The following is a 69,692-nucleotide window of genomic DNA, read 5'->3' as shown; positions in this document are numbered from 1 at the left end:
TGTTCAATCCTGGTGCCAGTTTAATCTATTAAGTCTTAACACTACCAAATGTTTCAAGGGTTTCATTAAAAGATGGTCAAAGAAATTTGACGATCCTTATACAACTAAAATTCTTTTTATTTCGCTTGTCCGACCTATTTTAAAGTATGGTTCTTGCATTTGGTCACCTCAATATGAGTCGCACCAGACTAGACTTAAATCCGTTCAATAGCAGTTCTTGCTATTTGCTTTTCGTAGCTTAAGCTGGGATCGCAACGTCAAATTGCCTTCGTATTCTAGTAGACTTCTTTTGATTAACCTTCCTTCCTTAACTAGCCGTAGAATTATGCTTGGTGATATTTTTATGCACAAGCTCCTAATTGGTGATATTGACTTTCTTGAGGTATTAGCTCAGGTAAATCTGTCGGTACCATGTAGACATCCTATTATACCTTTAACCGTTAGTCATTGTTCTTCTAACTATGCCATGCATGAACCTTTTAGGGTCCTCTGCTCTGATTACAACCTTTTATTCCCTGTAATCGGCTCAGAGTCTTCTATTAATATACTTAAAACATCTATCCTTTCCTATTTTGTTAATATATAGCTATTGTATTATTTGTTTGTCTGTTTTTTCTATTCTGCACCCCTCGGTCGGAGGTGGGCAGTTATCTGCTTGTGATCGCGCGTAACAGGCTTTGTCCTGGTGTCGCAGGGGCCACTTGAACGTACTGCGCATAGTATCGTAACGTCCGCTTGTAAATATCCGGAACCACAAATGCACGCAGATCACTCAAAAATTGCCTTCAAACCTTCAAATTACTGAACCGACATGTAACATTTCAAAACCCTCCGCAATGGCAAAAAGTTTTAGTAGCATCAGAAATTATCATATGGGAAGAATGTGCAATGGCGCACAAAAACGCATTCTAGTCACTAGACCCAATTATAATAGATCCGCGCAATGAATCGAGATGTTTTGATGGTGAAATAAACGCTCGCCTCAAAGCATCAAATTTGTGGCGATAGTTGCATTGTTAAACGATCTATCTGCTGATGATTTTCTGAAGCAATTTTTTACTTTCGGTAATGGCCGTGTTCTTGTTGACGAAACGTGCGGTTTAATATTATTTCCTCCAAATTTTTGCAATTTTGTCTCATCAAAAGATGAGCTTATCAACAAAGTATTTTCGGATAACATTGCTGTTTACAAAAATATTAAATGGTTAAGTAAGCGAGCAATTTTGGCGGCTTAAAATAAAAAACCAAAACTTTGCAAAACTTATTCCAAGGATTTCGATGATCCCAACGGATGTGCCCTTTGAGTTAAAACGAACTCAGTTTCCGAATCGACTTGCCTTCGCCATGACGATCAACAAATCACAGTGCCAATCCTTGACTATTTTTGGCCTCAATCTAGAAAATTCAAAATTTACTATTTTTGGGCCTACCTTCAACTTTAAATTCTATTTTAAATTATATAATTCTTAGTACTTTACTAAAAGACTGACCACTTTCAATGGCACCTTTTTTGTGACAACAGCTAACAGAGCGCAGCTGCTTTTTATTTTAGTTTTTGGCCTATGGGCGCATATTTATTTATTTATTAATTTATTAAAGAAGTTAGATATAATTGAAATTAAGTCTAACTTAAGATTAAAGCGCTGGCGTCGAGGGCCTTCGGATTGATTTTATGTAGAGTTTGCTTGTAATCTTTTACATATATACAACTATTTACATAAGATTAAAGCGCTGGCGTCGAGGGCCTTCGGATTGATTTTATGTAGAGTTTGCTTGTAATCTTTTACATATATACAACTATTTACATTTTGCTTAATTTAGTATTAGTTTATAGTTCACATATAGAGTAGGTGTTTTGTTTATAATTAAATGAGTTGACAGTTTTTCGAAATTTTGTAGTATTTTATAATTTTAGAAATGTTTCCTGGGGTTGGATTTGAGATCATAAGTAGGGGACATGTGTTTGCGAAGATTTGTGTTTTTAGATGTAATGTTGCGAGGCAGTTTATTGATATGTGTTTTATGTTATGATCAGCTGTTGTTTGGCAGTTCGGGTACGGTGGGATGTTGTCGGGGTTGATGTTGTGTTGTAGTGAAAGCATTGTGTGTCCTAGTCGCAGTCTTAAAATTTTGGTTTTGTCGTTGCGTGTGTTGCTATTTTGTTTGATATTTTTTAGGTAGTCGGCTGCGTGTAATAGGTTATTGTTTAATTGTTGATACCATATATTGCAGTGCTCTATGTTGCGTTTGAGTTGTTGGTTTAATTTGTCTTTAGAATTTCATTTTCTGTGGTAATTGCAAAGCAAGCATATGCCAGCATTAAATATTGTTTTTACTTTGTTGAGTGTTGATTTGGGGCAGTGGCCGTAGATGAAAAGAGCATATTCCACTTCGGCTATTGGGGTTGATTTGGTAATATTTCTTAGTGTGTTTGTGTTGCAGTTAAATTTTGGGCTTTTTAGGCATTCGATAACATTCAGTTTGTTGTTTAGTGCTGGTTGGATATTTTTGATATGTGAGTCCCATCTGTATTTGCTGTGTATTGTTTGTCCTATTGTTTGGTGTTGCATGATATGGTGCAAGAACAGTTCTGCTTTCGGCTCCTGAGTATAGGCACCACTCGTGGATGTTGGAGAAAAGTGTGTCAAGGTTGTGGTTAGGATATTTTTTTAATATTGTGAGAGATTATCAGGAAGAAGGCATCGGCGTATGCGCTAAATTAAATATCTTTCTGTAGGTGGCTGATATTTGAAAGTTTGTTATAGGCGATGAGGAAAAGAATTACCGATATTGGGGATCCCTGGGGAATGCCGTCGCACCCTGTGGAGCTTATTGTGTTTTTAATTTTAATTTTGATTTTCCTGTTTGACATGAAGTTTTGGACAAAGTTGATTAATTGGTCTACTATAGTGTGCACGCCAACTCTGTCGAAGGTCTTTAAAAAGTCAAAAGCATTAATAGAGGTGTGCCTTTTGCTTCTTAACGACTTGGTTTTCAGGTGGTCATTGGGATTGAGGTGTTTTTAATTATAGGGTAAGGTTTTTTATTAAGGCCAGGGGTTGTTTCTTTGAGGAAGTGTAGTGCTGAGAGTAGTTCTATCTGAGAGATATCTAATTCTATTGTTTGTTCTGATGGGTGGGTTATTTAGTTGGTTAGTTTGTTCGCGTACTTGTTAGCAATGAATTCTTGGCTAAAGTTTTTATCATTAGATTGATCGGACTAGTATAGTGCAAATAGTTGTGATATAGCCTTTGTATCAGTTGTAAAAGAGTTGTTAGATGTGTCTGTGATGCAGTGTATGGTTTTAGGTGGATTGAGTCCGCAAAGTCGTCGAATATTTGCCCAAATTTTGTCGTGGGGAGTGTTAGGGTTAATTGTGGTAGTAAAGTCTGTCATGGCTTTGATTTTTAATATTTTTAATTCGCTCCTGAAAAGTGCATTAGCTCTTTTGTATTTGAGTAGATTGTCTGTGTTATTGTTGTCTTTGAAATTATTCAAGGTTTTGAATTTGTTTGCTCTTAGTTCAGTCAGGACTTTGTTCCACCAAGGAGTGTTTTTCCTGCGCTGGGGGGATGTTAGTGAGTTACAGTTGTGGGCGGCTTGCAGTATTATTTTATTGATCGCTGCGGCCTCTTTATTGATACATGTGCTGGTAGGTGTATGATCGTTTGCCTCTTCAGTTTTATTGGTAATTTGGTTTGATTTTGAAGCGGCGGGTTAGTTGGTTGTTTGTTGATGGTTTTTGAGGATACAATGAGATTAAAATTGGGAAGTGGTCACTTCCGTGGAGATCTTCGATGGTTTTCCAGGTGGTGTGTGGTGTTTAAATGTGTTGTGGGTGGAGAGGTGGGTTGGTGAGCCGTTGTTGAGTATCGTGAGATTTGAGTTCTGGATAAATTTGGCTAAAATTCTTCCTTTATGGTTGTCTTTTGGTGATCCGCAGCTGTGGTGCCAGCTGTTGAAATCACCTACGACAAGTTGATTGTTGGTGAGAGTTCCAAAGTTATTGTTTAGGGAGTTTAGTGAGAAGGTTTTATTTGGCGGTATGTATGTTGACAGAATGTTACTTTTTATTTGTGATATAATTTCTACTGCGATGGTTTCAAAGTTATTAGTTAGGTTTGTTAGACTGTGTTGCATCGGTTGTTATCTTTGTTGGTATACATTTGTTAATTTATTGGGATAGATATGGGAAATGGTATATCGTAAATGTGAGTTTCTTGGAGGCAAATAACTTGTGGTGAGTGTTTGTTGATTATAATTATAAGTTCATTGTAATAATTAGCATTCTTATTTTAATTTGTTTTCACTTTGAGTTAAGGTTAAGTAGTTAAGTTAAGTTTGATTCTTTTTTGTCGATAGATTAGTTGTCGCTGTTTGTTATACCCTTGCAAAAAGGGTATATTAATTTTGGTCAGAAGTGTGCAACGCATAGAACGAAGCATCTCCGACCATACAAAGTATATATATTCTTGATCAGCACGACGAGACGAGTTCAAATAGCCATGTCCGTCCGTCCGTCCGTCCGTCTGGATCAACGCAAACTCCTCCTAGACCGTAAGAGCTACAGAGCTGAAATTTTGCACGTAGGCTTGTATATACTGCAGGCGTTGTATATCTCGGATTCAGCCGGATCACTATATCATATAGCTCCCATACAAACGGCCAAGTCACGAACAGTGACTTTCTCAATAACTTTGTTATTTTCTGAGCTATTGTCGTGAAACTTAATATTAGAGAGTTTATTACGCCTATAAGCGACTATGCCAAATTTGATCAAGATCGGGTGACTATATCATATAGCTCCCATTGGAACGATTGGTCGAAAACAGTGACTTTTGTAAATAACTTCGTTACTTTTAACGCGATTGCTTTTAAATTAAACATTTCTTAATTTAATATATATGTTAATGACTGTGCCGAATTTGATAAAGATCGGGTGACTATATCATATAGCTCCCATAGGAACGATCGGTGGAAAACAGTGACTTTGATCAATATCTTCGTTATTTCCTATGATTGTAGGCCATTCTTTCGCAAACATAAGCCTTTTTAGATAAAACGTTCTTCCACATTGATGGCTAATAGGTAAGGATAGAGTTACCAAAAAAGTTGCAAGGGTATACAAACTTTGACGCGGTCGAAGTTAGCCCCGGCACTCTGGTTTTTGGTTTAGTTTGGGTAGCTTGGTTTTTATTTTTGGTTTCGTAGGTTTAAAGCTAGTAGAAAGTTGATTACTTTTGTCTTTGGTAAAGATTCTAATTTTTAGATCGCCAATGTGATTTGATGTATAAAAGTTGTTTTCTGTGTTTGTCAATATCCATGTTTGCCAATGCTATTGATGTGTAATCTTGATGTTGGTGTGGAAGTATTTCGTTTGGTTGTGGTCCGCTTGGTAAATTCTTTCTTCAGGGGCTGGGCGTAGAGAGTGCTTCTTGTTGTTGTAGTGTAGTGGTTTGTGAGTGTGGTCGTTGAATTTGTATAAGTGGGGTTGTTTGTGCAAGTGTACGAGCGTAGGTGTTTCTCAATTGTTGACCTTGTCTGTTGTAGAATATGCCGAGTGCAGTTTTGTGATCGAATTTTTCTATGGTTTTTATGGCGGTTAGTTCTTGTTGTTTGCAGAAGGTATGACTTTTTGCGATCGAGGGGGGGTATGTTGGCTATCGACTTCTGCGTTGTTTTGCAGTTTATACAATTTTTTGGGTTGTTGCATAGTTCCTGATCGTTTGTGTGTTTTTCTTGTATGCAGTTTTTGCACGTTGTATTGCTTTTGCAGATGGAAGTAGGGTGTCCAAAACGTAGAAACATTTTGCAGTGCAGTTGATAGGGTATATAGGGTCGGATGCAGAGTGTTTCATAGCCCATTTTTTCCGTTTCAGATAGCTTGTGTGTTTCGTTGTTGTCGCCTCCTTGGTAAGGAGTATTTTGTTGTCTTTTCAATATTTTCCTTACCTCCGTTACATTTATTGACTTGTGACTTTAATTTCTGTAGAATTTCAGTTTCAGATATGTTGCGTAATTCATTACAAAATATTACACCTTTGGTTGAGTTGAGTGTTTTGTGTTCTTTTTCCGTAATTTCCGTATTCAAAATTTTGGTAAGCTTGAGTAGTTTTAATGCTCTTGTAATTTTACATGAGTTAACTTCTCCTCCGCAAGTAAAATCTATTGTTTTTTAATAGCAAACGGTGTACCGTTGCCTTTTCTTTCAAAACAATGTATTTGGGTTCGCCTAGTTTGCTGTTGTTGTGATTGCCAATTGGTCTGCTTATGTCCGGTGGTTCGTGCATGGTTGTTGTTGTGGGCTTGGCTATGCTGTTTGTAGCGTGTGTTTGTTTTTGGTTTTTTGCTAGTTTGTTTTGCGGTTGAAATTTGTTTATTAAAATTTGCTGTTGAGCTTAATGTTTTGTTTATGTAATCTGGGTTTTGGTGATTGGGTAATAGCACGTCTTATTTTCGCGAAGGTAGAAGTGTAATGATGGTCGCGTATATATGCATATCACAGTCGTAAGCGGCGACTCCATGCAAACGCGAGACAACAATAGACGCGACGACGCCAGGCAAGAGCGGAAGAACAAAAAGACAGTGAGAGTGTCGACGAACATGCGTCCAAAGCAGACGAAGAAAACGGCGAAGAAGCGTGACCAGAGTAGCTGAACAGAAAATAAATAATTGGAATCCATTGGAGAAGATGCGTATACAAGCGTGTGTAGAATGTTTTGACAATCCAAACCGATTGTTGAAAGCATTTGCGGAGATCCGGTTGCCAACTAAGAAGTTCGTCGAGAGGGAAAACAGGGTACCCAAGGACTTAAGGTGCCACAATTGTAATTCGAGAAATCGAATTGTTAGAAAAGATGAGATAAAAATTGTTGGTAATGTAGATAAAAAAGAGAAAACGAAAGATGTAAAAAATAATATTGGAAATGTGGCTGTAGGAAATATTGTGAAAGAAAAGAATGGGAAAATTGTTAGTAGAAGATGGTAAAAGAGAAATGTTCGAAATCAATTTATTAGACAATGCATACGAGGAAGAAATATACAACATCGATGAAAGCGTTAATTTTATGCAAGTTTGTCAAATTATTGGAAGAATGGTATATTTTGCAGAAGAGACCGGAAAATCCAGATTTTAGATGTGATCCGAAGATAACTCTTACTTGCTCACCTAGAAAGTTGTGATATATAAATAGATGATTATATAAAAGAAGGAATTATACATTTACTGGATCGCTTAGCACAAAACAAAGTATTTACAAAATTGGATGTAGAAAATGGATTTTTTCATGTATGTATTTATGGACAGTGAGTTGGTTAAAATTTACATCCTTTGTAACACCATTAAGAATTTCTTAGGATGCCGATGGGATTAAAAAATGAACCGCATGTATTTCAACGGTTTATAAACATCATTTTGACATGATTACGGGAAACAAAATTATGGACAGTGAGTTGGTTAAATTTACGACTTTTGTAACACCATTAAGAATTTGGATAATGCAATGATTGCTAGCAAAAAAATGAAGCAAAATTAAGAAACTTTAAAAGAAGTATTCAAAAGATTAGTTAGAAACAAGTTAGAACTTAGAATGAACATATGCGAGTTTATGCAATCTAGTGTAAAGTATTTAAGATATTTAATCACCTGAGCTAGTGCATAGCTGGCAAACAAATGCAACATATGATTACAGAAGCTAATTGTTTTGAAAAACACGACCGTCACGTCAGAGAGCAGAAGCTTTTATCTTTTATGACATTCAGTCGTTTGTCTCCGTTCCTAGCTCATTACTCTATTAAGTCTGACCTGTTGGATTGTGTACCGCCATTTAAAGACTTAGGCGTTATTTTTGAGCCAAACCTTTCATTTAATTTTCATGTATCTTCAATTGTAAGTAGAGCATGCAGTCTTCTTGGCTTCATTAGACGTTGGGCCAAAAATTTTGATGATCCCTATTTAACAAAGGATTTATACACTTCGTTAGTTCGCCCTACTCTAGAATATTGCTCGCCAGTGTGGAACCCTCAATATGATGTTCACTAGCGTAGTATTGAATCGGTACAGAAGCAATTCCTTAAGTTCGCGTTACGCGGTCTTAATTGGGACCCGAGTCTTCGCCTACCTTCTTATTCTGGCAGACTTCTTCTTATTAATCTTCCTTCACTTTACAACCGTAGGCGCGTATTTGGCATTTTCTTTCTCCATAAACTAATCAACGGTGAAGTCATTTATACTAATCTACTAGATACTCTAAATTTTTGTGTCCCCTCACGTCGGACCAGAAACTTTTTTCTTATTCACCTTAGTAGATGTCTGACTAACTATTCTCTTCATGAACCTTTTCGTTTTCTTTGCCAATCTTTTAACAACCTTTCTCACCTTATCTCTCCTCATCTCTCTGTCTCTTCTCTTCGCGCTATACTTTTTAATAATTTACAACGAAACTGCTGATTATATTTTAGACTTTGCAGTGCTTGCAACTCATCCCTGACCACATTGGCTGTGAATCGCGGCATAGCTGGCACCTTGTGCAAATAAAACACCTCCACCGGGTCGGGGATATTTAATGAACGTAAAGCTTGAAAAAACGAAAGCGAAAGTCTATAGTTGTTTACCTAGAATGTTATCATATACGGAAAAAGAAAAAAATAAAGATATTGATAGATGATAGTGTTTGATCTGCCCAGTTGCAGATGGTACAAAACTCCAACGGTCAATAAGTCTTCTCTTCTTTGAATTTTAGAAAGAAGTCATTTTTATATTTCGTTTTCATGAGTTAGAAGCTTTTCTTGAGCCATGTAACAGAAGCTTTTAGAATATGTTAAATACAGTGGTAGAAATTCCAATAATCTTAAACAAATAATGTAAGAAATTTTAATATTTACAAATCTAAGTTAACGATGACGTCTCCTCCAACAGATAGATGTGATCAAAAAGGAAACAGTAGACAAAACAATGAGAAGGAAAAATCAACAAAGAAGTTACAAGAACAGCTGGACGAAAATGATTTTAAAATATTGATGAAGAGCGAGAACACGATAGCCGAAAAATTATCAACAACTTTAAAGAGACATCACGAATCTAAACATGCGAGACTACGAAAACAACGGAACAGCGTTCTCTTAAACAAGAACAACAACAGCACAAACGATTGGTTTGTAAGCAATACGAATGTAGACTTTCCGACTGAAGTAAAAGCGTTACAGGCAAAAGGTCCAAAGTTTGCAATCCCAGTGGAGAAGAGAAAATTCCCTCTCTTTAAATAAATAGCAGACGGAGAGGAATTAGTACAGACTCTTAAAGACAAAGAAAAACAAGAGGAAGCATGCACAAAATTCTCCTTATTAATAAAAGACCACAAAACATCCAACAAAGAAGACGCAGCTGATCGTGCAATACTTGACACAACAAACAAGGAAATTTCTTAAACAGAATGATGACATATTAATTTTAACTTCAGATAAAGGGAATAAGACAGTTGCAATGGATAAGACTGAGTATGACAAAAAAATTTATAGTTTACTTAACGATTTAAATACATATAGAACTTTAAGAAAGGACCCAACCACTTGATTACAGACCAAAAACAACGAATTGGTGGAAAAATTATACAAACAAGAACTTATTTCAAGGACCGAACGAAAGAAGCTAATAACAAACACATCAATTTCACCAAGAATATACGGATTACGTAAAATTCATAAAGAAGGTACACCATTGAGACCAACCTGCTCATTAATTGGTTCTCTATCCTACGGACTATGAAAATACATAGTCAACATATTAAAAACCAGAGGGCCGGGGCTAACTTCGACCGCGTCAAAGTTTGTATACCCTTGCAACTTTTTTGGTAATTTATTCCTTACCTATTAGCCATAAATGTGGAAAAATCGATCGTTCCTATGGGAGCACTATAATATAGTCACCCGATCTTGATCAAATTTGGCACAGTAGTTTATAGGCGTAATAAACTCATTAATATTTCACGATAATAGCACAGGAAATAATGAAGTTATTGAGAAAAGTCACTGTTCGTGACTTTGGCGTTTGTATGGTAGCTATATGATATAGTGGTCCGATCCGGCTGAGATATACAACCCCTGCATTATATAGAAGACTACATGCAAAATTTCAGCTTTGTAGCTCTTACGGTCTAGGAGGAGTTTGCGTTAATCCAGACGGACGGACGGACATGGCTATTTGAACTCGCAGTGTCACTTTTTCCAAGTATTCCAATAGAATTGGCACTTGACACTATTAGGGAAAAATGTACGTTTTTGTATAAAAGAAAACAGATATTTTAAATACAAGGACAACATACATATATGACGAAATATGTGGATGACCTTTTTGCCATAATTAAAGAAGACGAATTTTCATTTATCAGAAACATTAAGGTTACAATAGAGTTGGAAAATGACAACAAATTAACATATCTAGACTCAGCAATACACAGACGAGGAAACGAGCTAAAACTAAAATGGTACAAAAAACCAACAGCATCAGGACGAATCATCAAATTCAACTACAAACATCCGAAGGCGATGATAATGAACACAGCAAGAGGTTGTACAAAACGGTTGCTTAACATTTTGGACCCAATCTTTCAAGAAGAAACTAAGAAACAGAAAAGACGAAGTTTAAAGGATAATGGCCTTCCAAAACACACCATAGGGACTTTACTAAAATCTCACAATGAGAAAACAAATAGAGAAACCACGACAAAACGCTTTATGTCCGTCACACATGTCCCACAACTGTCGGAAAGATTGGCAAACTCGGATTGCTACGACACAGAACAAATACAGATCGCACACTAACCCAACAATACGTTTCGGAGGATATTCAACAGGACAAAAAGCAAGATTGACACAATGGACAAGAACAACGTTGTTTAAAAAATACCATGTAACGGGACCAATGAAGAAAGCTGATAAAATGTATATAGGGAGAACCAAATCGAGGATAAAAACTAGACTATCACAACATAGATCTGGCTACAAGCTTCGTTAAAACTTCAATGTACAAAAAGCGGCACTTATGGCCCACTGTGCCGCTAGTGGACATTTACCAAATTTTGACGCAGCAAACATAATAGACCAACATAATAGACTAAACATACCACATTATATTATTTATTTATTTGGTAGGTTATTATATTGAAGATATATCAATTAATTGGTTTTTAAAAAATTTAAAGGGTTAGATGAAGTACTCTTGCTTCGTTTAGACACACACGTCGTTCCTCGTTCGTCGTTCTCTGCTCTCTCCTCGTTTTCGACTCGTCGTTGCCATATCGTCTTCTCTGCTTTTCTTGCCACCTCGTCGATCAACTGCTCGAGAACAGGTCTGGTCTCACAGCACTACCATACCCACAATAATTCAAATACTGGGTCCGACTCCCTCAAATCTTTTTATTGTACATATTGCCCATTTGTTACAAGGTTTAAGAAAGTAGCGTTTTTATTTCATCTTTATCTGCTGCACTTATATAACTCTGTCCGTCGGGAGTACAGCCGTGTTTGTTTGCACCCTAGAATATAATGTAATGTTGACTACATAAAATTAAATTATAAACAGTATGTGTCGAACCTTTTCCAGAAGCAATTTTACACAACTAGTATGTCCTTCCCAAACTGCTGCTAATAACGGTGTAATCCCATGTTTATCTCGCTTCTTTAAATAAGTGAATATTGTTAGCTATACAAAATTATTATTTATGTGTACTCAAGGTCAAAATAAAAGTACATAAGCAAGACTCACATTTAAAGTACAAAATTTCAAATTTCGTTGTGAAATAAACAAGCAACTTCTTTTTATTTTCATTGTAACAATTCGAGGCCCCAACATAAGTCTCTATTTTCCATCAAAATTTTATAAAATTAACAGAAACGTTTTTAAATGCAAACAGGTCACTCAGCGTTAAAATTGCCATTAAATTTTCAAACTAATGAACCTTGCTGCTCTATAGGCCATTCTGAAGCCTGTATGGCTTTATAGCATTCAACTCTGGGGCACAGCGTCTAACTCAAACATTGATATTCTGCAACGATATCAAAACAAGCTTCTACGCAGAATTGTTGAAGTGTCTCCTTCTCTCAGTCATCCAAAGAGACCTTATCTTTTTGTTACTTAAGTACATGGGGATATCGCACTCGGTATCTCTTCAGGCTAGAAACCCATGATAATACACTGGCCCTCCAACTGATGGACAACAGCATACAGATTAGACGTCTGCAAAAATGTCACCCACTGACCTGCCATTTAGACCAGAGACGGACTGGTGATTCTACCCCCATTTTATGAGTACAAAATTTCAAAATTGTAGTCAAATAAACAAGCGAATTGTTATAATGAAAATAAAAAGAAAAAGAATAAAAAATTTCAAAATTGTAGTCAAATAAATAAGCGAATTCTTTTTATTTACATTATAACAATTCGCGGGCCCAACACTTTATTTTCAATCGAAATTCGTAAAATAAAGAGAAAAGCCTTTAAATGTCCGCAACCACAATTGCAAACAGGTTTGATTAAAATTTACAAATAAAAAAAGGCAAAGGCCCAATGTTAATACAAAACATTAGAAATGGGTGTTTCGCATAGACATTGAAGTCAGTAAGCCGTCTCGCCGACCATATATTGAGATCTGTGTAGACATCATATTTTGTCCTGCACATAAAAGCACCTATTATGGATCTGAGAGTCACAGACTGGTTCCATATCTATATTTTAGTTTTTGCACAGCTGCAATGCATAGGACGGTTTGTAATAAAACCTTGCATAGCCGTGTTTCTGCCTCCAGGCTTGAATGTGAGGCAAGTAAACAGTAGATTTTTCTGGTTTGTGCTTTGAGATGCGTTTGTTATGCTTTTTGTGCTGCTTACAGTGCTCTTAAATATTCAATGGCCAACTCCTCCCTTATGCCCCACCGAGTGAAAACCGAGTGTATATAACTTTAGTATTTCTAGTATGATTTTAATAAACATTTGAAAGGTCGGTAGATATGTATTATTAAAAAAAAATTTGATCTGACTGCACACTACCCGAGGCTACATACGCAATTTGAGTGTATAGCTTTTGGGGTATCCCAAATCCAGATGTTCATACAGACAGTCGGACAATTCTTGATAGGTGCGTGGTATAATAAGAACGAGTTGAAGTAATGAAAATCAATTTTACCGATTTTATTCAAATTTAGCAGATCATTAATAGGTATATAGAACTGGCACATGTTAATTTTCATAAAAACATACATATACATCGTTACGTTATTGGAAGCTATTTTATATAGTCATCCGATCTTGATTAAATTTGCTAGTCATTTGTAGGTATACGAAACAATTCTACATTTTTATATAAATAACGAAGTTATTCAGAAAAGTCACTGTTCGTGACTTTGCTTTTTGTTTAATAGAATGATCCGATCCGGCTGAATCCGAAATATACAAACCGTGCAGTATAAGCAAGCCTACATGCAAAATTTCCACTCTTTAACTCTTACGTCCTATGTGGAGTTTGCGTTAATTAGGGCGGAAGGACATTGTCTAGTTTAAAATATCTCGCTTTAAATGAAAGGCTTGCTTATTTTATTTATTATGTATTAATTTTGATTTGAAATACACATATTTAACTAATACATGTAAGCTTACATTAACATCGGCCCCTATATTAATCAGATATTGCAACACTTTGAGCTGACCGAAGTCGGCTGCATAATGTATAGGGCATCGTCCTTCAATTTCGTCGTTTACCTTATGGAGCTGTAGATAAAGATTATAAAACTAGTTAAGCACATTAATCAGTCGCAGTCAATCACAAAAGTATACGTCGCTGAAATAAACTTGATCACTTTTGAATACAGATCAAGCTGACTCTAGCTTATACAGCGGTGTCGCCGCGGTCGACCGTTGCAAAATACACACAGTGGCGGTCACGAATTTAAAACTTTTTTTTCTAGTTTTGTCCCGAAATGTCCAATCCAAAACCACCGCGCATTAAAATTATTGCTGAATTTGAATATTTATTTCCATATAATTTCACCATTATTTTTACCTATATTTTTGATAAAAATTATTTTTTGTTTTCGGTTCAAAACGTCCCAACCAAAATAAGACAATTTAAATAATGATTCGAGTGCCTTAGTACGTTTCGATGCTTTGACTCTCAATTCATTGCTTTTCATTAAACAGAGTTACGAGTTTTTAGTGATTTGGGAAGATTTTCATTGTGTAGTTGTCATTCATTCATTTGAATAAGTTTCGAATAGATTCATTCTACTTTGATGTTTGTATCATTCATGTAGGTCTCTATTTTATATGCCTCATGGTACATGCTATCTCGCTCACTTTTACAAACACTCGAGCACTCTAGCTCCGACACTTTCCTGTACGTGGCTAAAATGTTAAATATTTATAATCTGTCTAAGTACCAAATTTGGCTGCTATTATTTTGTTAGTTTTCAAGAAAATCAGTCTCCCTAATTTGATGTCTTCAAGTAGTATGGTCTTTGACAAAATCGGTTTTATCTACCTAAGAAAAATGGCTATACATATGTATGTAGTTTTTTAACGTTTGTAACGTTTTTTTATTGGGAAACTTATTCCATTTATATTAATTTTTATCTTGTCGAAATCTAGACACTTGCTGTGAACACTTTTTTTGCATACAGTACAATATACTATTACAAAATATTTGGGAGCGACGCACAGTGGGGCCTTCTGGCATTTAGCATTGCAAAAATCATAGCGTTTAAACCAATAACGCGATTTCAAAAAAGCATATGATAAAGAATACCTTAAGCTTCACATTAAATGTTTGTCAAAAGTGTTGGGTGTTCGTGGTGCTGTAATATTCAAGGTCAAAGTCAGAAAATATTTCCCGGTTTTTTCAATAACAAATGGAATTTTTTATTGTTTTAGACGACTATGTAACATTTTTTAATGTTTTAATTTGTTTTTTTAACATAATGACAAAAAGAAAAAAAAATTTTTAATTTTTTTTAGGTTAATTTTGAAAATTTGCTATTGATGGCTGATTTTCTTCAAAATAATTTTCAATATTTACATCAGTATCTAATAAACTCAACATTTCGGGACTATAGTTGCTATTTTCCAAATCCTTTCGTGATCGCACGTGTCTCAGTTATGCAATAAGTGGATCCGAAGAGGCTGCTAGCATGTTAAAAAGGTCTCTTTTGTCTAACACGAGAAGTTTTTAATGTCCTTGTTTTTACATTCCTGTGCTTCTTCGGATAGCTCTCCAAGTGATAAACACTGATATTCTATTAAATCCTTTCCGTGAGCCAAAATCCTATTTACCGTTGGGGTAAGTTTTTTTTGCGGATACAATTCAGTCAAAAGATGAGCAGTCTTTGAAGTATATTCGGCAAATTTTTCACCATTTACCATTTCCTTGCAATTTATAACATTCAAGATAACAGCCAACCTTTAATGATCTCTTGACTAACACCTGTTATAAAAGATGTCACTTCATCATTTTCAAAAAATCTTCTTGAAGTATTTCCATCATTCGTGTTTCGGTATTATCCTTTTTGTATTAATTAGGTAAACAACTTAATATTTACATCCAATTAGGTAAACGGAAATAAAAACGACCAACCCACAAATAGGACAAACTTTTCATCAACTTAAATAACAAGTCTTGTCAATAATAAGTTTTGTCATTTTTTCCAAAGCAGGTAATTAGCAATTTATTATTGTAGAAAGGCATATATGTAAGGTAGTATTTGCAAAACAGCATTACGCAATGTTATCATTTAAATACAAAGAATCTACAGGCCAATACGCATGCGCTCTTCTACTTCCTTATACCTGCATCGCATTTTTTAGGCGAGGTTTCCTTAGTTTTATGGGTTACGCATCGCTGTCGCAGGTCTCCACATATTGAGACTATATACATCTGATAGGTAAATATTTCACCTACCTAGTGTATGTAGTCCGGTATTGATACTCGTTGAGTCTTGCTAGTTTTATTCCATCAAAGTTAAAAAAATGCCTATATTTAGTACATTTTTTAAACGCTTCTAGTTCAATAACTATTTAAGTAATTATTAAAATTTATGAAACATGCTATTAATAAAGAACATACTTTTCAGATAAAACCAAAAAATCCAAGATCGATTGTTGAAATCGCCCAATATTCAGTTTTAAAGTTGCGATTTTTTTTTAAATTATCATTTTTTCCTTTTCACTAAAAATGTCTCAACTTTGGGCGCCTCTAGCACCCATGAATCTCAACCGATTTCAAAAATTTTTCGGATTCACAATCTCTGAAGTATTTCCTATCGATTGCATATATCATATCAAACGCGATCATGAAAAAACGTATTTTTGCAACGCTATCCGAGCAGAGGCCCAACTGTGCGACGTTTAGTTGGTTAAGGCGAAGCTCTTTAGACTAATTCGGATGGCGCCATAAGCCATTACAACTGTGGATTCTTTGGTGGTTCTTGAAATAGCTATACAGGCACCTTTTGTGCTGACTATGATTTTAAATCTTATAAATTATTAAGATTTATTGACTTGAAGCCCCGCTAAAAGCAGTTTTGATTAATTTTTTTCTTTTAAACAAAAGCCAGAATTTTAATTTCCATATATAGAAAACATGTAAGAGTGGATTTCACTTTTAATATCTCCTATTTTATGATTATTTTTATTTTCGCAAAAAAATATTACTTCTAATATTTTCTAGAGTTTTGGAGAGTTGATCAATTTTTGCAACTTTTTAACAATTGCGTTTTTCACCTCTATTAGTTTTGATACTGCTATGTACATTTACACACTTTTGCGGATTCCCAGAGTATTTTTATCGGATTTAGGTAGGGAATTAGTGAGGGCCACTATTTAAATGTATGTGAAAAGACCAGCCATGAAACTCTTCTTCAAAAGCAGTTATCATGCTATCCACTACCTCAATATAAGCTTGAGCAACTGGATAAAAAACATATTGGAGACTTTCATTTAGCCCTAAAGGCAGCACACACCATTACGGGTCCACGTTTATCCTTCCAATATTTTTGGTAAACGTCAAACTTATTACTTATTAACGACTTTGGCAAATTTAATTAAAATCGGGTGACTATATCATATAGCTCCCATAGGAACGATCGGTCGGAAAACAGTGACTTTTGTCAATAGCTTCGTTACTTTCTACGCAATTGCTTTCAAATTAAACTTTTGTCAGTTTTATGCACATATCTGATAATGACTGCGCCAAATTTTTATATATCTTATAGCTCCCATAGGAACAATCGGTGGAAAACAGTGACTCTGATTAATAACTTCGTGTTTTCCTATGTAAGCCTTTTCACAAACATAAGACTCTTCCGAGCTGTTGAGCCAAATTAACATTTCTGTTCCATCTAGAAGGACCCGCAATTTCACACCGCTTATACTTCCCACTTGTACAACTAACTTTTCTCTGCATGAACCTTTTCGTATACTATGTAGTGACTACAACAGACTTTGGCACGTTATCGGTTCCGAAACATCGCTTCCGGGTATAAAAACAGCGATCTTGTCCTTCCTCGCTCGTAATTAGTTGTAATCATCTTTATTTTAACCTATCCTGTTTTCTTTTTATATGTAACCTATTATCTCATTACATTTAATATTTTCTATTTCTTTAGTTTAATTTACGTTTATATATGTAATACGCCTATGCCCTTAGGTCGGAGTGGGTAGAGGTTGTAACATTAACTTTACTTAGGGTCATTCGTAACAGGCCCGGGCCTGGTGTCATATGGGCCACTTGTTCGTACTAAGCGTTGTACGACTACGTCTATTGAAAAAAACGCTTTGAAACGTTTTTCCCACTTTGAAGACCATAGGTAAGGAAAGAGTAACAAAAATTTGCAAGGGTATAGAAACTTTGACGCGGTCGAAGTTAGCCCCGGCCCTCTGGTTTTTTCAAAAAACAATCCGTGGATATACACATATCGCGTTTTGATCTGAGTATCTGAGATCTATATTATGTTTCCCCTTGGCGATACTTAATGCGATAAGGGGGGGGTCCTTAAAGTATCTCGCTATGGTATATTCAAGACGATTCATTTCTTTAGAAATTTTATAAATTTTAAGCCCGGCAAGGTGCATACCCCTGATCCCCTGCTCCAGATCGGATAGTTCCGTAAAACGAGGCATTATAAAGAAATATACTATATTTGACTTGGTTTCTTTTGTGAACTGCTTTCTACAGGGTGGGTCATTTAAAGTGGAAGGATTTGTTTTTGCAATACGAGTTTTTAGTGATTTGGGAAGATTTTCATTGTGTAGTTGTCATTCATTCATTTGAATAAGTTTCGAATAGATTCATTCTACTTTGATGTTTGTATCATTCATGTAGGTCTCTATTTTATATGCCTCATGGTACATGCTATCTCGCTCACTTTTACAAACACTCGAGCACTCTAGCTCCGACACTTTCCTGTACGTGGCTAAAATGTTAAATATTTATAATCTGTCTAAGTACCAAATTTGGCTGCTATTATTTTGTTAGTTTTCAAGAAAATCAGTCTCCCTAATTTGATGTCTTCAAGTAGTATGGTCTTTGACAAAATCGGTTTTATCTACCTAAGAAAAATGGCTATACATATGTATGTAGTTTTTTAACGTTTGTAACGTTTTTTTATTGGGAAACTTATTCCATTTATATTAATTTTTATCTTGTCGAAATCTAGACACTTGCTGTGAACACTTTTTTTGCATACAGTACAATATACTATTACAAAATATTTGGGAGCGACGCACAGTGGGGCCTTCTGGCATTTAGCATTGCAAAAATCATAGCGTTTAAACCAATAACGCGATTTCAAAAAAGCATATGATAAAGAATACCTTAAGCTTCACATTAAATGTTTGTCAAAAGTGTTGGGTGTTCGTGGTGCTGTAATATTCAAGGTCAAAGTCAGAAAATATTTCCCGGTTTTTTCAATAACAAATGGAATTTTTTATTGTTTTAGACGACTATGTAACATTTTTTAATGTTTTAATTTGTTTTTTTAACATAATGACAAAAAGAAAAAAAATTTTTTTAATTTTTTTTAGGTTAATTTTGAAAATTTGCTATTGATGGCTGATTTTCTTCAAAATAATTTTCAATATTTACATCAGTATCTAATAAACTCAACATTTCGGGACTATAGTTGCTATTTTCCAAATCCTTTCGTGATCGCACGTGTCTCAGTTATGCAATAAGTGGATCCGAAGAGGCTGCTAGCATGTTAAAAAGGTCTCTTTTGTCTAACACGAGAAGTTTTTAATGTCCTTGTTTTTACATTCCTGTGCTTCTTCGGATAGCTCTCCAAGTGGTAAACACTGATATTCTATTAAATCCTTTCCGTGAGCCAAAATCCTATTTACCGTTGGGGTAAGTTTTTTTTGCGGATACAATTCAGTCAAAAGATGAGCAGTCTTTGAAGTATATTCGGCAAATTTTTCACCATTTACCATTTCCTTGCAATTTATAACATTCAAGATAACAGCCAACCTTTAATGATCTCTTGACTAACACCTGTTATAAAAGATGTCACTTCATCATTTTCAAAAAATCTTCTTGAAGTATTTCCATCATTCGTGTTTCGGTATTATCCTTTTTGTATTAATTAGGTAAACAACTTAATATTTACATCCAATTAGGTAAACGGAAATAAAAACGACCAACCCACAAATAGGACAAACTTTTCATCAACTTAAATAACAAGTCTTGTCAATAATAAGTTTTGTCATTTTTTTCCAAAGCAGGTAATTAGCAATTTATTATTGTAGAAAGGCATATATGTAAGGTAGTATTTGCAAAACAGCATTACGCAATGTTATCATTTAAATACAAAGAATCTACAGGCCAATACGCATGCGCTCTTCTACTTCCTTATACCTGCATCGCATTTTTTAGGCGAGGTTTCCTTAGTTTTATGGGTTACGCATCGCTGTCGCAGGTCTCCACATATTGAGACTATATACATCTGATAGGTAAATATTTCACCTACCTAGTGTATGTAGTCCGGTATTGATACTCGTTGAGTCTTGCTAGTTTTATTCCATCAAAGTTAAAAAAATGCCTATATTTAGTACATTTTTTAAACGCTTCTAGTTCAATAACTATTTAAGTAATTATTAAAATTTATGAAACATGCTATTAATAAAGAACATACTTTTCAGATAAAACCAAAAAATCCAAGATCGATTGTTGAAATCGCCCAATATTCAGTTTTAAAGTTGCGATTTTTTTTTAAATTATCATTTTTTCCTTTTCACTAAAAATGTCTCAACTTTGGGCGCCTCTAGCACCCATGAATCTCAACCGATTTCAAAAATTTTTCGGATTCACAATCTCTGAAGTATTTCCTATCGATTGCATATATCATATCAAACGCGATCATGAAAAAACGTATTTTTGCAACGCTATCCGAGCAGAGGCCCAACTGTGCGACGTTTAGTTGGTTAAGGCGAAGCTCTTTAGACTAATTCGGATGGCGCCATAAGCCATTACAACTGTGGATTCTTTGGTGGTTCTTGAAATAGCTATACAGGCACCTTTTGTGCTGACTATGATTTTAAATCTTATAAATTATTAAGATTTATTGACTTGAAGCCCCGCTAAAAGCAGTTTTGATTAATTTTTTTCTTTTAAACAAAAGCCAGAATTTTAATTTCCATATATAGAAAACATGTAAGAGTGGATTTCACTTTTAATATCTCCTATTTTATGATTATTTTTATTTTCGCAAAAAAATATTACTTCTAATATTTTCTAGAGTTTTGGAGAGTTGATCAATTTTTGCAACTTTTTAACAATTGCGTTTTTCACCTCTATTAGTTTTGATACTGCTATGTACATTTACACACTTTTGCGGATTCCCAGAGTATTTTTATCGGATTTAGGTAGGGAATTAGTGAGGGCCACTATTTAAATGTATGTGAAAAGACCAGCCATGAAACTCTTCTTCAAAAGCAGTTATCATGCTATCCACTACCTCAATATAAGCTTGAGCAACTGGATAAAAAACATATTGGAGACTTTCATTTAGCCCTAAAGGCAGCACACACCATTACGGGTCCACGTTTATCCTTCCAATATTTTTGGTAAACGTCAAACTTATTACTTATTAACGACTTTGGCAAATTTAATTAAAATCGGGTGACTATATCATATAGCTCCCATAGGAACGATCGGTCGGAAAACAGTGACTTTTGTCAATAGCTTCGTTACTTTCTACGCAATTGCTTTCAAATTAAACTTTTGTCAGTTTTATGCACATATCTGATAATGACTGCGCCAAATTTTTATATATCTTATAGCTCCCATAGGAACAATCGGTGGAAAACAGTGACTCTGATTAATAACTTCGTGTTTTCCTATGTAAGCCTTTTCACAAACATAAGACTCTTCCGAGCTGTTGAGCCAAATTAACATTTCTGTTCCATCTAGAAGGACCCGCAATTTCACACCGCTTATACTTCCCACTTGTACAACTAACTTTTCTCTGCATGAACCTTTTCGTATACTATGTAGTGACTACAACAGACTTTGGCACGTTATCGGTTCCGAAACATCGCTTCCGGGTATAAAAACAGCGATCTTGTCCTTCCTCGCTCGTAATTAGTTGTAATCATCTTTATTTTAACCTATCCTGTTTTCTTTTTATATGTAACCTATTATCTCATTACATTTAATATTTTCTATTTCTTTAGTTTAATTTACGTTTATATATGTAATACGCCTATGCCCTTAGGTCGGAGTGGGTAGAGGTTGTAACATTAACTTTACTTAGGGTCATTCGTAACAGGCCCGGGCCTGGTGTCATATGGGCCACTTGTTCGTACTAAGCGTTGTACGACTACGTCTATTGAAAAAAACGCTTTGAAACGTTTTTCCCACTTTGAAGACCATAGGTAAGGAAAGAGTAACAAAAATTTGCAAGGGTATAGAAACTTTGACGCGGTCGAAGTTAGCCCCGGCCCTCTGGTTTTTTCAAAAAACAATCCGTGGATATACACATATCGCGTTTTGATCTGAGTATCTGAGATCTATATTATGTTTCCCCTTGGCGATACTTAATGCGATAAGGGGGGGTCCTTAAAGTATCTCGCTATGGTATATTCAAGACGATTCATTTCTTTAGAAATTTTATAAATTTTAAGCCCGGCAAGGTGCATACCCCTGATCCCCTGCTCCAGATCGGATAGTTCCGTAAAACGAGGCATTATAAAGAAATATACTATATTTGACTTGGTTTCTTTTGTGAACTGCTTTCTACAGGGTGGGTCATTTAAAGTGGAAGGATTTGTTTTTGCAATAGCAAAGTAAAAAGTGGAATTTTTAAAATTTTTTTTTTTAAATTCATTTATTAAGGTTTAAGGAGATTTGTTCTAAGTTAGAACTTCTAACTACTTTTTGAATATGTCTCGTAAATGACCGCCTCTGGCCTTGACCGCAAAATGTGCCCTTTTTTCGGCATTTCGCATCATTTTGCCCAATGTTTCGGCTAATTTGGCAGCAATTTCTTGTCGGATATTGTCTTTCAGCGCAGCCAGGGTCCTTGGTTTACCAGTGTATACCTTGGATTTAAAATATCCCCATAAAAAGATATCAGGAGGCGTCAAATCAGGTGATCTCGGTGGCCAGTCATAATCGGTGTTTTTTGATATTAATCTTCCGTGGAACATTTCGCGCAATAAATTGGTCGTGGCATGCGCTGTATGGCATGTAGCGCCGTCCTGTTGGAACCAGTTTTCAAATCAACAAGAATTATGCGTTAGAGAGTGGTACGAGCGATGCCTAACTCTTGCGAACGATGGCGACCTGATGTCGGTGGAGTTTCTGCAACACTGGCTCGAATGGCATCAATATTCTCGTCGGAACGTCTTGGTCGTTGTCTAGACAGATGACTGGATGACTTACCAACACTATCTGACGATATAAATTTGGCATATAATCGACGTACAAAGTTGTCTCCAGGCGATATTTTAACTTTATTTTTTTTTTCCACGCACGTTTAGTTAACACAATTGAGAAGTTATGTATTTTGAAAGTACAGCTGAACAATTTCAGCGCGTTGTTAAGGTGTGTATTGTTCCATTTGTTAATCTGAAATTTTTGTCAAAAGTTATGGGGTTGCCAGCCAGATGCTTCCACTTTGAATGGCCCACCCTGTATAAATTGTTACGAATTGATACTAACTATATACATATTTTATCACAGCTCTTTACTAAATGATCACGGTGCTCTCAAAACACAAAAAATATATTTTGTACATATGTATACGAGTTTGCTATAAAAAGCACGTTTTTAGCAGATAACAATTGCATATTCAAAACAAATCAATAATTGTAACGCTTTAATAAATTTCGATAACATTTTTTGCACATGTAGATAATTTGCGAGAGCGAAAGGGACGTGGCAAAAATTTGAAAGAAACTTGATCACCGTAGGTACTACACGAGAATCCCAAATTTGGTGACTCTAGCTATAGAGTCTGAGATGTAGGGGTTCATATAACCGGACATGGCTAGATCGACTCGACTGTGCTTATCAAAAATATATACACTGTCGGTCATGAAAACCGCACCACTTGAAAATATAATGTTTTTTTGTAACCGACAGATTTATTTCAGACATGTGTTATTGCTCTATTAGAAGAACCATGATTTAAATAGTTATAGTATAATATTTTCTTTTTTGTTCAAAAGAAATATATTTAGAAGAAGATTTGGAAAAAATTTGTTGTTATTTGGAAAGTTTTCAAATATTAAAAAACTATTGGCGGTTTGGGTACCAGGAAATATCAAGATGAAAGGAGATTCATACACAACATACAGCAGATTCAGCAGCTCGATAAGCACAATCCATACCTTTAACAAAAAAAAAAAAAGCAATGAGGTGTCACGGGACACCCGGGTAGAGCGAAGCTCTCTAGGAATTCGTCGAATTTAGGGGGTCACTGAAGTGTAGCTGAATTTTGTTAATACATTTCGATTTGAAGTCTCACTAAATTGATCGCAATATTGGGGGAGTGAAGGTAACACCCCATGCCAGTACTAGGCGACGCCCTTGTGTACACATACTTTTTATACCCTTGCAAAAAGGGTATATAAATGTTGGTCAAAAGTGTGCAACGCATAGAAGGAAGCATCTCCGACCATATAAAGTATATATATTCTTGATCAGCACGACGAGACGAGTTCAAATAGCCATGTCCGTCCGTCCGTCTGGATCAACGCAAACTCCTCCTAGACCGTAAGAGCTACAGAGCTGAAATTTTGCATGTAGGCTTGTATATCTCGGATTCAGCCGGATCGGATCACTATATCATATAGCTCCTATACAAATGACCAAGTCACGAACAGTGACTTTTCTTAATAACTTCGTTATTTTCTGAGCTATTGTCGTGAAATTTAATATTGGTGAGTTTATTACACATATAAACGACTATGCCAAATTTGATCAAGATCGGGTGACTATATCATATAGCTCCTACAGGAACGATCTTTCGAAAACAATGACTTTTGTCAATAACTTCGTTATTTCCTATGCTAAGATTGTACGCCGTTTTTTCGGATACAGCCTTTTTAGCTCAAACGTTTTTTCACTTTGATGGCTATAGGTAAAGAAAGAGTTACCAAAAATATTGAAAGGGTATATGTATGTTCATATGTACATATGTATGTACATATGTACATACGTAATTCCATATTCATACATATGTAGTTATGTATACGTATGCATACGTTTACAAGACTAAATCTGATATGTACATATGTATGTATGTATGTGTGTACTGACATAGATACATATATGTACATATACACATGTATATGTATATGTATAGGTTTTACAGGTAAATGAATATGTACATAGCACAAAACATATGTATGTACATATAAGATTAAATATGTATGTATGTATGAAAAATAATATACATACATACATATGTATGTATGTAATTTAAAGAAAAAAAAAAAAAAAACATGCGCTGAGGATACTTGGCAGCCGCTGCTACAGGTAGAACCCGTGAAAAAAAGTTGATTAGTAATTTATTCAACAATTTAGCAAACACGCCATTCCAAAGCTTTGCAAGAACTCTGCAAATTTTTTAGTTTCCTCGGCCAGCATTGACAAATGTACTTACATACATACGTACATACTTATATGCATGCACACTTGCCTGCCGAGAATGTATGTATACATACATACATATGTACATACATAAATGTGTGTACGCATGTGTTTTAAGGCCAAGTGTGTACAAACATTTGAATATGTATGTACGCATACGTATTCAATAGTAATGATAACATATGTACATAAATATGTGCATACATATATGTATGTATGTAAATGCATTTACATGGTTGTATATACATATATACATACATATATGTATGTACATGCATGCGTTTTCAAAGCTAAATGAGAAAAATGTACGTTTCATACATATGTACATAGGTACATATAATAAAGTTATATGTACATATACATAAAGTTTCACGTTCATATATGTACATACGTACATATATATATGTACATACATACATATATATATGTACATACATACATACATATATGTATTCTAAAAAATTTGTTAACATAATTATTATACAAAATATACATATATAAGTACAGATGATATATTTATGTACAATGTATATATGCATATGTATGGACATATTTATAATAAAAGCATATAATTAAAAAAAAAAAAATATATTCGACGACCTCTACATCATTTGAACCACGGGCCAGGTGCAGGGGAGGCCAACACACACCTTCAGAACTACATTGGCATGTAGAAGTTAATGAATAAATTATCGTTTTATTGCGCCACAAGGAAAAAAATCTGACGCGCTGCAGATCTGACGTCTGACGATTTTTAAAAATAATTTCCTACCGCGACGTGCCTAAGAGAGCTTCGCTCTAATTACAATATTAATTTATAAAAAGATCCATACCGTTACGAACAACAATTACAATATTAAAGATTCACAAAAACAATATTACCTATGGGCCCAATCTTCTCACCATTACAGATTAACAAACCACAAAAAACTCTATAGCCGACTAATACACCCGCAACAAAAGCACAACATACATAATTGAATTCTCTAGAGTCCGAATGAGACACTCAATTGTCACCAATTTAAACGTATTAAAAATGGAACATGACTATCATTACTTAATCTAATCACAGAATGCCCACAACTAAACAGGCTCCGACAGCAGCATTTATAACTGTAATTTTAATTACCGCTTAACTTTAATATACAGAAAGAAATAAATTGGAGGGTAGGAGAACGCCGGATCGGTCCAAAATTAGGGGGAGAGGGGAGTGGAGAGTGGGCTCGATTTTTTTAAATCGTTAATATATCCTGATCGGGAGCTCGTATCCTCTCATATGAGCACTCAATGAAAGGTTAATTTATTGTGCAACTATTAATGAAAGATACGTTTCAATATTATTTACCGCTTCAAAGCTATAGCGGGGTTTGGCGAAATTGGCGTTGTCAAAAAACGCAATGCGCATCGGCGTTTAACAAGTTTATAGTTTAATATTTACAATTTTTTTCTATAAAAAAAACTGTTTGTACCACCAACACTGTTGATCATTTATGCCTGTTAATTTCATCGTTTGTATTCTGATCCGTCTGATTCTGGCACATGTACTGTTTTTAAAATAAATAGTTTATACGTATCCCGGGCTTTTATTCAATTATACACACTTTGCAATGGACTTACCAGCACGATAACGCTCCCATTCATACAGCCAGGGTGGTAAAAAAGTGGATAAAGGCTCAGAAGGTGGACTTACTCGAATGGCCTCCATATTCACCTGACTTAAATATAATGGAAAACGTATGGGGGTTGTTATCGCGCAAAGTATATGAAGGAGGCAGGCAATTTGATTCCAAAAAAACTTTAGTTGCGGCAATTAAAGCGACCTGGACAACCATTTCGCTGCAAATACTTCAAAATTTGTACACCTCACTACCCAATCGTGTATTTGAAGTTATTTCTAACAGCGGAGGATTCACGCATTATTAAACTTATTTAAAATTACTTTAAAAATGTTCTAAATATAAGCTAAGAGCCAAAAAAATAAAAATAATCTTAAGTTTGTTTCATCATTTTTATTTTTATAGGTTGAACCTATTCAGTTGAACGAAAAAAAAAATCACTAATTTTGATACTCTCTCAGAAGATAAAATAAATATATAATAAATCAAATGTTTTTGAAAATCTTACTTCAGCGTATTACTTTAATATGATTTAAGAATTAAAGAAAAAAAAAATTCAGTAAATCGGAATACTGGTTTAGGAATTATGGACAAATTCCTACCTCTGAGATCATGAACCTATTCAGTTGATCGGCAGTGTAGTTATGATTGTAAAACGCCATTTTAGTTTCTACTTGTGCGCCATTTTGTCTCCCACCCAACCGATCGAGGGGTGCAGCTGTATAACGAACGGCACAAATCGTGAAGACAAATACACAATAGAAAAAACTGACAAACAAAAAATACTATAGTTATCTATAAAATAAATAGGAAAGGATGGGGATGTTTTAAGTATAGTATTAGAACCTTCTGAGCAGATTACAGGGAATAAAAGGTTGTAATCCAAAGAGAGGACCCCAAAATGGTTCATGCATAAAAAGAACATTAAAAGAACAACGACTAAGGGTTAATGGTATAATAGTATGTCTACTCCGTCTACATGATACCGACAGATTAACCTGAGTATTAACATTTAGAAGCTTGTACATAAAAAAAGCACCAAACATAATTCTAGGGTTAATTAATCAAAAGAAGTCTACTAGAATACGAAGGAAAATTGAATTGCGATCCCAGCTTAAGCCAAGAAGAGCAAATAGCAAGAACTGCTTTTGAACGGATACAAGTCTAGTCTGGTGAGACTTATATTGAGGTGACCAAATGCTAGATCCATACTCTAAAATAGGACGGACAAACAATTAAAAAGAACTTTAGTTGTATAAGGATCGTCAAATTCTTTTGACCATATTTTAATGAAACCGCGAACATCATGGTCTCTGCGACCGTGGTAGAAATATGGGTGTTAACATTTAACTTATGGTCCACAAGTAGTAAAAAATAAGTGACCAGTTGAGGAGAGTTACGATGAAAGGTCATTACCTTACATTTGGTAGTGTTAAGTTTTAATAGATTAAAATGTCACCAGGATTGAAAGTTTTCAAGATCAGCTTGTATCCAACTAACTGATTCTGTGTCTTTATAAACGAAACAAAGCTTGACATCGTCAGCATACACAAGCACACGTGAATGAATAACTATCTATTCCATTTTAATGCATCATCAATTTTTAACGAGAGACTGTATACAAAGCGTAATCTGATGAACGACCCTAATTAGAGATAACTTTTTTGAGGCAAGTAATGGTAATCGTAAGGGCAGATCGAAGAACAAATGGTTCGATCCTAGAAACATTACAATAAGAAAAATCTAATACAAAAGTAAGATCTAACGATTTTTCATTAGAATTTAAGACAGGATTGACTTGAGATAAAGATAATAAAGTCATGTGACATAAAGGGCAGCAACATGGTACATTCATCTGTTGGTGACCATGCTAAATCGGGTAAATTAAAATCACCTACAACTATGAGCATGTATTGACTGGAAACTAAAGATGAGACAAACTGGATTGCCTCTAAATGATTTAAATAGACCACAAGTAATAAAAGCATTAAAAGATTTAAAGTTTACTTTAACACCGACAAACATAATCTCCTGGGTATCAGAAAATTGAATTATTTCAGATGATAAAGCAGCATCAATACCTATCAGAACGCCACCGACTACGCGAGAAAATCAATCACGTCTGAATATATAAAATTTTGTGGAAAAAAAACAGATGCATCAGCAATGTCAGGTTTTAGCCAAGCTGAAGCTTAGATTTCAGTCGTCTAACTAGTTTTTTGACACACCAGCAGTTGCTGATGTGGCAGGAATAGTGATAGTTGTTGTTGTTGATAAGAGATCTGAACTGAGTCATCACCTCAGTAAACTCCGCTTGAAGTTTGTTAAAACCTGCCTCAAATAAAATTTAATTTAAAAAAGGAATAAATAAACCAGTTATGACACAAGGGTTAATGTGCGAATTAAGCCTTCACAACATAAGAGTAAAAAAAATGCACAAGAATACACAAATGACAATCACAAAAACAAAAACACGTATCACTGAGTCGCGGGTAGGCAAAAGACGAGGGCGCAATCAAACAGAAATAGGAAAGAGCGAGGGACAACAATTTGTGCGGAAGAGCGCAAGAGTTATGTAGTTAAACAGTAAAATGTAACACACAAAATTAAAAGAAATAAGCGGAACAACAACGCCGCTAATTCAAGATTTATTGAAAAAGAAAAAAAGAAAATTTGATTAGCTCAAAAACAATTAAAATCATTTCTTGGCGAAAAAAAAAATAAATCGAGGTTACAAATTAAAAATCCCAGATATAGGACTCTTATCACTTTTCTGACCGTGCTGTTATATTTCAAGATAACTGAACTGCCCCGTGTTGCCCCACTCGTCGATTAGCTCCAATCTTACATATATTTCAATGGTATCATTTCAAGTTTCAAGTCTATACAAATGGGTCGATCCTAGAAACATCGTAATTAGAGGAATTCAATACAAATATGAAATCTAAAAATTTTGCATAACTTGAGATCAATATAATCCTAGAAGGCATAGCGACATATCTCCGCCCAGTACATTTTTCTGGCGGAGATATGTCGCTTTTTAAACGGCGAAGATATGACGTTTTGAAACGACATATCTCCGCGCAGATCACCGGCGATGATATGTCGTTTCAAAACGTCATATCTCCGCCGTTAGAAAAACGACATATCTCCGCGCGGAATAATGTCGTTTTGAAACGACATATCTCCGCGCGAAATTATGTCGTTTCAGAACGACATTTCTCCGCGCGGAGATATGTCGTTTTTCTAACGGCGGAGATATGTCGGCGGAGATAAGTCGTTACCCCTCATAGAAGCTTGTCAATAAAGAAACAGCAACGGCTTTTAACATTCTGGTGACCCAGATTAAGAAACGAATGTAGTTTTTTGACACACTAGCAGGTGCTGATGTGGCAGAAAAATTGCTAGTATTTGTTGGCAGGCGAATCGGTGATCTATATTTCTTTTAACAGTAGCAACGTTGGACATGTCACTCACTGCAGCAATCAACATTGGTTCCGTTTTTTGAGAGCTTATTACCAGGTGATACTGATAAAACGTCACTGACGGGATTCACTACCAGGATCTTAAATGGTATCAAGTTCTATAAATTGGGTGCATATGGTTAATAACACTAGTCGGGGATGAGAAGATACGCAGGCGGATCAATAGAGAGAGACTCGTTCATCAGCGTTAAGCGTTTGGACTGAGTCTCTACCTGACTTCAGAGTATCTAAGCTATCTCTGGTATACTCATAAAATCACAAAAACCGCATCCCATTCCCGACAAGCATAATATCCATACTTCAATCGACCTCCTTTAGCAATAGAATTACAACCAACATAAAATATAATCATAGACAGACAATGATTTTACCCTTGCAGAGGGTATTATAAAATTGGTCAGATGTTTGTACCGCACAGAAGGAGGTGGCCCTTTCAAGGAAAAAAAATTGTTGAGTAAAATAACAAACAATTTTCAACAAAAACTAATTTTTTTCATATTAATTAAGCTATCTGCTGTTGATATAAATCATAATATAGTCGAAAATATTCCATTTTGAATTTTAAATTAAATTATAAAGTAATCAATATTTAGTAGCGCCACCTTTGGCCTTTATAACACACTTGACCCTATTGGACATGGACTAGTACAAAGTCTCCAGACACTCCGCTGATATATCCTCGAACCACCCATCTTCTATCGTTTTCATTAATTCCTGTAATGATTTTAGCTTTTGCTTTCGTATTTTGGCACTCATAAGGGCCCAGACATTTTCAATAGGATTGAGGTCAGGACTGTTCCCTGGCCAATCTAAGGACTCAATACCTAATTCTGTCTTCAAAATTGATATCTGTGGTTGGCGGATAGTTACAGTTTATTAAAAAATTATCCTTATAGCTTTGGGTGATTTTAACTTGCCCAATATTTCTTGGCTGGTTGATGATATTCTCTCTTTTTTTTTTAAATCATACAGTGTTGGAAGAAATAATAGAAATCATTTTTTTCAGTATTGGTGAAATTATTCGGCCTGGAAATCTCTGTTTAAGAATGTGGGATAGTAGTACTGTTATTTTCATTCCTTTTTACACCGATTTTCGAGAAACTTTTGCTTCTATACGCTTTTTAGTAGAACTACCACGTGTTCCGGTTGAAAAAAATAATAGAAACGCTCAGTATTTTTCAGGTCGAAAACATTTTAGATCTCATAAAAGCTAATTTTTGGTTTTATTTTAATATTCTTTAGTCGTTCCACCCTTACTTTTCAACACTTCGCGGCAAACGACGTCTTATGGAATCAACTAAGTTAGCACAGATTGCTGGGTCTATAGAATACCATTCATCCTGGATTTTTTCCCATGAACCTTCATTTTTTTTTGGTTTATAACCAGCAATCCTCTCCTTTAATAATTCCCGAATGTGTTCTTTCGGGTTGAAGTCCGGGGACTGAGACGGCCACTCCAAAACATTAGCTTTATTGTCCTTGAACCACTTTTTCGCCAGCTTGGACGAGTGTTTGGGATCGTTATCCTGCTGATATTCCCATTTCAAAGGCATTTCTTCTTCAGCTTATAGAAGCATAGTATTGGTAAGGATATTTACGTAGTCGATGGCACACATTTTATCCTTAATCCAAAATTACGGACCGACACCTGAGAAAGAAAAGCATCCCCAAAGCATAATGTTTCCACATCCGTGCTTAACGGTCTTTACAGTATGTTTTTGACCGTCTTACAGACACCTTGTCATTAGATCCAAACAAATTGACCTTTGTTTCATCCGACAATAGCACTTTTTTCCAATTGGCTTGAAGCACATGTTGAGTAGCAAAATCTATTCTCCCTTTTATATTTTGCTTGCTCAAGCACGGTACTTTTTTAGCACTATAAACCTTTAACCCAAATGATACCAATCTTGTCCGGATAGTTCTACTCGTCTAGCTTGTCTTTGAGCTTTTCCGATGAAAGGAATGGGTTTTTTTCGCTTTTCGCAAGATGACCTGTTCAAATTTTGATGTTGTGGTACGTTTTCGACCTCGATTTTAAAATGAATAGCTGAAAACACTTTTTTTGTTAGCAATTCATTAATTCTGCGATTTCTGACATTGAACGACCAGAGTTTTTTTTAGTTTTTTCATGATTTCCCTTTCTTCCTCTGAGGAGTGCGTGCCACGACCCATACTGCATATAATGTTAATAAATTTAAACAGAAATCACAACCAATTTTAATGGATCGTAAATACCTTTGATGTAGAATATTAAAATAAAACCAAAAATTAACTTTTATGAGATCTAAAATGTTTTTGACGTGAAAAATACTGAGCGTTTCTATTATTTTTTTCAACCGAAACACGTGGTAGTTCTACTAAAAAACGTACAGAAGGAAAAGTTTCTCGAAAATCGGTGTAAAAAGGAATGAAAATAACAGTACTACTATCCCACATTCTTAAACAGAGATTTCCAGGCCGAATAATTTCACCAATACTGAAAAAAATGATTTCAAAAGAAAAAAAGGTTGCCGTTTCTATTATTCCTTCCAACACTGTAGGTCTTTACATGTTTTTCTTGATAGCCTACTTGAGTGTCCTCTATATCAGTTGAATTCTTTACTTAACTCTTCTAAAAGAATCCTTGATCTTGTTTTTGTCTCGGATCCTACTGTTATTTCTGTATCTAAACACATCTCCTTGTCAAGCCTGAAGATCCTTATCACCCTACTATTGAAGTTATTATGTATTTCTTACAATGCCGTTACTGATTCATTTTATAACATTTCAGTTTCTCGTCGTAGATGAGACAACCTTATTTTCTTTTTTTGATTGGTCATTTCTATTTGAGTGCTTTGATATAAGAGCAATCCCGAAATCACTCATACGACTTTCGGAAGAAGAATAAAACTGAAATGTGAAATAAATCAAAGAAAATCAAATTTTTTACAATTCATCACTAATCATTTTTTAAAGTTCTTTTAGAGTACTATCAATCGTAATAAAAATTTTGGGCCTCATGTTTTTATCTCTTGAAAAAAAAAGCTCCAAAAAAACGGTCACTCACACGACATCAAATATACATGGGCATAGACATCATTGCTAACGATCGCCAAACTCTGCGAATTGTCTGAGAATTTTAAACTTTGGATATTATTAGCATATATTAGAAATGTTAAGCTTTATTTGTAGACTTATGATTTTTCCATATTGGCCTCGACATTTTTTTAAAAATTATTTTTCTGAATCACTCAAACGAGATCACTCACACGACATTTTTTCCAGTACAGTTTTCAATGCATTTACATAGAAGATTTTAGTTAATTTATTAGTATTTCAGCTATTAATACAAACCAAATTAAAAAAGGGATTATTTATGAGTTGTTACCGACAAATAAATACTCTATTCATTTAATGTTAGAGAAAGAACAATTTATTTTCAAATTGTGCCCAAGAAATATATATTAACTTATGTAGGATTTTTGGGAATAGTTTTAATGGGTCTTTTATTATTTTTCACGTATACCGCCTTTGATTTTCACTTATTTTATTTATATTTTCTTTCTCCATCTAAATTTCAATTAAAAATATCAAAGAAGCTAACTTCGGCAATGCCGAAGTTTATATACCCTTGCAGTCTTTGACAATAATAATTTTATATGTAGAAAATTTGTTTTCTGCAACTCAATTCAACTCCAAAATTTTTCTTCTTCCCTCATTCCCTGAGCACAGCACGGCACGCATACACATACAGTTCATGAAGCGTTGCGTCTGTGTGTGTATGCATGTACTCTGTTGATGACGAATGACGTAGTAGGCAGCAAGCAGCGCTGCTGGCAGCAGAGCCGTTTTATATTGACTGTAACTTGTGTTCTATTTATCCGATCGGATTGAAATTTTGGGATCTCATGTTTTATATCCAGTACTATCACATCAACTTCATAGGGATACTCCAATTTTTATGAAATTTTGTTGAAAATGTTTTTTCTAGAACTGTATGATATAGTGGTCCGAACCTGATAATTTTCATACTTCATCTGCTTCAGATAATAAAAAAAAATTCAAAAAAAATTCAGCCCGATAGCTTTTAAGATGTCTGAGTAAAACGCATACGCACGGACGGACAGACGGACATGGCTATATCGACTCAGCTTCTCAATCTGACCAATTTTATAATACCCTTTGCAAGGGTATAAAGATCGCGAAAAACGGTGTTCTCAGTAAACGGTGGAAAATACAAATTCTGCACTTGGCTTCAAAAATGCCGGAAGCATTTTTCAGAGAGCAATCAATGATGTTCTAAGGTAACAAATTATAAAAGATTTTGCATCAGTCGTGAGACACTTAACAAACTTGCTTAGGGGCGAAAATGGAAGAGTAAGAAAGCACATGCCAAAATTTGTTCTTTAAATGATTCGTAACGCCACGGTTTTGACAATGTTAATGCTGTAAAAGCGTTCGATTGCGACCAAATAAATTTAAACCAGAGGGCCGGGGCTAACTTCGACCGCGTCAAAGTTTGTATACCCTTGCAACTGTTACTGTTGGTAAATCTTTCCTTACCTATTAGCCATCAATGTTTTATCTAAAAAGGCTTATGTTTGCGAAAGAATGGCCTACATTCATAGGAAATAACGAAGATATTGATCATATTCACTGTTTTCCACCGATCGTTCCTATGGGAGCTATATGATATAGTCACCCGATCTTTATCAAATTCGGCACAGTCATTAACATATATATTAAACTAACAAATGTTTAATTTGAAAGCAATCGCGGTAAAAGTAACGAAGTTATTTACAAAAATCACTGTTTTCGACCGATCGTTCCTATGGGAGCTTAACGATATAGTCATCCGATCTTTATCAATTTCGGCACAGTCATTAACAGATATATTAAATTAAGAAATGTTTTATTTGAAAGCAATCGCTTTAAAAGTAACGAAGTTATTTACCACAGTCACTGTTTTCGACCGATCGTTCCTATGGGAGCTATATGATATAGTCTTTCGATCTTGATCATATTTGTTTTATAGTTGTTTATAGGCGTAATAAACTGTATAATATTAAGTTTCACGATAACAGCATAGAAAATAACGAAGTTATTGAGAAAAGTCACTGTTCGTGACTTTGGGGTTTGTATGGGAGCTATATATGGTCCGATGCGGCTGAATTCGAAATATACAACCCCTGCAGTATATACAAGCCTACATATACTGTGCCAAATTTGATCAAGATCGGGTGACTATATCATAGTGCTCCCATAGGAACGATCGGTCGAAAACAGTGACTTTTGTAAATAGCGTTATTTTTAAAGCGATTGCTTTCAAATTAAACATTTCTTAATTTAATGTATATGTTAATGACTGTGACGAATTTGATAAAGATCGGTTGACTTTATCATATAACTCTAATGGGAACGATCGATGGAAAACAGTGACTTTGATCAATATCTTCGTTATTTCCTATGATTGTAAGCTATTCTTTCGCAAACAAAGGCCATTTTAGATAAAACGTTCGGTAAGGAAAAAGTTACCAAAAAAGTTGCAAGGGTATACAAACTTTGACTCGGGCCAAAAGAATACATTTTTTTATTTTGTAATAATTAAATTTTTTTTTTTCTCAAACTAAAAAAATTTTAGCAACTGATTTAAAAATAATTGACTTCAAGAACAGATTTACGTAGGAAAGTTAAAAAAAGCCATGTAAGTTTACAGCTGTTATATCAAAAAGCACAAAATTTTAATTATTTTTATACCCTTGCAGAGTATATTATAAAATTGGATAGAAAAAATCAAAAGTTGAGCCTTAGAACCTATCTAAGGATTTTGAACATTTTACTTGGTAAGTACATTAATTATTGATTGCAAAAGCATTAGTTTTGATATTATGATTCATTTCATTTCTAATATCTGCACTTTTTTATTCCAGAAGCAGTTCAAAACACTTCCCCGGGGCAGCCAGAATGGAACAATACGGACAACAACCGAAAAGCAGAAAACTTAAGCAGCAGCTGCCAAATTAGTTTAATAAAAAAAAATTAATTCAATTATTTTATATTCTTTTATGTAATTTGGATTGTGTCTCTAGTCCTTAGGACAAAATAGGGATATTGTCCCTCTAGTCCATGGGACAATCTTGGGAAATTGTCGCTCTAGTCGCTAGGACAATTTATCGATATTGTCCCTGTGGTCCCTAGGACAACCTACCAACATTGTCTCTCCAGTCGCCGGCGACCAGAGCGAAAAATTTTACTGTACCGGCGACTAGATGGCGACATTTGTCCCAGAATTAAATTCTGCCGGCGACGACAAGCAAAGACCAGCCGACGGTGCCCGAACTATCCAATGTCGTCGTCGAAACACTTCGGCTACCGAAAAGAATTGAGCAAACACAATTTCTTGAAAAAAATTGACACAAAAAAAAAGGCAAGAATAGGAAAAATGCAGCATCAAATAATATTCATTTTCATGACGGCTTTTCCATACCCTTGTTACTAATGGATGAGGGAAAAAATTTGAACATTATTACCATATACATATTATTTTTATATATACATAATTTGTCAATAACTTGTTACTTATAAATTGATCATTAAATAATCATGTTCTTTTGATGTGAAACATATGTAACATACATACATATGTTTCTCTTTCCATTTGATTTAGAATTGCGTACAAGATAGTTGTCACAAAAGTGAGGAGTTAGAAACTTGTGAAATATTACAGTGAAAATATTCAAATTATTCAAAATATATAAAGGTAAGTTTGCATGCATTTCAAAATAAATCAAATAAAGTTTCATTAAAATAAATTTTGAAAATAGAAGTGACAAATTTAAATTTTTTATGTTCATTTCAGTCAGTCACAAAAGTATTCGTCTCTAAGGTTCCTTTATATTCATGCTCGTTTTTTGTCGGATATTCAATAATAAATTCAATCGTTAGAGCTTATCCCCAGGTGTTAAGCTGCTTACTAGGTAAAAATACAACTTTTCGTATTTTAATTTTTATATATCCATATACATAAATATATATTTGTCCTTTCAGAAGCCATTCAGATGTCTGAAGGAGGACAGCCGGCGGAGAAGGTGCTCCGAAATGCCATCGGCTGCGCCAAAAATACAGTCAACAAAATGAAGAATCGCCGTACGAAGGCGAAGAAGATACATACATACATAATTTATTGTTTATGTTTATTGTTATACCCTTGCAAAAAGGGTATATTAATTTTGGTCAGAAGTGTGCAACGCATAGAAAGAGGCATCTCCGAGTTCAAATCCCTCTGTCTGGATCAACAGCTTTTCCTCCTACACCGCTAAAGCTACAGAATTGTAATTTTGCACGAAGTTTTGTTTATGTTGTTGTCATTGTATATCTCGGATTCATTCGGATCGGAAGACTATATCATATAGCTCCCATAGGAATGATCGGTCGAAAAAAGGGTTTTAGATCAATAAGTTCATTGTTTTTTCACCCGATTATCACCAAACTTTATATTTGGTAGTTTACTATATCGGATAACTATATCAAAAAAATAACAATCGGACCAAAAATAGTTTTTCTTCTAAAAACATTTTTGTTTCTTTTGTAAATAATTTAATTTATAATTTATGAATAATAAATTAATAAATAAATTAAACAATGTTTGTTGAAATTAAATCAAATTATTTAAAAATTAATAATAAATGAATATAATATATTAAATTACATTTTTCAAACATTGCTGTGAAATAAAAATTTAATAAATGAATAAATTAATTAGAAGAAAATTTCGTATTTTGTATTTTATTTTTGTATGGACAACACTATCGACATTCATTGCAATTGTCGATGGAACGTCCTCTGAAGGGCATGAAAAGAAGCCTCACCGACCAACGATCGACATTCAACGCAATTGTCGATGGAACGTCCTCTGACGCGCATGCAAAGAAGATCTGTCGATCAACGGTCGACATTCAAAGCAAATGTCGATGGAACGTCCTCTGACACGAACGCAAAGAAGACCTGCCGACGTACCGTCGACGTTCAGAGGAAATTTCTTTGCAAATCTCCCCTCAAAACATTTTCAAAAAACCACCCCCGGACATACCGTCGACTTTGTCGCTCAGTTGTCCCGATTGTCCTTATTGCTAGGCCATCTAATGTTAAATGTCGCCGCAACTCAAATGAACGTGTCGCCGCTATGTCCCCCAAGACAGCGGACATGTCCGCGTAAACTCGACGGAGTCTCCGCAGATGCGTACTGCAGGGTTAGTTTTCTATTCCGTTTTTGACATTTATATGTATGTACATATGTATTTAGTTACATATGTATGTACAACCGCTTGAACAATTAGGAGATGAATGTGAATACACATGTACGATATGTAAATACATACATACATACATACGTAAGTATGAACGCGAAAAAGCATATGGCAAATCATTTTACTTAAAAGAATGGCGAGGACTAATGTGACTAACTGTAGGTTAAAATACTATACATTATTAAAGAAAGTCGTTTGCACAGCATCGAATTCTCCATTTTTAATGGTCCAGATAACGCTTTCATTGCTTTTCTCACACATTTTTAATACGACTCCGAATATTAGTTTCCAAGTATGTAGACCGCCAACGGATACACAAACATAGTTATTGCAACAGCCTATTTGCCATATATGTATAAGGCCCGATTCCCACTAACGTACATCTACCATCCACCATCTCTTTGTGGGATGGTGCATAAGGTTCTGCCTGTCGAAATTTTACCATCTACCATAACGAGACTTTCCTATCTCAGGCGGTTCGATTGGTCTTTTTATCAATATTTAGCGAATGCAACACTAAAAATTTTACTTTCACTGGTAAACATGTGCCATTCATAGCGAAAATGTAACTACATAATGAATTGCAAAACAGAAACAGTAGGAAAGCAAACTTTAAATAAATTTTGCAACGGGGCAAAGATTTCTGCCCAATCTGACCAGAATGTTTGCTGCAGAGTTTTAATTTCTCTAAGATCGTTTACATATGTATGTATGACAATTTCGTCGGCATCGAACTTTCGGACATAAAACTACATATATACATTTGTTTCACGTACTAATCAAAAAATTAACTGAATTGTTTACATATGTAATTCGAACATTTTTACATTATGGACGACTCTGCGGGTTTTAATATGTATTTAAATAAACACTTGCACACATTATAGGTTCAATTTAGTTGAAACGCTACTGAAAAGATTCTTGTAGACATGCACACGTATGTGTACATGTAGACATACATATACATGTGTATAGATTATTATTATTATTAATATAAGTATAGGATATAGTTATAAACTATCAACCTAACTATATTTTATAAGCACTGGCAACTAAGGTCTTCGGCTTAGACGAAACTACATCCATACACTAGCCTGGGACTCGAACCCGGGTCCTCGTTGTTCAGTTGCCCAAGTGCCTGGGTCACTTAGACAACTCATCTACCGAGGACTGCAGTATTTATAATAAATTTTGATGTTTCATCATGAAATAGCTTTGTTAATGTCCAGGAAAACTTAATTTTTTAAGTACGAGTCTAATAATATGGCAAACAAATGTACAAATAATTTATATGACCTTTTTTTTATTGACATTGAAAATAAATAAACTAATTTAAAAAATCAAGAAAAAACTAAAAAATTTTTTTATAGTAAAATTTTGGAAAATATAAGAGCTACCGTCTTTATTATCTGGGAATGCCTCGCATTTCTCATATTCCTGCTCGACCCTCTCGCACAACGCTCGAACTAGATCATGACGGGCTTGAAGCGTAAATACGCTGACCTCGGACAATGAAGTTACTTGGGTGTCGACTTCAAACTGAATTAGTTTATCGCCGATGGAGATAAACTTCTGCAAAGTCATGGTGGAAGCAATTAAAGTCCTTTTGGATTAGGGCCGAGTCACTCTTGGGGCGGTTACCAAAATCTGTGGAGGTGGTACCAGGGCTTGACTTCTTTTTTGGCTTGCTCGAGAAGTCGTGCTTAATGGTGCGGAAATGAGAGCTAATGGACTAGAAGGGGTCTGAAAAGCTTTGGAAGGAGGAGTAGTAGGGCGCTCTGACGCGGACTTGGAGCAACAATCGAAGATTTGCGCGTGGCAGAAATGGTCTTAGCCTCTTTACCGTCTTTTGGCGGGCTCGGGTTCATAACCCCACAGAATGGCTGTTATAAAAGTAGAGATCTGGTTTGGCAGGGCTTGGAAATTAGCGAAAAACACAAACTGGAACGTTTGGGAACGCCTGGAACGCTACCAAACCACTTAAGGAACGGCTTTGTAACGCCTTGAAATTGATTAAAATCCACAAACACGAGTTGGAACGTTTGGGATAACTTGGGACACTGCGAAATATAGAACCAAAGATACGACTTAAAGCACTTTGGAATTAAAATATAAACCCAAAAATACGACTTGGAACGCTTGGAACACTTTGAATTCAAATATAAACCCAAAGATACGATTTGGAACGATTGGAACACATTGGAATTCAAATATAGAACCAAAGATACGCGTGGAACACTTTGGAAATCAAACATAGAACCAAAGAGACAACTTGTAATGCTTGGAATTGGAACAAGATGGGAAATTCGATCCAATCGCCACGCGAGGAATGGAATGTTTGCTTTGCGCCAGTCTTTTGGCACATGAACTGTGCCTGTATACCGCAGTTTAACGGGACTTATGTATGCACGTATGTAGGCTGCAAGGGGTAGCGGGATTCTTTTTTTTGGCGGTAATGGTAATAAATATTTGTTGGAATATGTATATGTACATATGTATATGGATATGTAAAATTTTATATATGGAATATATGTATATATGTGAATGGATGTGTAAAATGTTATATGGAACATATCCATATACGTATGTATGTGTAAAATGTTATATGGAATATGGATATGTTTAAAATTATATTTATATATATGTAAGATGGAGTCCTCAATTGAGTCCCCAAATGTATTATTATAATACTATTATATTATTGTTTATTAATAGTTTAGTGTTTGTGCAAACTTATATATATGTATATGGTTTATTAATAGATAATGGTACAGTAGAATTTTGGGATATGTAGTTGTTGTAGTAGCAGAAGTAGAAGTCTAGTAGTAGTAATCCCTCGTAGCTATCGTAGTAGTCTCGTAGTAGAAATCCCTCGTAGTTGTAGCAGTAGTCCCTCGTAGTTGTAGCAGTAGTTCCTCGTAGTTGTAGCAGGGAAGTCCGATGTTGTTCCGAAGCAATTAGTAGAACGACTGAGGAGTACAGCTGTTAACAGACCTTTTTAACAGTGCGACGATAACAGCTTCTTAGAGATGGGTCACATACATAACAAATAGTATTATAAATCGTGGACGGGCGAATAATGATTACAATATCGAAATTAAATCTCGGGTTCTGTGTACCGCTGACTCCTGAACACCGACTGCTGACTGCTGTACATCGACTATCGACTGCCCACGACACCTCACGACTACTGCTGCGTTGCCAATCTGCATAAGGGAGTTGCCACCACGCTGCAACTACCTTATCCCATCTCACATTTGGCCTTAATGATTAGTCATCAGCCTCTGATGGCCATTCATCCTCGTTCTCTGCTACAAAACTCCACAATTTCATGTTGTCATTGCTAGTGGTCGTATATTTTGGTCCCTCGGTGTCTGTTGCTGCTTTTCGAACATCATAGAGTCCTGTACGTTTCAACTTCACTATCTCGTACGGTCCTAAAAACTCGCTTGCCAACTATTTGCCTGCTACAAATTGGGTTCTACGAATGGCCACCAGATCTCCAACATTGTCTCCGACCACGTTCTTTCGGTTCTTATCAAACTGTTCTTTATTACGTTTCTGAGCCATCCGTATATTTTCTTTTGCTTTGTCACGCATCTCTTGCCTTTCTGAGTCAAAGGTATCAAGAATTTTTTACTCGAGCAACTGTAAGATATTGCTTTCGGTTCCGCTCCTCATTTTCACGCCGAGCATCAGCTCAAATGGAGACCGCTTTGTGGACTTATGGACAGAAGAATTAATCGCTTTTGGAACTCTCGGTACGAACTTATACCATCTCTCAGGATCCTCGTACGATAACTTGCATATAATGTTGAGGATCGATCGGTTGACACGTTCAATTTGTCCATTTCCTCTTGGCACTCCAGTGGTGCTTCAAACATGTTCAATTCCATTCTGCTTTGTATATTCTCGAAAACTAGACGATGTAAATGCTGATCCACGATCACTTATGATGCGAGCTGGATGTCCGAATATATCTGACCATTCCTGTAGCTTTTTGATGACCTCGTCGGCATTAGTGGTTTTTGTGGGGTACATCCATACAAATTTGCTGAAACTATCGACCATTGCAAATATGTATTTATACAGCTTTGATGTGGCATCCATCGGGCCGAGGTGATCCACTTGTAATGTGTGCCGCGCTTCGGATCCTTTGTCGATTTGATAAAGAAACCCTTCTTTTTTGCCAAGTTTTTTGTTGTAGATAATGCATTTAATGCAATTGTTTATTATCTGCATCACTTTGCCTTCCAGATGTGGTATCCAAAAACTTTGTTGTACTGCGTGCATAGTTTTCTGCACTGTAAAGTGTCCTGCGTTGTGAGCTTCTATAATTATTTCTCTTTCTAGGGATTTTGGTATAGCGAGCAAATCTGTTCCTTGTACCACCTTGTACACCAAACCTCCTTTAAGCTTAAAGTTGTCGTATGGCTTGCTTCTAAAAATTTCGGAAATCGTTTTAATCATCGTATCATCTTGCTGAGCTCTTCTAATCTTCGCTGTGACTACTGACGATACTAACATTATTTGACTTGTGTATCGGCTTAGGCAATCCACGTGTTTTAGCCGCTCTCCTGGTCTGTGTAGTGCCTCAAAATCGAAGTCTTGCAAGTATAGAACCCATTGGGCAACCTCCCGAGGTTCTTACTCAATGTTTGTTTGAACGCAGCGCAATCAAGAATATACTGCCGAAATTTTTTGCAAGCTAGAAATATAGCTTTGGCTTCTTGTACATAGCTAGGCAGCCGTGCTTCAGACTCTGAGGTTTTCTTGCTCCAAAACAGAACGGGGTGAAGTTGACCCTCTTGCCACTGTAGCAATGCAGCACCAAACCCGTCTTTAGATGCGTCGGTATGTATTTCGGTTCTGGCATCCCTTCGATACAACTTCAAAACAGTCTCTTTTATTAAGGCATCTTTCAAGACTTCAACAGCGTTTTGTTCCTTCGGGTCCATTTTAAATTCGATATCTTTAGATCTGTCAGCGGCTTGGCGATCAATGAGTAGTCTCTTATAAATTTGCGGAAAAAGCCAGTTAATCCGAGAAAAGCCTGAACAGCCTTGATGTGTTTTGGCATTGGAAACTTTCTAAAGGCTTTAGTCTTTTCTGTTCCCGGTTTTATGTTTCCGTTTCCAATTTGGTGACCCAAAAATTAAATTTCAGTCTGCAGAAATCGGCATTTCCTCCATTTTATTTTTAGCCCGTACTCAGCTGCTTCATCCAGAACTTTTCGAAATTTTGTAAGACATTCGTTGACTGTTTCGGCATGTATTATGATATCGTCCACGTAAAGATCGAGAACGAGTTGCAAAAGCTAAAGGGCGCGCAGTTGAACTCAAACAGGCTTTCTTTCGTAATGAATGCGGTGTATTTCTTGCTGCTTTCCTCAACTGGACTCATTTTCAAGGTCCATGATGTTAAAAACTTTTGCATTGCCCAATTTTTCCAAAACATCTTCGACGATAGGCACAGGGAAACAATCCTTCAATACCATCTTGTTTAACTACCGGTAGTCAATGCACACTCCATTATTGCCATCCTTCTTTTTTACGATAACTGTATGAAGTTAGATGATGTACGTCGTATCGTGTCATCCTTCAGCCATTCGTCGATCTGATGCGTCTCTACATCTGCTTCGGAGATGGCTATTCGGCTTGGTGCGTGCCTAATTGGATTGATGTTGTCGTCAGGCACGATCTTCAACGTGATCGGGCAGTCAGCTGTCTTCTTTCTTTCACCAAAATCCTCAATCATCGATTGAACAACATGAGTATACTGTGAAGGCATCTCAGGGTCGGTGTTTATTTCGACTACATTGTAAATACTTATCTGATTTTGGTTGGCAGCTTCTACCTCAAATAGCTGTGCGAACGTATATCCCACGGGAGTTAATGTCATTTGGAACTTTGAAATGAAATCGTATCCCAACAGTAATTCAATTCCTATTGTGCAGTCATCCATTACCATAAACGTGTGTGTGAGGCAAATACCATCGATCTGCACCTCTGCCTTGAACTGAACTACAGGACGTGTGGTGTTCTGTCCTAGTCCTTTTAGAAAAGACGTACCTGCTAGCAGCTGGACTCCTCGCATTCGGCTGAACACAGACTTTCTAAGTAGAGACACGTCAGCTCCGGCGTCTATCCATCCCCTTAGCTTCACCTCGCCTATCTGCAATGATTTGAGTCGGTTTTCTTCATACACAATATTTACAGAGTAGGAAGTAGGACAACTTTTGGACATGTGTCCAGTTTGGTTGCAGCGGAAACACTTGACTTCCTTCTTACAGTCCTTGCGCAGATGCGCCATTGATCCGCATTTGAAGCAATGTTGCTTCCTGTCATTCCTACTGAAGTTTGATTTCGGCGTGAACTGCTGCGGAACTCGTTTTGCTGCTTCGGGCTTAACGTTGGTACTGGCGATTTTTTCGTCATAAAAATGTCATATTTGTCTTTCAGCTCCTTCAGTGACTTGCAGCCGTACAACATGTATTTGTAGTCACTCTTTAGGTTCAATCCATTAACGATGTGTTTGATAACTGACTCCATATCAATAATTCCACGGGCAGCGATCCGTTTCATTTGTAAAATGTACTCATGAAAACTTTTACCATCGGACTTCATACGTAGAGATAATTGGTTGTGAATTTCGGCACTGCATGGCTGATCGCAATCAAATTCCTCCAGGACTTGCTGGCGAAGTTGTTCATATTCGTAGACAGCCGTAGACTCGAGAAATAAAGCAGCGGTACCAGTAATTTTCGCTCGGGCTTGAACGTACTTCTGTTTATTGTTCAATCCATATGCATCGGCGTTGAGTTCAAAGTTTTGAAACCACTGTTGTACAGACATTCCTTCCCCGCAGAATTCTGGGATGATTTTGGGAAAGTTCTCCACCACCAACTTGGTGTCATTCTTTTTGTCTATTTCGTCGGCATGCACTTTCGGAGAAAATAGTTAGACCAGCTGTTGAAGAGTCACGGTGTTCTCAACTAGCATTGCTGCATTTATTCCGGCCTGGTTTTCATCATTTCTATGGTTGTTCTCAATTGCCTCTAATTCATTCATCATTTCACCTGGGTGCGACATCGGGGCTAATTGGTCCTCTTGGTCCGACATAATGATGCGATTTCGTAACACTCTTGTTGGAAGCTTCCCCTCTCTTATTGGAATCTTGCTCGCGATTTTTCATTCTTCGTTTTTTGCTTGCTGTATTCGTCTCCTTTTGTTTGTCTTTTTCGTTTCGGTTGCCGCCAGAATTTCGCGTCTGCTTGCTGTCTCTTTTTTCGTTTCGTTTTCCGCCAGAATTTTGCGTCTTCTTGCGAAATTGGAATTCGTTTTTTCGTCCGACTGTACTCGCCCTCTCGTTTTTTCTGCTGTCGAAAACTTTCGCTGTCTCACTCTTTCCACTGTCAGCTTTCCAATCATGTATTTCCAAAGTCTGCGATCGGTTGAGCCCCCAAATGTAAGATGGAGTCCTCAATTGAGTCCCCAAATGTATTATATTATAGTTTATTAATAGTATTATAAATCGTGGACGGGCGAATAATGATTACAATATCCAAATTAAATTTCGGGTTCTGTGTACTGCTGATTCATCGGCTTCTTACTGCTATTACTTCTGACTCCTGAACACCGACTGCTGACTGCTGACTGCTTAACATCGACTATCGACTTCCCATGACACTTCACGAGTTGCCACCACGCTGCAACTACCTTATCCCATCTCACATATATATACCTTTTTTTTTAAAATGGAATGGAAATATTCATAGGTGTGAATGGATTAGATGAATATAATTTTCTATATACAAAATTAATATTTTTAATTTCTTTTTTTTGTCTAAGTGTGGCCTTTATATGTGAAAGGGTGGTTCACTATTTTTTGTTTAAAAATCTTTTTTAAATTTTGTTGAAAACTTTTCCCTTTGTTGAAACCACTTTTCACTTAGCGCTCGCACTTTTTCCATTAGTGAACTGTATTTGCAAATAAAAAATCCCTGTTTTTCTCTTTGGATTTAGCACTGGATTAATTTTTTTTTGTAAATTGTATTATGTCACATTCACACACTCTGCTTGCATATATGTACATACATATGTAGGAGATCACTTTGAGTTTTGTAGATTTATTTAAATACATACATACATGTGTGTAAGCTTTTGGAAATTGGCATATATATGTATGTATGTATATGCCAAATTGCGGGAAAAAAATCATGAAGTAAGCGAACAAATATGGCACCTTATGTACTGGACACATATGTATGTATATATAACAATATGCCGCCGTTGCACTGCAGGGCATGGTTTTCGCCATACTCTGGGTGATCCATAGTTAAAGTACAGCAGAACCTTTGTTAATAGCACATTAATGGAAGACAGTAGGGGCATATTGTTCTGACTGTGAAGCTTGGAAAACTTTCCGTTATGGTTTTGGGGTGTATATCCAGTCAAGGAGTCGATGAACTGGCATTTATTGATAATACCATGAACGCCGAGCAGTATCTGGAAATCAAATTTGGATTCCTAAGCAACAATAAGCCCCAACCATAAGGAGTACAATGTCCAGTCTTGGCATCTTTACAACTGTGGTAATTGTTTTTCTTGATGCCGAAAACATTTCTACGAGTTCCGGAACAGATTTGCCCAATTGACGATTCTCTAAATCAATTGGACCACTTCAAAGCGCAATCTTTTGCCGGGCATTTTAAAAATCCGATTATTATGGTTATTAGATCCTTGCTCAGCGAATTTTCACAATCAAATCGAAAGGAATGCAAAAGAAGAGCTGCCTAATGAAGTTCTAAAAGCAAGGTTAACGGTAAATCGCCGTTATTTCTACGAATAAGAGCAAAACAGATGAACAAAACGAAATGTGTAAGGAGTTTCTTGACAGTGTCAAATATGTGTAATCTAAGTTATTGTTGTTTTTTAAGCTTCACCCTTATTGTTTTTGTTTCTGTTTTTTGTAATTTGATTTAAAAATATCTATTAAACAATTAACCATTGAAAAAAAAAATACTTAAAGTAAACAAAAACTCTTTAATTTTGTACATATAGTCAAAAAATTTAGTTTTCTTCCACAGACTGTATGTGGGCAATTCCGAAATCACGCACACGACTTTCGGAAGCAGAATAAAACTCTATATGTGAAAGAAATCAAAGAAAATCTTATTTTTTACAATTAATCACTAATAATTTTTTAAAGTACTTTTAGGGTACTATCAATAGTAATAAAAATTTTGGGCCTCCTGTTTTTATCTGTTGAGAAAAAAGCTCCAAAAGAGCGGTCACTCTCACGACATCAAATAAACATGAGATTAGACATCATTGCTAACAATCGTCAAACTCTGCGAATTGTCTGAGAATTTTAAACATTAAATATTTTTTGCATATATTAGAAATGTTAAGCGTTATTTGTAGACTTATGATTTTTCCAAACACGATTTTTACAGTACAGTTTCAATGCATTTACCTAGAAAATTTTAGTTAATTTATTAGTATTTCAGCTATTAATACAACCTAAAATAAGAAAGGGATTATTTATGAGTTGTTACCGACTAATAAATACTCTATTCATTTAATGTAACAGAATAAAAAATTTATTTTCAAATTGTGCCCAAGAAATATATATTAATTTATGTAGGATTTTTTGGAATAGGAAGTTCGGCCCACTTTTATTTTCTTTTCGGTGTCATATTCCCTTAGGTTAAAAAGAACCTAATTTCGACTTCAATTGGATTCTCTGCATTTTTTTTCTGTAATTTCGGGTTAATTGTCTTTGTTTTTCTTTGTATTCCGTATGTTTATTGGGTCTTTTTTTATTTTTGCCCTATACCGCCTTTTATTTTTACTTTTCTTAATTTATATTTTCTTTCTCCAACTAAATTTCAATTAAAAAAACGATAACAATAACTTTACAAACAAAAATATATATGTATAAGGGTTTGCACTTATGGTCACTCACACGTCAAACTTTCGTAGTTAATAAAACAAAAAATGATTTGACAAAATAATAATTTTTTTTTTTTTTATGATTGTTTTACCAATTTGACGCAAAAAATATATTTTCATCTATTCCTTTGGAAAAATGAAAGTGCTAAGAAAATTTTTACTGTTTTTCGGTCACTCACACGACAAAAAAGATGACTTGAAGCGAAATTACGGTAAACTCGTACTCTTACTCTCTTTATAGTTTTTACGGTTAGTTCACGTATCTAAGTTTCATTTAAGAGCAGAACCTTTATGGTAACAGAACCTCTATTGCCGCAAATAATTTAAAGAGTAATCTGTAAAAAGAGTAGCAAATTTACTAAAAACACAAACTCAACTCTTCGTACAAATATTTTGTACATTTGAACTTTTTTTTTACTATTTCTACCCAAAAATATAAAATTGAAACATTTCTTAATAAAATATTATGAAAAACAAACGATCAAAAGTAGCTGTGCTGTATACCTTAGGTTGGCAGGCACTTTGTAGGGTTTATATGCTGAAGGGTCACGTCGAGAAAAAGTCGACATATATTCAATATTTGAATTCCAAAGTGTTCCTAGCGTTCCAAGTCGTATCTTTGGTTCTATATTTGAATTCCAAAGTGTTCCAGGCGTTAAAAGTCATATCTTTAGTTGGATATTTGAATTCCAAAGTGTTCCAAGCGTTCCAAGTCGTATATTCGGGTTTATATTTTAATTCCAAAGTGCTCCAGGCGTTCCAAGTCGTATCTTTTGCAGTTTTTGGCAGTGTCCTAAGTTATCCCAAACGTTCCAACTCGTGTTTGTGGATTTTAATCAATTTCAAGGCGTTACAAAGCCGTTCCTTGGGTGGTTTGGTAGCGTTCCAGACGTTCCCAAACGTTCCAGTTTGTGTTTTTCGCTAATTTTCAAGCCCTGCCAAACCAGCTCACTACTATTATAACCGCTATTCTGTGGGGTTATAAGCACGAGCCCGCCAAAAGACGGTAAAGAGGCTAAGACCATTTCTGCCACTCGCAAATCTTCGATTGTTGCTCCAAGTCCGCGTCAGAGGGGTACCAGCCCTACTACTCCTCCTTCCAGAGCGCTTCAGACCGTTTCTAGTGCATTAGCTCTCGGTTTAGCTCTCACCACCTCCACAGATTTTGGTAACCGCCCCAAATGTTCATTTAAATTATTTGCACAGTCGCTTGCCATATTATTAGACTCATACTTAAAAATTTAGTGCTCCTGGACATGAACAAAGCTATTTCATGATGAAACATCAAAATTTATTATTTATTTTATTTATTTTATTTTATTTATTTATTTACGTCAACTAACACAGCAGTCGACGAAAAAGCTTAAGCTAAAGACAGATAGTAATTAAATGAAGAAGGTAGCTTAGCTTTATATACAACTAAACATCCCCAGCCCGGTGGAGGTGTTTTATTTGCACAAGGTGCCAGCTATGCCCCGATTCACAGCCAATGTGGCCAGGGATGAGTTGCAGCCAATCCAAGTCCAGAATATTTTCATTGGTTTCGCTGTAGATGATTAAAAAGTATAGCGCGAAGAGAAGTGACAGAAAGATGAGGAGAGATAAGGTGAGAAAGGTTGTTAAAAGATTGGCAAAGAACACGAAGAGGTTCGTGAAGAGAGTAGTTAGTCAGACATCTACTGAGGTGAATAGGAAAAAAGTTTCTGGTCCGACGTGAGGGAACACAAAAATACAGCGTATCTAGTAAATTCGTAGAAATGACTTCGCCGTTGACTAGTTTATGGAGAAAGAGAATGCCAAAAACAAGCCTACGGTTATAAAGTGAAGGAAGATTAATAAGAAGAAGTCTGTCAGAATAAGAAGGTAGGCGAAGACCCGGGTCCCAATTTAGACCGCGTAGCGCAAACTTAAGGAATTGCTTCTGTACCGATTCAATACTACGCTGGTGAACATCATATTGCGGGTTCCACACTGGCGAGCAATATTCTAGAGTAGGGCGAACTAACGAAGTGTATAAAACCTTTGTTACACAGGGATCATCAAATTCTTTGGCCCAACGTTTAATGAAGCCGAGAAGGCTGCTAGCTCTGTTGACAATTGAAGAAATATGAACATTAAATGAAAGTTTAGGGTCAAACATAACGCCTAAGTCTTTGAATGATGGAACACAATCTAACAGAACAGACTTAATAGAGTAATGAGCTAGGAGCGGAGACAAACGACTGAAAGTCATAAAAGAACACTTAGAGGCATTAAGGTGTAATTTATTAACGTGGCACCAATCACAGAACGCATCGAGATCTGATTGCAAGTACTGTTGGAAAGAAGGATCATTATAGGAATAACAAATCTTGACGTCATCCGCAAACATGAGCACGCGTGAATGAGCCAAGGCCAAAGGCAAATCAATTATAAACAATGTAAATAATAGTGGGCCCAGATGACTGCCTTGGGGTACACCTGACGTAACTCGAACAGTTTTAGATATCGAGGAACGAAAAGACACCTTTTGGGTTCTGCCAATAAGATACGACTTTAACCAACCCAATAATTTTGGTGAAAAACCCATGATGTTAAGTTTCGCGAGAAGCAAAGAATGATCAACCGTATCAAAAGCCTTACTGAAGTCAGTATAAATAACATCAGTTTGACACTTTTTACGGAAGCCATGGTGTACTAGGGTAGTCAATTCTAAAAGGTTGGTAAGCGACGAACGACCTTTCATGAAACCATGCTGGCAAGGAGAAATAGTGGATCTGGATAGATGTTGAAGGGAAGACGTAATAATTTTCTCAAACAGTTTAGGTTTTGCCGAAAGTTTGGCAATGCCACGGTAGTTGGAAACATCCGATTTGCAACCCTTTTTAAAAAGCGGAATAATAAATGACTCCTTCCAAATATCAGGAAATCTACAAGTCTCACTCGATATAAAGAATAACCGAGCTAAAGGCTTAGATAGGGAAATCGAACACATTTTAAGGATGCAACTAGGTATATCATCAGGCCCGGGAACGAAGGAAGACTTCATAGATGACAAGCTAGAGAGAATACAGTCTTCAGTAATACTGGGAAAAAACATACAATTTAAATGTGGGATTGAAAAGGGATAGGGTGTGGGATCCGAAACAGTAGTAGAATATGTCGACTGAAAAAATTTAGCAAACAGATCTGCAATATCTAAATCATTATTAGCAGACTGATCGTTAAGTCTGAAGGTGGAAGGTAGGACATTAGAGCGTCTTTTGGAATTGACAAAGTTGTAAAATCTTTTGGGGTTATTATAAAATTCAGCCTTACAGCGAACGAGATAATTGTTGTAGCATTGAGTATTTAAAAGACAAAATTGAGATTTAGCTATACAATAATTTGCATAGTCAAGTCGCGAACCAGTTTTTTTAAATCTTTTAAAATATCTCGATTTAATGTTGCGAAGATTAGAGAGCCTACGAGAGAACCAGACTGGCGAGCTGGAGACGGTAGAGACATTCACATAAGGAACGCATTTATCAATTAGAGAATTAAGAGCAGAATAGAAAAACTTCACTGCACAATCTATATCGCAGCACTCAAATAGAAACGACCAATCAAAAGAGAAAATAAGGCTGTTAAGAAGATTGAAATTTGTTTTACGAAAACATCTACGACGAGAATTTGAAATGTTTTTAAATAAATTAGTAACGGAATTGTAAGAAATAGTAACTTCAATGGTAGGATGATAAGGATCTTCAGGTTTCACTAGTGGCTGTGTTTGCGATACAGCACTAACAGTGGGATCAGAGACAAAAACAAGATCAAGGATTCTTTTAGAACAGTTAAGGAAAGAATTCAACTGATATAGTGGACATTCAAGTAGGCTATCAAGAAAAACATGTTGAGATGAAGGAATTAAGAAAGATAGATTATCATCAACAAGCCAAGAAATATTAGGCAAGTTAAAATCACCTAAAACTATAAGAACATCACGATCTTTAAGACGACCAAAAATAGTTCGTAAAGCATCAGCATGGTGCACGTAGATCATGATATCAGAAGCTGGAGGAATATATGAACAAGAGATATATAGGCTAAAGTTAGAACATGTAACTTCGACGCAAATAAACTCAACACCTAAGGGGAGATCAATCGGCACCACACTTGAAGACAGATTCGAGTTTACAGCAATGAGTACTCCACCGCCACGACGACCAACACGATCAAGCCTATAAGAAATAAAATTATTAGAAAGAATTTCATTATCTAAAACAGAGGAGTTAAGCCAAGTTTCAGAGAAAGCTAATATGTCAGCCGAAAAGGTTTGGCTATCACAGAAAAGGTTCGACAGCTTGGTAAGAAGTCCTCTTACATTTTGATAATGAATGCAAAGACTAGACGTTATTAGTTTTTTGAAGCAGAAGATAAAGTGGGAAGGTGGACAGGCAACGGACGAGAGCGCTTATTGGGCGCAAACTCGTGTACAACTAGGCCCTCTGGCCAAAAATTAGGGTCAACCATAGCTGAGAAGTACTCATTTGGTACTGTAATTTTAAAAGAGGAGATTTCGCGAGGCCTAGAAAACTTAAACTTTTGAATTAAAACCTTAGCAGGGCAAATATTACCAATGTAAGCTGCCACAGACGACTCAGAAGTATCTGGAGCAAGCCTAGAAATAAATAATTGTTTGCGATGAGGCACTACAGTTAGTGGAGGCGGAGGAGCATTGGGATCCGCAAGTGATTGAGAGCCGGCATGATCCTGTGATTGATCAGAGTTCCCGTGAGGGATAGATTGAGGTACACCAGGGCTTGTAATGGGTACTTCAATCTGAAAAGAAGAGCATAAAGAGGGACAAGAAGATGGTGTAGGCGAAAGTAAAATCGGAGAGGAAGTAATAGAGAGAGCTGGCGACTGCTTACGAGGCAACTCAAGGGTACATTTCTTGTGCAATTTCTCAGAAGGTGGAACAAATTTGAATTGCGACAATAATTGAACGCTAGAGTCACACTCGTTTGACAGCTGTTTGGCCAGTTTGTTTAAAGAAAGAAACCTTAAACGAAGATCCCTATACATACGGCTAAAATCAAGCTGCTGGCTAGCACAAGATGGGCAAGTCCAGCGCATTAAGCCAAGCTCAGGCTTAGAAACAGACAAACCAGAAAATTTGTCGTAGTCGCGGCCATTGAGGCCAGCACATTTTAAGTGAGTAAGATTATCGCAGAGCCAACAAGATATTGCTCTATACTGATCATCAAAACGATCAGAATGTTTGCAATTAGGTAGACAACAAGCCATTGAAAAGCCGAAAGAAAGGCAAAAAAATTATATATATATAAGAATATATAGAAAAATTAAATTCACAGCACAAAGATAATTATTGATAAAATAATCAATAATTACAAATAAAACAAAGAGACAGCTAGAGTGCACAGCACAACAGAGAGTGCAAGAACAGTTATAAGCCGAGCTTTGAGAGGCGGCCTTACAAAAGTGATTACGCGGGAGAGAAGCTAAGCACAAGCACAAAGCAGAGAGAACAACAAAGCCACTAGCACTGATGGTATGATGGGGGCGATGAGGGGAGCAACTGCAGAAGCAATGACGAAAGAAAAAGAAAAAAAAAAAAAAAAAAATGTAAATGCACCAAACACTAATCACGAAAAAGAAAAAACTGTTTTAACTGATTAATTTGGCGAATTATGGAAATAAAACACAAGGGAGTCAAGCGAACAACACCAGCGGAAGTGTAAACAAACTAAGCACAATTAAAAATTGAGAAAAAACAATAAATATTAATAAAAACTCAGGAGCTATGCAAAAACACGACCGTCACGTCAGAGAGCAGAAAGCTTTTTTTTTTTTTTATTATAAATAGGCAACTGAACAACGAGGACCCGGGTTCGAGTCCCAGGCTAGTGTATGGATGTAGTTTCGTCTAAGCCGAAGGCCTTAGTTGCCAGTGCTTGTAAAAGATAGTTAGGTTGATAATTTACAACTATATCCTATACGTAAATTAATAATAAAAATAATAATAAAAACAGACAGATCTTTGGTACTTTATATTTGGATCTTGTGGTTGACCTTTTTCCGGAAATGCCCATGTATAAAAAATTTGGGACCAAATTTTCTCTCTTTTGAGGAGGAAAGACGCATTAAATTCAGGAAATATGCGCAAAAGTAATTTTTTTTTTTTTAATTATGAAAATCATGGAAGTCAATTAGGCATGTACATGTACTCTTATACATATAGTTTAGAAAAAATTACTTAGCATGAAAATTTGAAATCTTGGTATCCGGCTCGAAGGACCAAATGTTTCGTAGGAGGGCAGAACTTTCTTCTTTTGGGGGCAGCTAAATGAATTTCTCCTTCTGACTTTGTGAAAAAAGTAGCCACGCAGAAATTTCTTGCACTTGTATTTTATTCCCATTTACTAGTTGAACTAAATCTAGCTTATCTAAGAGCGGGGAATAAGCATCGCTTGAAGCGATGTGTGGGGAGTTCTTATTGTGGGGAGAGCGGTGGGCATAAACAATGCTGATTTTAATATCGCGAATGACGAAGTCTCTTACGAAAGCGACAACGAAGAAGATAGTAATAACGAAGTTGACGATAATTATGCATAAGAAGGAAGAGACAAAAACAACTCTTCAGTAGCCAGTGTTCCAATTCAAGCCGTTCCGATTCAAAGTGTTCCTAGATTTGCTTTAAATTTTCACGACGTTGAAGATTCAATTAGACCGTTTAATGGTGAAGATACCCTTTCCATTGAAGTATGGATTAATGAATTCGAAGATCTTGCAACAAACATGTTTTGCAATGATTTACAAATGTTTATATTCGTAAAATGATCATTAAAAGGATTAACAAAGCTTTTTTTGCGAGCAAGCGAACTATTTCTAACTGGTTGAACCTAAAAAAAGACCATTTTTAATGAATTTAAGTCGACTACGAACAGTGCTCAATTGCACAAAATGATGGCTGATCGGAAAATGAGGAAAAACGAGAGTTTTCAGGAATATTTCTTGCTGATGAAAGAGTTATCCACACGAGGAAATATCGAAGACTCTGTATTGATTCAGTATGTTACTGATGGTATTGAAGAGTTTGGTATGAACAAGCCAATGTTGTATGGAGCTAAAAACAAAAAAGACTTCAAAGACAAATTGAAATCCTACAAAATAATGCGAGAGAAATCCAAGAGTGAGAATAAAAATGTACTAAGTTTTAGTAAACAAATCCAGAAAAGTGAACGTTTCTCTCAATCAATGTAAATTTAAATTGTAAATAGAGATATAAAATGTTTCAATTGTGGTCTCAAAGTTAATACAGCCGCTGCTTGTGACAGTAACAACAAAAAAAGTCTTTTGAATGCAAGATGTTTGGACATATTAGCAAAGAGTGTCCAAAGAAATCGGAAAATTTTGAAGTGAGTAACACACGACAACTAAACACATCAACCTCACGTATGTATAAAGAGATAACAATTGATAGTTTAAATATGAATGCCTTTATTGACACTGAAAGTAAATACAATCTTATGTCCGAAACGACTTATAAAAGAATAAAACAGCCAAAACTATGTGAGTGCAACAAATTTTTAGTCGGGTTTGGTAATGGTAACGGCGTCAAAGCCATGGGTTCAATCGATGACGGAGAAGAATTTAAATCGGTATTTTTAGTAATTGATCCACAATTTCTTGATGAAGATTTGCTATTAGGCGAAGCATTTTGTAAAATTGCAGAAGTAAATCGTGAAGTCATAATTGTAAAAAAAAGTGACAGTATCGAGTCTGAAACACAAATTTCGGTGTTGATGAGAATAAATGCAATAAATGTAGACGAGATTGGCTTAAATATTGAAGCTAAGGCGAGCGATTACGCAAAGAACGAGGTACGCGAACTGATTAAAAACTATAAGCCCGTAAATGCAAAGTCGACAAACGTGAAAATGCGAATCGTGGTCAATGATGATACCCCAATATACTGGCGTCCGCGTAGAATCGGTTATAACGAATGTTGCGTAGTAGATCAACAAAAAACAAGGTATAGTCGAGCAAAAACTTTGTTGTACTGCGTGCATAGTTTTCTGCACTGCAAAGTGTCCTGCGTTGTGACCTTCTATAATTATTTCTCTTTCTAGGGATTTTGGTATAGCGAGCAAATCTGTTCCTTGTACCACCTTGTACACCAAACCTCCTTTAAGCTTAAAGTTGTCGTATGGCTATGGTTTCTAAAAATTTCGGAAATCGCTTTAATCATCGTATCATCTTGCTGAGCCCATCTAATCTTCGCTGTGACTACTGACGATTCTAACATTATTTGACTTGTGTATCGGCTTAGGCAATTCACGTGTTTTAGCCGCTCTCCTGGTCTGTGTACTGCCTCAAAATCGAAGTCTTGCAAGTATAGAACCCATTGGGCAACCTCCCGAGGTTCTTACTCAATGTTTGTTTGAACGCAGCGCAATCAGTTACAAGTTTAAAATTAATTCCAAGAATATACTGCCGAAATTTTTTGCAAGCTAGAAATATAGCTTTGGCTTCTTGTACATAGCTATGCAGCCGTGCTTCAGACTCTGAGGTTTTCTTGCTCCAAAACAGAACGGGGTGAAGTTGACCCTCTTGCCACTGTAGAAATGCAGCACCAAACCCGTCTTTAAATGCGTCGGTATGTATTTCGGTTCTGGCATCACTTCGATACAACTTCAAAACAGTCTCTTTTATTAAGGCATCTTTCAAGACTTCAACAGCGTTTTGTTCCTTCGGGTCCATTTTAAATTCGATATCTTTAGATCTGTCAGCGGCTTGGCGATCAATGAGTAGTCTCTTATAAATTTGCGGAAAAAGACAGTTAATCCGAGAAAAGCCTGAACAGCCTTGATGTGTTTTGGCATTGGAAACTTTCTAAAGGCTTTGGTCTTTTCTGTTCCCGGTTTTATGTTTCCGTTTCCAATTTGGTGACCCAAAAATTCAATTTCAGTCTGCAGAAATCGGCATTTCCTCCATTTTATTTTTAGCCCGTACTCAGCTGCTTCATCCAGAACTTTTCGAAATTTTGTAAGACATTCGTTGACTGTTTCGGCATGTATTATGATATCGTCCACGTAAAGATCGAGAACGAGTTGCAAAAGCCAAAGGGCGCGCAGTTGAACTCAAACAGGCTTTCTTTCGTAATGAATGCGGTGTATTTCTTGCTGCTTTCCTCAACTGGACTCATTTTCAAGGTCCATGATGTTAAAAACTTTTGCATTGCCCAATTTTTCCAAAACATCTTCGACGATAGGCACAGGGAAACAATCCTTCAATACCATCTTGTTTAACTGCCGGTAGTCAATGCACACTCGATTATTGCCATCCTTCTTTTTTACGATAACTGTACGAAGTTAGATGATGTACGTCGTATCGTGTCATCCTTCAGCCATTCGTCGATCTGCTGCGTCACTACATCTGCTTCGGAGATGGCTATTCGGCTTGGTGCGTGCCTAATTGGCTTGATGTTGTCGTCAGGCAAGATCTTCAACGTGATCGGGCAGTCAGCTGTCTTCTTTCTTTTACCAAAATCCTCAATCATCGATTGAACAACATGAGTATACTGTGAAGGCACCTCAGGGTCAGTGTTTGTTTCGACTACATTGTAAATACTTATCTGATCTTGGTTGGCAGCTTCTTCCTCAAATAGCTGTGCGAACGTATATCCCACGGGAGTTAATGTCATTTGGAACTTTGATATGAAATCGTATCCCAACAGTAATTCAATTCCTATTGTGCAGTCATCCATTACCATAAACGTGTGTGTGAGGCAAATACCATCGATCTGCACCTCTGCCTTGAACTGAACTACAGGACGTGTGGTGTTCTGTCCTAGTCCTCTTAGAAAAGACGTACTTGCTAGCAGCTGGACTCCTCGCATTCGGCTGAACACAGACTTTTTAAGTAGAGACACGTCAGCTCCGGCGTCTATCCATCCCCTTAGCTTCACCTCGCCTATATGCAATGATTTGAGTCGGTTTTCTTCATACACAATATTTACAGAGTAGGAAGTAGGACAACTTTCGGACATGTGTCCAGTTTGGTTGCAGCGGAAACACTTGACTTCCTTCTTACAGTCCTTGCGCAGATGCGCCATTGATCCGCATTTGAAGCAATGTTGCTTCCTGTCATTCCTACTGAAGTTTGATTTCGGCGTGAACTGCTGCGGAACTCGTTTTGCTGCTTCGGGCTTAACGTTGGTACTGGCGATTTTTTCGTCATAAAAATGTCATATTTGTCTTTCAGCTCCTTCAGTGACTTGCAGCCGTACAACATGTATTTGTAGTCACTCTTTAGGTTCAATCCATTAACGATGTGTTTGATAACTGACTCCATATCAATAATTCCACGGGCAGCGATCCGTTTCATTTGTAAAATGTACTCATGAAAGCTTTCACCATCGGACTTCATACGTAGAGATAATTGGTTGTGAATTTCGGCACTGCATGGCTGATCGCAATCAAATTCCTCCAGGACTTTCTGGCGAAGTTGTTCATTTTCGTAGACAGCCGTAGACTCGAGAAATAGAGCGGCGGTACCAGTAATTTTCGCTCGGTCTTGAACGTACTTCTGTTTATTGTTCAATCCATATGCATCGGCGTTGAGTTCAAAGTTTTGAAACCACTGGTGTACAGACATTCCTTCCCCGCAAAATTCTGGGATGATTTTGGGAAAGTTCTCCACCACCAACTTGGTGTCATGCTTTTTGTCTATTTCGTCGGCATGCACTTTCAGAGAAAATAGTTAGACCAGCTGTTGAAGAGTCGCGGTGTTCTCAACTAGCATTGCTGCATTTATTCCGCTGCATTTATTATATTGTCTTTTTTCGTTTCGGTTGCCGCCAGAATTTCGCGTCTTCTTGCTGTCTCTTTTTTCGTTTCGTTTTCCGCCAGAATTTCGCGTCTGCTTGCTGTCTCTTTTTTCGTTTCGTTTGATGTTTTCGTCTCGCTTATTTCGTTTGGCGCAGGAGCATCGCGTCTTCTTGCGAAATTGGAATTCGTTTTTTCGTCCGACTGTACCCGCCCTCTCGTTTTTTCTGCTGTCGAAAACTTTCGCTGTCACTCTTTCCACTGTCAGCTTTCCAATCATGTATTTCCAAAGTCTGCGATCGGTTGAGCCCCCAAATGTAAGATGGAGTCCTCAATTGAGTCCCCAAATGTGTTATATTATAGTTTATTAATAGTATTATAAATCGTGGACGGGCGAATAATGATTACAATATCCAAATTAAATTTGGGGTTCTGTGTACTGCTGATTCATCGGCTTCTTACTGCTTTTACTTCTGACTCCTGAACACCGACTGCTGACTGCTTAACATCGACTATCGACTTTCCGCGACACCTCACGACCGCGACTGCTGCGGTGCCAGTCTGCATAAGGGAGTTGCCACCACGCTGCAACTACCTTATCCCATCTCACATATATATACCTTTTTTTTTAAAATGGAATGGAAATATTCATAGGTCTGAATGGATTGGATGAATATAATTTTCTATATACAAAATTAATAATTTTTATGTTCTTTTTTTTGTCTAAGTGTGGCCTTTATATGTGAAAGGGTGGTTCACTATTTTTTGTTTAAAAATCTTTTTTAAATTTTGTTGAAAACTTTTCCCTTTGTTGAAACCACTTTTCACTTAGCGCTCGCACTTTTTCCATTAGTGAACTGTATTTGCAAATAAAAAATCCCTGTTTTTCTCTTTGGATTTAGCACCGGATTAATTTTTTTTTGTAAATTGTATTATGTCACATTCACACACTCTGCTTGCATATATGTACATACATATGTAGGAGATCACTTTGAGTTTTGTAGATTTATTTAAATACATACATACATGTGTGTAAGCTTTTGGAAATTGGCATATATATGTATGTATGTATATGCCAAATTGCGGGAAAAAAATCATGAAGTAAGCGAACAAATATGGCACCTTATGTACTGGACACATATGTATGTATATATAACAATATGCCGCCGTTGCACTGCAGGGCATGGTTTTCGCCATACTCTGGGTGATCCATAGTTAAAGTACAGCAGAACCTTTGTTAATAGCACATTAATGGAAGACAGTAGGGGCATATTGTTCTGACTGTGAAGCTTGGAAAACTTTCCGTTATGGTTTTGGGGTGTATATCCAGTCAAGGAGTCGATGAACTGGCATTTATTGATAATACCATGAACTCCGAGCAGTATCTGGAAATCAAATTTGGATTCCTAAGCAACAATAAGCCCCAACCATAAGGAGTACAATGTCCAGTCTTGGCATCTTTACAACTGTGGTAATTGTTTTTCTTGATGCCGAAAACATTTCTACGAGTTCCGGAACAGATTTGCCCAATTGACGATTCTCTAAATCAATTGGACCACTTCAAAGCGCAATCTTTTGCCGGGCATTTTAAAAATCCGATTATTATGGTTATTAGATCCTTGCTCAGCGAATTTTCACAATCAAATCGAAAGGAATGCAAAAGAAGAGCTGCCTAATGAAGTTCTAAAAGCAAGGTTAACGGTAAATCGCCGTTATTTCTACGAATAAGAGCAAAACAGATGAACAAAACGAAATGTGTAAGGAGTTTCTTGACAGTGTCAAATATGTGTAATCTAAGTTATTGTTGTTTTTTAAGCTTCACCCTTATTGTTTTTGTTTCTGTTTTTTGTAATTTGATTCAAAAATACCCATTAAACAATTAACCATTGAAAAAAAAAAATACTTAAAGTAAACAAAACTCTTTAATTTTGTACATATGGTCAAAAAATTTAGGTTTTTTCCACTGTGTAAAGTGTTTCTTGACAGACTGTATGTGGGCAATTCCGAAATCACGCACACGACTTTCGGAAGCAGAATAAAACTCTATATGTGAAAGAAATCAAAGAAAATCTTATTTTTTACAATTAATCACTAATAATTTTTTAAAGTACTTTTAGGGTACTATCAATAGTAATAAAAATTTTGGGCCTCCTGTTTTTATCTGTTGAGAAAAAAGCTCCAAAAGAGCGGTCACTCTCACGACATCAAATAAACATGAGATTAGACATCATTGCTAACAATCGTCAAACTCTGCGAATTGTCTGAGAATTTTAAACATTAAATATTTTTTGCATATATTAGAAATGTTAAGCGTTATTTGTAGACTTATGATTTTTCCAAACACGATTTTTACAGTACAGTTTCAATGCATTTACCTAGAAAATTTTAGTTAATTTATTAGTATTTCAGCTATTAATACAACCTAAAATAAGAAAGGGATTATTTATGAGTTGTTACCGACTAATAAATACTCTATTCATTTAATGTAACAGAATAAAAAATTTATTTTCAAATTGTGCCCAAGAAATATATATTAATTTATGTAGGATTTTTTGGAATAGGAAGTTCGGCCCACTTTTATTTTCTTTTCGGTGTCATATTCCCTTAGGTTAAAAAGAACCTAATTTCGACTTCAATTGGATTCTCTGCATTTTTTTTCTGTAATTTCGGGTTAATTGTCTTTGTTTTTCTTTGTATTCCGTATGTTTATTGGGTCTTTTTTTATTTTTGCCCTATACCGCCTTTTATTTTTACTTTTCTTAATTTATATTTTCTTTCTCCAACTAAATTTCAATTAAAAAAACGATAACAATAACTTTACAAACAAAAATATATATGTATAAGGGTTTGCACTTATGGTCACTCACACGTCAAACTTTCGTAGTTAATAAAACAAAAAATGATTTGACAAAATAATAATTTTTTTTTTTTTATGATTGTTTTACCAATTTGACGCAAAAAATATATTTTCATCTATTCCTTTGGAAAAATGAAAGTGCTAAGAAAATTTTTACTGTTTTTCGGTCACTCACACGACAAAAAAGATGACTTGAAGCGAAATTACGGTAAACTCGTACTCTTACTCTCTTTATAGTCTATTGCCGCAAATAATTTAAAGAGTAATCTGTAAAAAGAGTAGCAAATTTACTAAAAACACAAACTCAACTCTTCGTACAAATATTTTGTACATTTGAACTTTTTTTTACTATTTCTACCCAAAAATATAAAATTGAAACATTTCTTAATAAAATATTATGAAAAACAAACGATCAAAAGTAGCTGTGCTGTATACCTTAGGTTGGCAGGCACTTTGTAGGGTTTATATGCTGAAGGGTCACGTCGAGAAAAAGTCGACATATATTCAATATTTGAATTCCAAAGTGTTCCTAGCGTTCCAAGTCGTATCTTTGGTTCTATATTTGAATTCCAAAGTGTTCCAGGCGTTAAAAGTCATATCTTTAGTTGGATATTTGAATTCCAAAGTGTTCCAAGCGTTCCAAGTCGTATATTCGGGTTTATATTTTAATTCCAAAGTGCTCCAGGCGTTCCAAGTCGTATCTTTTGCAGTTTTTGGCAGTGTCCTAAGTTATCCCAAACGTTCCAACTCGTGTTTGTGGATTTTAATCAATTTCAAGGCGTTACAAAGCCGTTCCTTGGGTGGTTTGGTAGCGTTCCAGGCGTTCCCAAACGTTCCAGTTTGTGTTTTTCGCTAATTTCCAAGCCCTGCCAAACCAGATCACTACTATTATAACCGCTGTGGGGTTATAAGCACGAGCACGCCAAAAGACGGTAAAGAGGCTAAGACCATTTCTGCCACTCGCAAATCTTCGATTGTTGCTCCAAGTCCGCGTCAGAGGGGTACCAGCCCTACTACTCCTCCTTCCAGAGCGCTTCAGACCCTTTCTAGTGCATTAGCTTTCGCTTTAGCTCTCACCACCTCCACAGATTTTGGTAACCGCCCCAAATGTTCATTTGAATTATTTGCACAGTCGCTTGCCATATTATTAGACTCATACTTAAAAATTTAGTGCTCCTGGACATTAACAAAGCTATTTCATGATGAAACATCAAAATTTATTATAAATAGGCAACTGAACAACGAGGACCCGGGTTCGAGTCCCAGGCTAGTGTATGGATGTAGTTTCGTCTAAGCCGAAGGCCTTAGTTGCCAGTGCTTGTAAAAGATAGTTAGGTTGATAATTTACAACTATATCCTATACGTAAATTAATAATAAAAATAATAATAAAAACAGACAGATCTTTGGTACTTTATATTTGGATCTTGTGGTTGACCTTTTTCCGGAAATGCCCATGTATAAAAAATTTGGGACCAAATTTTCTCTCTTTTGAGGAGGAAAGACGCATTAAATTCAGGAAATATGCGCAAAAGTAATTTTTTTTTTTTTTTTAATTATGAAAATCATGGAAGTCAATTAGGCATGTACATGTACTCTTATACATATAGTTTAGAAAAAATTACTTAGCATGAAAATTTGAAATTCCACCGATGCAAAGGTTCGACAGGGTCTTGGTATCCGGCTCGAAGGACCAAATGTTTCGTAGGAGGGCAGAACTTTCTTCTTTTGGGGGCAGCTAAATGAATTTCTCCTTCTGACTTTGTGAAAAAAGTAGCCACGCAGAAATTTCTTGCACTTGTATTTTATTCCCATTTACTAGTTGAACTAAATTTAGCTTATCTAAGAGCGGGGAATAAGCATCGCTTGAAGCGATGTGTGGGGAGTTCTTATTGTGGGGAGAGCGGTGGGCATAAACAATGCTGATTTTAATATCGCGAATGACGAAGTCTCTTACGAAAGCGACAACGAAGAAGATAGTAATAACGAAGTTGACGATAATTATGCATAAGAAGGAAGAGACAAAAACAACTCTTCAGTAGCCAGTGTTCCAATTCAAGCCGTTCCGATTCAAAGTGTTCCTAGATTTGCTTTAAATTTTCACGACGTTGAAGATTCAATTAGACCGTTTAATGGTGAAGATACCCTTTCCATTGAAGTATGGATTAATGAATTCGAAGATCTTGCAACAAACATGTTTTGCAATGATTTACAAATGTTTATATTCGTAAAACGATCATTAAAAGGATTGACAAAGCTTTTTTTGCGAGCAAGCGAACTATTTCTAACTGGTTGAACCTAAAAAAGCCCATTTTTAATGAATTTAAGTCGACTACGAACAGTGCTCAATTGCACAAAATGATGGCTGATCGGAAAATGAGGAAAAACGAGAGTTTTCAGGAATATTTCTTGCTGATGAAAGAGTTATCCACACGAGGAAATATCGAAGAATCTGTATTGATTTAGTAAGTTACTGATGGTATTGAAGAGTTTGGTATGAACAAGCAAATGTTGTATGGAGCTAAAAACAAAAAAAGACTTCAAAGACAAATTGAAATCCTACAAAATAATGCGAGAGAAATCCAAGAGTGAGAATAAAAATGTACTAAGTTTTAGTAAACAAATCCAGAAAAGTGAACGTTTCTCTCAATCAATGCAAATTTAAAGTGTAAATAGAGATATAAAATGTTTCAATTGTGGTCTCAAAGGTAATACAGCCGCTGCTTGTGACAGTAACAACAAAAAAAGTCTTTTGAATGCAAGATGTTTGGACATATTAGCAAAGAGTGTCCAAAGAAATCGGAAAATGTTGAATTGAGTAACACACGACAACTAAACACATTAACCTCACGTATGTATAAAGAGATAACAATTGATAGTTTAAAGATGAATGCCTTTATTGACACTGAAAGTAAATACAATCTTATGTCCGAAACGACTTATAAAAGAATAAAACAGCCAAAACTATGTGAGTGCAACAAATTTTTAATCGGGTTTGGTAATGGTAACGGCGTCAAAGCCATGGGTTCAATCGATGACGGAGAAGAATTTAAATCGGTATTTCTAGTAATTGATCCACAATTTCTTGATGAAGATTTGCTATTAGGCGAAGCATTTTGTAAAATTGCAGAAGTAAATCGTGAAGTCATAATTGTAAAAAAAAGTGACAGTATCGAGTCTGAAAAACAAATTTCGGTGTTGATGAGAATAAATGCAATAAATGTAGACGAGATTGGCTTAAATATTGAAGCTAAGGCGAGCGATTACGCAAAGAACGAGGTACGCGAACTGATTGAAAACTATAAGCCCGAAAATGCAAAGTCGACAAACGTGAAAATGCGAATCGTGGTCAATGATGATACCCCAATATACTCGCGTCCGCGTAGAATCGGTTATAACGACCGTTGCGTAGTAGATTAACAAAAAACAAGGTATAGTCGAGCACTCTGAGTCAGAGTACAGTAGCCCGGTAGTTCTGGTAAAAAAAGTTACAGTCGAGGAGGAAATCCAAATTATACATCCTTTGTAACCCACAACTAGCAATACCAGTTTCTGAAGGTACCATTTGGACTAGCGAATTCTCCTAGTGTTTTTCAAAGACACATCAATGCTATATTTCGAGAGCTGACACGTAAAAATATCGCAATTCCTTACGTAGATGACATCATTATTTCAGCTAAAGATGAAGACGAGGCTATATCAAATCTTAAAGAAGTCTTAAAACAGTGTGAAAATTACGGCCTGATGATCAACCTAAAAAAATGCAGTTTCTTAAAGAAAAGAGTTGAATTTTTGGGTCACGAAATTGAAGACTAAAAAATATGTATTTCTGAAGCGAAATCCAAATTTTGGCGTAATAGCTGAGCCTCTAACTAATCTGCTAAAACAAAATGCAAAATTCCACTTTAATGATCCCGAAATCAAATCATTCAACAGGTTGAAAACATAAATGTCAAAGAAGCCGGTGTTAAAATCTTTAATTTTCACCATCAGACTGAACTCCAAAAACAACTGAACCGATTGCGTTTAAATTTTAACACACAATGGAGATATGTTCAAGCATGGTTTTTGTCTACTTTTTATGTCGATATTATATAAATGGGTTTTAAATATATATAATAAAAATGTAAACAACATTTTTAAAAACATATTTTTTTGTATTTAATTTTTTTAAAATATGTAATCATAAAATGGGGGTAGAATCACCAGTCCGTCTCTGGTCTAAACGGCAGGTCAAGTGGGTGACATTTTTGCAGACGTCTAATCTGCATGCTGTTGTCCATCAGTTGAAGGTCCAGTGTATTATAATGTGTTTCTAGAAAGTGGTCAGTCTCTTAGTAAAGTGCTACGAGTTATATTATTTGAAATGGAATTTAAAGTTAAAGGTATTAACTTTTAGTGTTTATGTGTCAGTTTTATATACCTACTAGCAAACTCAGCTAACTTCCTTTCGCCACCTGATGGCTTCGTTTTTATACCCTTGCAAAAAGGGTATATTAATTTTGGTCAGAAGTGTGCAACGCATAGAACGAAGCATCTCCGACCATACAAAGTATATATATTCTTGATCAGCACGACGAGACGAGTTCAACTAGCCATGTCCGTCCGTCCGTCCGTCTGGATCAACGCAAACTCCTCCTAGACCGTAAGAGCTACAGAGCTGAAATTTTGCACATAGGCTTGTATATACTGCAGGCGTTGTATATCTCGGATTCAGCCGTTTCGGACCACTATATCATATAGCTCCCATACAAACCCCAAAGTCACGAACAGTGACTTTTCTCAATAACTTAATTTCTGTGCTATTATGGTGAAACTTAATATTAGAAAGTTTATTACGCCTGTAAACTACTGTGCCAAATTTGATCAAGATCAGATGACTATATCATATAGCTCCCATAGGAACGATCGGTCGAAAACAGTGACTTTTGTAAATAACTTCGTTACTTTTACAGCGATTGCTTCCAAATTAAACATTTGTTAGTTTAGTATATCTGTTAATGACTGTGCCAAGTTTGATCAAGATCGGGTGACTATATCATATAGCTCCCATAGGAACGATCGGGCGAAAACAGTGACTTTTGTAAATAACTTCGTTACTTTTAACGTGATTGTTTTCAAACTAAACATTTCTTAATTTAATATGTCTGTTAATGACTGTGTCGAATTTGATAAAGATCGGGTGACTATATCATATAGCTCCCATAGGAACGATCGGTGGAAAACAGTGACTTTGATCAACATCTTCGTTATTTCATATGATTGTAGGCCATTCTTTCGCAAACATAAGCCTTTTTAGATAAAACGTTCTTCCACATTGATGGCTAATAGGTAAGGAAAGAGTTACCAAAAAAGTTGCAAGGGTATACAAACTTTGACGCGGTCGAAGTTAGCCCCGGCCCTCTGGTTTTTTTTAACATTTCGTTTGGGGATTAAAAGATGAGGAAAAATAATTTTTTTTTTTGTTATATTTGAAAAGTCAAACACTACTCACAACACAATACATTCAAGCACCTTGTGATAAACGACATTCTTTGTGTTTTGGTCAGGCGCAAGAACATATAGAGCGAATGGGTCGACAACAAGTGAGCATGCCACGTACAATTGACCATGAAAAAAACATGCATTTTTTAGATTGAGGCCACAATAAGTCAAGGATTCGCTTAAACTCAAAGGGCATCTCCGTTAGGATCATAGGAATTCTTGGAATAAGAACTTTCTCATCTTTAAAATTTCCTTTAAGTATTGACGCGTGAATCCTATTTTTCCCCAATTCTACTACCAGCGCTGCGGAAAAGTGTCTAGATTAAGAAAAAAATTCAAAGTATTCCTAGATTTGCTTTAAATTTTCACGACGTTGAAGATTTAATTAGACCGTTTAATGGTAAAGATACCCTTTCCATTGAAGTATGGATTAATGAATTCGAAGATCTTGCAACAAACATGTTTTGCAATGATTTACAAATGTTTATATTCGAAAAACGATCATTAAAAGGATTGACAAAGCTTTTTTTGCGAGCAAGCGAACTATTTCTAACTGGTTGAACCTAAAAAAAAGCCCATTTTTAATGAATTTAAGTCGACTACGAACAGTGCTCAATTGCACAAAATGATGGCTGATCGGAAAATGAGGAAAAACGAGAGTTTTCAGGAATATTTCTTACTGATGAAAGAGTTATCTACACGAGGAAATATCGAAGAATCTGTATTGATTTAGTATGTTACTGATGGTATTGAAGAGTTTGGTATGAACAAGCCAATGTTGTATGGAGCTAAAAACAAAAAAGACTTCAAAGACAAATTGAAATCCTACAAAATAATGCGAGAGAAATCCAAGAGTGAGAATAAAAATGTACTAAGTTTTAGTAAACAAATCCAGAAAAGTGAACGCTTCTCTCAATCAATGCAAATTTGAAGTGTAAATAGAGATATAAAATGTTTCAATTGTGGTCTCAAAGGTAATACAGCCGCTGCTTGTGACTGTAACAACAAAAAAAGTCTTTTGAATGCAAGATGTTTGGACATATTAGCAAAGAGTGTCCAAAGAAATCGGAAAATTTCGAAGTGAGTAACACACGACAACTAAACACATCAACCTCACGTATGTATACAGAGATAACAATTGATAGTTTAAATATGAATGCCTTTATTGACACTGAAAGTAAATACAATCTTATGTCCGAAACGACTTATAAAACAGCCAAAACTATGTGAGTGCAACAAATTTTTAATCGGGTTTGGTAATGGCAACGTAATTGACGGACAAGAATTTAAATCGGTATTTATAGTAATTGATCCACAATTTCTTGATGAAGACTTGCTATTAGGCGAAGCAATTTGTAAAATTGCAGAAGTAAATCGTGAAATCATAATTGTAAAAAAAAAAGTGAAAGTATCGAGTCTGAAACAGAAATTTCAGTGTTGATGAGAATAAATGCAATAAATGTAGACGAGATTGGCATAAATATTGAAGCTAAGGCGAGCAATTACGCAAAGAACGTGGTACGCAAACTGATTAAAAACTATAAGCCCGTAAATGCAAAGTCGACAAACGTGAAAATGCGAGTCGTGGTTGTTGCCGAAATTCGGGCGTGCGAATAAACTTTGTGCCACTGTGTCACAAAACGGACCTCTGTCCGAACAAACAGAATGACGATCTTTAAAAACTTTAAAACTCTCTCTATCATTCTACTCTTGCGGTACTTTAGAACATATTTTAATTTTACCACGCGTAAAATTACGTAAACCTTCGTTTACTTAAACTTTTTTTGCTGACTGTACATATAGACATGGCTACGACTGGAAACTGTGGTCTGTGCCAATAGCCGGCCAACCAGGAAATGCTTACATGCTCCAGGTGTGCATCTCAATTCCACCGCACCTGCTGCGGATCGAAAAACAGTGCCACCTCGAGTTCCTGGATGTGCGAGACATGTCGCCACGTGTCTGATGAAGGTAAACATAACCTCGAAACTGAATCACATTTCAAGGTTAACCACCCAGGCAACAAAGATCAGCACGTGGAAGATGAAGCAATGCCGGAAGACCA

At 36.0% G+C, this 69,692-nt stretch overlaps 1 protein-coding gene across 2 annotated transcripts; it reads right to left on the bottom strand.

The window, feature by feature from the left end:
- Positions 1-11,392: 11,392 nt before the first annotated feature.
- LOC137586189 (myotrophin) lies at positions 11,393-38,857 on the bottom strand. Of its 2 annotated transcripts, none has more exons than XM_068302168.1 (4): positions 38,699-38,857; positions 13,648-13,758; positions 11,591-11,674; positions 11,393-11,531 (listed from the first exon to the last, which is right to left on the bottom strand). In XM_068302168.1, the coding sequence occupies exons 1-4, from the start codon at positions 38,780-38,782 to the stop codon at positions 11,445-11,447; spliced, it is 366 nt and encodes a 121-aa protein (XP_068158269.1). In that variant the 5' UTR covers positions 38,783-38,857; the 3' UTR covers positions 11,393-11,444. The 2 variants fall into 2 exon arrangements, with proteins under 2 accessions (XP_068158269.1, XP_068158270.1); XM_068302169.1 differs by having other exon boundaries at positions 11,591-11,671.
- Between the last annotated feature and the right edge of the window lie 30,835 nt (positions 38,858-69,692).

The sequence above is a fragment of the Drosophila tropicalis genome, unplaced genomic scaffold (assembly GCF_018151085.1).
Source record: "Drosophila tropicalis isolate 14030-0801.00 unplaced genomic scaffold, ASM1815108v1 contig_933, whole genome shotgun sequence".
Classification (NCBI taxonomy): domain Eukaryota; kingdom Metazoa; phylum Arthropoda; class Insecta; order Diptera; family Drosophilidae; genus Drosophila; species Drosophila tropicalis.
This window is presented reverse-complemented; position numbering and strand designations above follow the sequence as displayed.

Bases quoted from the DNA above. Each gene is read 5' to 3' on its own strand.
- LOC137586189 (XM_068302168.1), bottom strand. From the start codon at position 38,782: ATGTGTGAGAAAAGCAATGAAAGCGTTATCTGGACCATTAAAAATGGA. The intron at 13,759-38,698 runs GTATAGTATTTT...CTTTATCTACAG, and splicing joins AAACGACTTTCTTTAATAAT to CTCCATAAGGTAAACGACGA. The intron at 11,532-11,590 runs GTTCGACACATA...ATTATATTCTAG, and splicing joins TAAAATTGCTTCTGGAAAAG to GGTGCAAACAAACACGGCTG.